The 72,089-nt window shown below is 45.1% G+C and overlaps 1 protein-coding gene across 1 annotated transcript; it reads left to right on the top strand.

Annotated features, from left to right (window-relative positions):
- The first annotated feature begins 17,171 nt into the window (after positions 1-17,171).
- Positions 17,172-45,484, top strand: LOC129707161 (patched domain-containing protein 3-like). Its single transcript, XM_055651960.1, has 6 exons — positions 17,172-17,273; positions 23,182-23,248; positions 23,873-24,658; positions 33,262-33,383; positions 33,488-33,633; positions 41,970-45,484. The coding sequence occupies exons 3-6, from the start codon at positions 23,930-23,932 to the stop codon at positions 43,622-43,624; spliced, it is 2,652 nt and encodes an 883-aa protein (XP_055507935.1). The 5' UTR covers positions 17,172-17,273; positions 23,182-23,248; positions 23,873-23,929; the 3' UTR covers positions 43,625-45,484.
- The last annotated feature ends 26,605 nt before the right edge of the window (positions 45,485-72,089 follow it).

Below are 72,089 nucleotides of genomic sequence, written 5' to 3'. Positions count from 1 at the left end.
AGTTTTGTCCAGCACATTGGGGAAGTGAGTTATGCTTTACTCAAAACGTTGGCAACAAAAGTCAATAACCCCCCCCCCCCCCCACACACAGAAAGGAACGTGGGTCGGTAGGTGAATGACTAACCTGCACACCAAGAAGAAGCTCGCGGTCTGATCCCTCAACCATGATGATGAGTTTTAAGCATTTCTCAATGACGTCAATGCATCGATCTACATTCCTCAGTGTAATTGTGTTTTGACCATGTATTAATAACGTCGCGTTCCTTTGAATAAAATTCACAGGGTGTCATTAATACTTGGTCAAAACACAATTACATTTACTGAGGAATGTGGATCGATTAATTGATGACACATTGTATTACTACGTGTTAACTACTGGCTGTTAACAAGTGCTACGGTAATAGTTAACACATCGTTTTTGTCTGATGGCCGGTGCAGTGGTTTTTATCCATGTTCGTTTTATAAAAAAATCTATATTTAACAAGGGGAACGTTTAAAAAAAAGTTGTATTTCGCAACGTGAATTCGTATTTCCGTACGAAATACGGAAAATTAGTGCAGGGCCCCCTATTGGTGCGGGGCCCAATTGGGAGCAATCGGTCCAATCGGCTTAAGGCTGGCCCTGCGAGTTAGACACAAAATGCTGGAGTAACTCAATGGGTCAGGCAGCATCTCTGGAGAGAAGGAATGGGTGACGTTACGGGTTGAGACCCTTCAGACCAAAGATACTAGAGGAACTTTAGATCTCTAGGATCTTTGCTTCAGACCAAAGATTCAGACTGATGTCAGGGGAGGGGGCGGGACAAAGAACAGAAATGCGTTGATGGATGACAATCATGCACACAATGTTGTATCTGAGAACATGTGATTATTTCTAGTTTATATTACGTACTAATGGAAATTAATCAAATCATGGGCTGATTTTGATATTTTTTCATATAATGAGTTTCTATGTCCACCATTTGTTGTATTATTCTGAAATCCTACAACTCTAAACAGTCCTTCTGGTCGTTTTTTAATTGTCTTGGTATTTATTTCCAAGTACATCATATTTGAGAAGAACCCGTCAAGCAATTCAGAAAGTGAATATCAGGCAAATAACAAAATGGATATCACTCCAAGGTGGCGAACAAAGATTATAACCTTGCACCAATATTGTGATTTCTCACTGTGACTTTGAACAAAGTTGGTAGGAACGAGCCAAGCCTCTCTATCCAGGATTGTCAAGCAAGGGTTGGAAATCCGATAAATATTGCCCAAGAGGACAGGCAGGTATGGCATAAAAGGAAGATTACTCCAAGACTTGACGTCTTGCTGAGTCAGGAAAGTAAGAAGGATCTGAGAAATACAAGTGATGTCCTGGGGTAAAATTGGGAAGCAGCACGAGTCTCAATAAGCTCAAGTAACATGTCTCATTGAAGTTGGTCGCATTACCAGAAGGCCTGTGAAAAAAAGATCTTTTAATTGCTATGATGAAGAACAAATTATATTAGTGAGCCCTGAAATATAAATATTGGGTATGTGAGGATTGGAGAAAGGTGTTAATCGGTAATGAAAGCCACTTCCTGGTTCAGGGCCAACATAGCCAACATTTTTGCTGATCAGTCAAAGAGCTGATGTCACATTAACCAGTTCATCAAGCATTGTGAAAAAATGTTCTGAGGGTATTTCGGCTATTACAATGTTGGTCCGCTGCGCCCAGTTGATGGACTGATGAGATTGCCGCAATACAATACAATATGGTTTTATTCGTCACATTGCACATAAAGTGCAAGTGAAATGAATTTGCCAGCAGCGGTACAATGATAAAGAACACACAAATACCCTGTACACAATAAAAATTTAACACAAACATCCTCATCACTGATGGAAGGCACAAAAATTGTCCAGTCCTCCTCCACTTTCCCCCGATTGTCGGGAACTCAACCCTCCACAGCCGTCGCTGCGGGCGTCCAGATGTGCAGACAAGGTAAAAACTCCAGGTAAGTCCTGAATCGGTACCTCCCCACCGGAGACCGCGGCTTCAGGTTGGTGTAGGCCGCAGGCCGGCGATTGGAGATTTAAAGTTCGCGCCGCAGCCAGAAATACCGCAGACTGCAGGACCGGCAGTCTGTAGCTCCTCTCCAGGGATCCCTGGCGAGGGATCCCACTCCTGATGGTATGTCGATGTAGTGAAGAGGAGAGTGGGTATTGGGCTTTCTTTAATCCCAATGCCTCCTCTTCTCTACATTCTCCAGCACTTTTTATTATCCTGAACAACCTCCCATGCTTTTTAGTGCTCAACATCAGACATGTGCTATTTTCCCCCCTTTATCCAGCTCTCAATATTTCTTGACATTCAGGCTTCCTTGGACTTATGGTACTTAGTTTTCATTCTTGTCAGTGCTCGTTGCCCCTGAATTTTCATTATTTCACTCTTGAATGACTCCACTGAGGATCTACCTGCAAGTAGCTGCTCCCAATCTAATCTTGCAGGGTCCAGCACTATGATATTGAAATCCACATTTTCACAGTTCAGGACAATTATTTCTAGAACATCTTTATACCTATCCATGAAACTTACATGGCTTTGGTCACGATCACTCATTGCTCATCAATAACTTTAACCTTTTGCCTGGCTACATTCCTTAAAATTAGGTCAAGTACTGCCCCTTCTCTTATAGGACTATAAGAGGACTACAGGAGTGCACTTAAAATCCCCTCTGGAAGTCCCCGTGAAAATGAGATTTGTGCATTGATCGGCGGGTTGAATTTGACCCATGCGGCTCTGGAATTGCGGCCACGCCAAAGCCAGCAGATCTGTTCCAGTAGCCACCTTCCGTGGCCAATCGACGAGTCGAATTTGCTCCGTGCAGCTGGGGCTCTGGAATTCCGGCCTGGCTGGAGCCGGCAGATCCGTTCCCATAGTCGCCTTCCGAGGCCAACTTTGCAGCCGGCATCTCGGCTCCTCGGCAGCCTAGGCGGACTGTTCCAGTAAAGTTAGACTCTTCCCGGTGGCCGTGGCCTCTGTTGCCAAAACGGATAAACCAGAAAGCCTCTGGAACCAAGGCTGCTGGAAAATTGGATTGGACCTGTATTGAATAAATTGAATTCCCCTATTTCAATAACCCTATTTCTCTTGCATTTCTCTGTGATTTATCAACATATCCTAATCCTCTACTGCATCAATATGTAGGAATGAACTACAGATGCTGGTTAAAACTGAAGATAAACACAAAATTCATAACAAGAGGATTTCAGTAAAGGAGTAAAGAGATTCTCCTGCAGTTGTATAGGGCTCTGGTAAGAGCACTTCTGGAGTATTGTGTACAGTTTTGGTCTCCAGTTTTGAGGAAGGACATCGTTCAAGAAGGAACTGCAGATGCTGGAAGATCGAAGGTACACAAAATTGCTGGAGAAATTCAGTGGGTGCAGCAGCATCTATGGAGCGAAGGAAATAGGCGACGTTTCGGGCCAAAACCCGTCTTCAGACTGATGGGGGGTGGAGAAGGAAGGAAAAGGGGAGGAGGAGGAGCCCGAGGGCGGGCGGATAGGAGGGTGGGAGGAGACAGAGGGTTAAGGAAGGGGAGGAGGCAGCAAGGGCTAGCAAAATTGGGAGAATTCAATGTTAATGCCATCCGGACACGCAAGGTCCCCAGGCGGAATATGAGGTGCTGTTCCTCCAATTTCCGCTGTTGCTCACTCTGGCAATGGAGGAGACCCAGGACAGAGAGGTCGGATTGGGAATGGGAGGGGGAGTTGAAGTGCTGAGCCACCGGGAGGTCAGGTTGGTTATTGCGGACTGAGCGGAGGTGTTCGGCGAAACGATCGCCCAACCTACGCTTAGTCTCCCCGACGTAAATCAGCTGACACCTAGAGCAATCAGGTGTCAGGTGCTCTGGGTGGCAGCTTCAAAAATCTTCAGGCAAATGTATCAATGTCTTTTAGACAGGAAATGAAAGAAATAACAACATTTGCTTTTGTGATGATTGTTGTATTGCTGGCGGCCAGGTCACCAGAACTGTGATTTATTTTCTCCTAGATTGTGTTGCTTGAACTTTTCATTTGAAATAGGAAGGCAAAGCAATGCTTCTGATAATTAAATATTTCTTCCAACAATGAACGGAACTTTCACCCTAAATTAATTTTTTGAATGTCCTTGTGTTTTTCTGTTATTGAAAATGTAACCGCTTCTCTCCCCCCCCTCAACTGTCGTCGCCCCCACCTGTTCTCCTTGGGTAAGCCAGATCTTTTGGGGGAAATGTACACAAGATAAATGTTCTTTACACTCCCTGATAAATATTCCATTGGTTTACATTTGCTCTTTATTTTGTGAGAACATTCTGTAAGCAATACCTAGTCTCAACTACCAGATAAGTATATTCTGGGCTCCCTTACACAGTTCTATCACTTGTTATGCTTACTCAGCTCTGTTTTTGTCTACATTTTCAGAGCGAAAATGTTACTACGGGCTTGCCTAGTGATGTTCTGAAAATGCAAACTGGGGAATGTAGAATTGTTTAAAGGCTTTCTTTTACATAGAGGGGTGGATCCTTTGAATACTGAATCTTGGATGTGTGCGAAGTGCATCAAACATCTTAAAGTACGTTTTGGTGATGTTGTTCATGGAGAAATGACAGCGCATTCAATCAATTAATCTAAGTGAAATCTCTGACCCATTCTATTAGTCCCATATACTTACTATTTTAATTGTATCATACTCTTGCCATCCAAGGTTCCTTTGAGTTCTTACCTTTCACTCTGATGGGAACTCATTGGCTTTTAATTTGTATGATTCCACTTTTGAATGACTCACTCTTGTCTAGTGAAAAAATACTTGCTAATAGGTATTCGATGTCTACTTTGCCAGGGAGGAAGATTTTGGTTAATGGCAACTGAGGTAAGATAAAGAAAATTGAAAAATGTGCTTTCTTTTATATTTTCATTACTGTGTTATCAGTCTCACAGATTTTATGAAGTTGCATATGAGCCATCACGCTCTGGTAAGTTACCCACCCCTTCCATCCTTTTGAATGATCACATCACGCCATTTTAAAGTTTTAAAATCTTCCAGTGAAGTTGCATTTTACATTCTTCTTGCATAATAGTGGCAGAGTATGGATCAATGCTGGGCTAGTGGGAGGGTAGAATGTTAAAAATGTGCATCGGATATGCAGCACGATTTGAAGCTGTCCATCTCTGATTTTAACAAAGGCATAGCAAAGGTTGTATGTGTAATTCTGTCTTAGGAGACAGTTAACTCACATAAACCTTTTGGGGACATTATGGTCAGCAGGGTTTCCCAAGATTCATGAACAGTTAAACGAATGTCAGAAGGTCCAAATCTGTCAGGATAATATAATTTTATAACTGCATATGCACAGGATGAGCAGAAGTGTGTCTGCAGCCATAACAGGTTAACTTGAAAGTAATCAATGCCATCAGCTAACCATCCCCATTCCCAAGGTAGACACAAAATGCTGGAGTAACTCAGCGGGTCAGGCAACGTCTCTGGAGAAAAGGAATAAGTGACGTTTCGGGTCATGATCCTTCAGTCTGAAGAATTGTCCTGACCTAAAATGTTGCCTATTCCTTTTCTCCAGAGATGCTGCCTGACTCGGAATTATTCTAGCATTTTGTGTCTATCTTTGGTGTAAACCAGCATCAGCAGTTCCTTCCTACAAATTGTGTGTCCTCTCCATTCCTGGTCTTTCTGTGATCTCCCCAGTGTCTCATATATAGTCATAGAGTGATACCATGTAGAAAGGGCCATTTGGCTCAACTTGCCCTCACCGGCCAATGTGTCCCAGCTACACTAGTCTCACTACCTTGGTTCATATCCCTCCAAATTAGCCCTATCCATGTACCTGTCTAACTGTTTCTTAAATGTTGGGATAGTCCCTGCCCCAACAACCTCCTCTGGCAGCTTGGTCCATACACCCACCACCCTTTGTATGAAAAAAATACCCCTCAGATTTCTATTAAATCTTTTCCTCTTCACCTTAAACCAATGTCATCTGGTCCTTGATTTACCTACGCTGGGCAAGAGACTGTGCATCTACCCGATCTACCCAATCTGTGCATCTACCCGATCTGTTCCTTTCATGATTTTATACACCCCTCATCCTTCTGCACTCCACGGAACTCCCAGCCCACCCAACCTCCCCTACAGCTCAGACCCTCTAGCCCTGGCAACATCTTTGTAAATCTTCTCTGTACCATTTCCAGCTTGACAACATCTTTCCTAAAGCATGGTGCCCAGATGTGAACACAATATTTTAAATGCAGTCTCACCAATGTCTTATACAACTGTAACATGACCTCCCAACGTCTATGCTCAATACTTTGTCTGTTGAAGGCAAATGTGCCATAAATCTCCCTCCTTTCAGAATGGCAGGCAGTGACTAGTGGGGTACTGCAAGGCTCAGTGCTGGGACTGCAGCTATTTACAATATACATTAATGATTTAGATGAAGGGATTAAAAGTAACATTAGCAAATTTGTAGATGACGCAAAGCTGGGTGGCAGTGTGAACTGTGAGGAAGATGCTATGAGGATGAAGAGTGACTTGGACAGGTTAGGTAAGTTGGCAGATGCAGTTTAATGTGGATAAATATGAGGTTATCCACTTTGGAGAGAGGGGGACGTAACCGTGCTACGAGGGGACGGGACAGAACGGGTCCAACTTTGTCTAGTAACTATTAAAAGTCTGATCTTGGATGTGTATTTATTTGTTTGTGATGTTCGTGTGCGATTCATATCTTTTCAAAAAAACGACGCGCTAACGGTGAAATTTTAATCTATTCCGATACAGATTTATGCCATGGTCAAATATCACCTTATCTGAAAATTCCATGCATTATTTCTCAAGTTATTTATGAAAATGTTCACAAATCTGAAGAGACTTGGGAAAAAATAACTGCTTTTTCCCTGACCTTACATCTGTGCCGTCACAATGGGATTGTAGCCCTGTTCACAACATTGTTGCTATCCAACACTGAGGCCTGCTAGCCCTAGCAAGTACAAATGCAATTTTTTAAAGTCACAGTACACTGAGTTCTGCTAGCTAGCAAGTGCAATTTTTTTTCAAGTTTAAAAATGAGGGAGGATGCATAAGGCAAAATGAGCAGCCCCTGCGCAATTGTCGGCTTTGGGTGAGTGGTGGTATATTGTATTCGGGGACCAGACCTCCCGTGTGACCCAACAGATCCCACTTGGTCTAGTATAACTATAAAACTCTGATCTTGGATGTGTGTGTGTGTATTTATTTGTTAGTGTATAATCACATCTTCGCAAAAAAATGACGCGCTAACGGTAAAATGTTTACGTATTCCAGTAGAGATTTTCCTCCTGGAGGCCAAAATCGCCAGCTGAAAAATTCACGATTTATTTCACGAGTTATTTATGAAAATGTACACAAGTCCAATAAAACATTGAAAATAAACAAGATGGTCTCGTTGATTACGTCACAATGGGTCTTCTGCACGCGGCCTGCACTGTGTTCCATGCGCTGCGATTGACGTCACCCCCCCCTCCGCCGGACTTGTAGCTGCCTGCTGCTCCCCCGCTCCTCCCCACCACCCCCGCTGCAACCCGCTCCTCCCCGCCGCTCCCCGCTCCCACCTGCTGCTACCCGCTGTTGCCCGCTGCTCCCCTCTCCCCTCTTCCTTCCCTCTCCTCCTCCTTTCCCCCTCCTCCTCTCTCTCTCCTCCCTCTCCCCCTCCTCATCTCCCCCCGCTCCTCTCCCCCTCATCTTCCCCCCACTCATTTCCCCCCTCCCTCTCTCCCCCCTTATCCCTCCTCCCTATCCACCCCTCTCTCTCTCCCCCTCTCTCTCCCCCTCTCGCTCTCTCTCTCCCGTCTCTCTCTCTCTCTCTCCATCTCTCTCTCTCTCTCTCTCTCTCTCTCTCTCTCTCTCCCTCCTTCTCTCCCCCCCCCTCTCTCCTCCCTCCCTCTCTCCCCCCCCCTCTCTCTCCCTCTCCCCTCTCTCCCCCTCCCTCTCTCCCCCCCCCCCCTCCCCCTCCTCTCTCCCCCTTCCCCCCTCCCCTCCCTCTCTCTCCCCCCTCCCTCTCTCCCCCTCTCCCTCTCCCCCTCTCTCTCTCCCTCTCCCCCTCTCTCCCCCCTCCCTCTCTCCCCCCCCCCCCCCTCTCCCTCCCTCCCCCCCCTCCCTCCCCCCTCCCCCTCCCTCCCTCTCCCCCCTCCCCCCTCTTTCTCCCTCTCCCGTTCTCTCCCCCCTCCTCTCTCTCCCCCCCCTCTCTCCCCCCCCCCCCCCTCCCCCTCCCTCCCCTCTCTCCCCCCTCCCTCTCTCCCCCTTCCTCACCCCACCTCCCTCCCCCCTCTGTCCTGCCAATGAACGATCCAATTAATAATATTAATATAATATCAAGGGGGGTGGTTAATGTGTGTGTATCGGAGGTTAGTTAGTGTGTGTGTGGGGTGTTTAGTGTGTGTGTGTGATGTTTAGTGTGTGTGTGTGTGTGATGTTTTAGTGTGTGTGTGTGTGTGTGTGTTAGCGTGTGCGTGTGTGTGGTGTTTAGTTTGTGTGTGTGTTTAGTGTGTGTGGTGTTTAGTGTGTGTGTGTGTGTGTGTGTTGTTGTAGTGTGTGTGTGTGTGTGTGTTGTTTGTTGTGTGTGTGTGTGTGGTGTTTAGTGTGTGTGTGTGTTTAGTGTGTGTATGGTGTTTAGTGTGTGTGTGTGTGTGTGTGTTTAGTGTGTGTGTGTGTGTGTGTGTGTGGTGTTTAGTGTGTGTGTGTGTGTTTGTGTGTGTGTGTGTAGTGTGTGTGTGTGTGTGTGTGGTGTTTAGTGTGTGTGTGTGTGTGTGTGTTAGTGTGTGTGTGTGTGTGTGGTGTTTAGTGTGTTTAGTGTGTGTGTGTGGTGTTTAGTGTGTGTGTGTGTGTGTGTGTGACGCCGCAGGCCTCCCCCCCCCCCCCCCTCAATACCGCACTTGGTCTCGTACCTATTAAAAGTCTGATCTTGGATTTGTGTGTTTATTTATTTGTGTGTGATCACATTTTCTCGAAAAAACAACGTGCTAACGGTAAATTTTTTACATATTCCAGTGGAGATTTTCCTCCTGGAGTGCAAAACTTATTTGAAAAATTCATGTTTTATTTCTAGAGTTATTAATCAAAATGTTCAAAAATCTGAAAAAACGTTGAATCTAAACAAGATGGTCTCGCTGATGAAGTCACAATGAGTCTGCGCCATCTTAGGTCTTGCTCGCGCTGTGAGTGATGTCATTCCCCTGCCGAACTCGCAGTCCTTTGGTTGAAGCCTGCAGCCCCGCCGTTCCTCCCTGCTGCCCGCTGCTCCCTGCTCCCCTCCTCCTCCTCCTCTCCCCCCTCTCTTCTCCCCCTCCCCTCTTCCCTCCCCCCCTCTTCCCCCCCTCGCCCTTCACTCCTCTTTCCCCCCCCCCCTCTTTCCCCCCCCCCCTCTTTCCTCCCCCTTTCCTCCCCCCCCTCTTTCCTCTTCCCCCCTCTTTTTCCCCCCCTCTCTTTCCTCCCCCCCCCCCTCCTTTCCCCCCCTCCTCCCTTTCCTACCCCCCCTCTTTCCTCCCCCCCTCTTTCCCCCCCCCCTCTTCCCCCCCCCCTCTATCCTCCCCCCTCTATCCCCCCCCTCTTTCCTCCCCCCCCCTCTTTCCTCCCCCCTTCCCTCCCCCCTCCCTCTTTCCCCCCCTCCCCTCTTTCCCCCCCTCCCTCTTTCCCCCCCCCCCCCTCTCCCCCCCCCCCTCCCCCCCCCCCCTCCCCCTCTCCCCCCCCCCCCCCCCTCTCCCCCTTCCTCCCCCCCTCTCCCCCCCCCCCCTCCTCCCCCCCCCTTTAGAAAGGAGATGTAGAGGGATTTCTTTAGTCAAAGGGTGGTGAATCTGTGAAACTCATTGTCACAAAAGGCTGTGGAGACCAAGTCGATGGATATTTCCAAGGTGGAGATTGACAGATTCTCGATTTATAAGGCTGTCAGGAATTATGGCAAGAAGGTAGGAGAATGGGGTTGATATAGAACGATAGATCAGCCATGTTTGAATGGCGGGGTAGACCTAATGGGCTGAATGGCCTAATTTTGCTCCTATAACTTATGAACCGATGAACAATGAACAATGAAGATGATGGTTGGCACGCTTGCCTTGATTGAGAAGAATATTGAGTACAAACGTTGGGACATTATCATGAAGCTGTACAAACTGGTGTGAGGTCACGTTCAGAGTACTCAGATTCAGATTCAGATTCAACTTTAATTGTCATTGTCAGTGTACAGTACAGAGACAACGAAATGCATTACTATGTGCGTTATGATCTCCCAGCTATTGGAAGTTGGAAAGGGTGCAAAAGACATTGACAAGAATGTTCCTGGGACAAGGTGGCTCGAGTTATAGGGAGATGTTGGATAGGCTGGGACCTTTTCATTTGGAGCATAGGTGAGGCTATTTAAGTATACAAAAACATGAGGGTATGGATAATAGGTACACTCAGTCTTTTTCACAGGGTAGAGGATTCTAAGACTAGAGGGTATTGGCTTAAGGTGAGAAGGCTGAGAATTAAGGGGCTGTCCCACTACGGCGACCTAATCCATAAGATCAGAAAAGTTTATAAGAGTTTGAAATAGTATCATGTTGAAGACCTCCTTCGACTATGTAGATGACCTCCTTCAACCTCCTTCAACTATGTTGAAGACTAGCTTCGGGAAAATTGGACACCGAATAGTGGGAGTGAAGATGTCCTCCTTCGACCTCCCTTCGACTATGTTGAAGACTATCCACGACTACCTATGATTACCCTTGATTACCTACGAATAACATGCTGACCTACTAGGACCTATTTCAACTAAACCTACGAGTAAAAGAGAATATCGATTTCTTTTTTTCATGGCGACCTTGTTTTACTCGTGGGCATTTTTCAGCATGTTATAAAATATGCTGCGACCTAGCTGAGGCCTCAAGTACGCGGGGACTACTCTCGAGCATGAAGGAGAGTTACAAAGATCTCCTTGGACCTCGTGTAAACCATGCTGCGAGTTTGAGTCGAGGGCAAACTCTTTTGAACTTGCGGATTAGGTCGCCGCAGTGGGTCAAGCTTTTCACTCAGAAGGTGGTCCATATCTGGATCGAGCTGCCAGAGGATGCTATAAGGGCCTGTCCCACTTTGCGATTTTTTTTTGGCGATTGCGAACGTCAGTGACTGACGCCTGTAGTCGCCCTAAAAACCATCAAGTTGTATGACAATCTACAACAGGCTACGAAACAGTTCACATCAAGCTACGACACTCCGCGTCACCCGCCTTCACAACACAAGAAGGTTACACTGAAATATAATAATCCATTGGAAATGGTGGAGGCAGGTTTGTTGGTATCATTTAAAAATAAATTGGATAGGCATATGGATGAGAAGGGAATGGAGGGTTATGGTATGAGTGCAGGCCGGTGGGACTAAGGGAAAAAAAGTTGTTAGGCAAGGGATTGTAGGGCCGAGATGGCCTGTTTCCGTGCTGTAATTGTTATATGGTTATATGAAAGCCTTCTGAAAGTCCAGAAACAACACATCCACTGGTTCTCCCTTATCCATTCTACTAGTTACATCCTCGAAAAATTCTATAAGATTCGTCAGACATGATTTAGCATGGATTTATGAAAGGTACATCATGTCTGACGAATCTTATAGAATTTTTCGAGGATGTAACTAGTAGAGTGAATAAGGGAGAGCCAGTGGATGTGTTGTATCTGGACTTTCAGAAGGCTTTCGACAAGTATACAAAGATTAGTATACAAACTTAAAGCACACGGTATTGGGGGTTCAGTATTGATGTGGATAGAGAACTGGCTGGCAGACAGGAAACATAGAAACATAGAAATTAGGTGCAGGAGTAGGCCATTCGGCCCTTCGAGCCTGCACCGCCATTCAATATGATCATCCAACTCAGTATCCCGTACCTGCCTTCTCTCCATACCCTCTGATCCCCTTAGCCACAAGGGCCACATCTAACTCCCTCTTAAATATAGCCAATGAACTGGCCTCAACTACCCTCTGTGGCAGAGAGTTCCAGAGATTCACCACTGTCTGTGTGAAAAAAGTTCTCCTCATCTCGGTTCCAAAGGATTTCCCCTTATCCTTAAGCTGTGACCCCTTGTCCTGGACTTCCCCAACATCGGGAGCAATCTTCCTGCATCTAGCCTGTCCAACCCCTTAAGAATTTTGTAAGTTTCTATAAGATCCTGCAAAGAGTAGGAGTAAACGGGTCCTTTTCAGAATGGCAGGCAGTGACTAGTGGGGTACCGCAAGGCTCCACTAGCTATTTACGATATATATTAATGATTTGGACGAGGGAATTGAATGCAACATCTCCAAGTTTGCGGATGACACGAAGCTGGGGGGCAGTGTTAGCTGTGAGGAGGATGCTAGGAGGATGCTAGGAGGCTGCAAGGTGACTTGGATAGGCTGGGTGAGTGGGTAAATGCATGGCAGATGCAGTATAATGTGGATAAATGTGAGGTTATCCACTTTGGTGGCAAAAACAGGAAAGTAGACTATTATCTGAATGGTGGCCGATTAGGAAAAGTGGAGATGCAACGAGACCTGGGTGTCATGGTCATTGAAAGTAGGCAGGTACACAAAAATGCTGGAGAAACTCAGTGGGTGCAGCAGCATCTATGGAGCGATGGAAATAGATAACGTTTCGGGCCGAAAACCCTTCTTCAGACTGATTGAAAGTAGGCATGCAGGTGTAGCAGGCAGTGAAGTAAGCGAATGGTATGTTAGCATTCATAGCAAAAGGATTTGAGTATAGGAGCAGGGAGGTTCTACTGCAGTTGTACAGGGTCTTGGTGAGACCACACCTGGAGTATTGCGTACAGTTTTGGTCTCCTAATCTGAGGAAAGACATTCTTGCCATAGATGGAGTACAGAGAAGGTTCACCAGACTGATTCCTGGGATGTCAGGACTTTCATATGAAGAAAGACTGGATAGACTCAGTTTGTACTCGCTAGAATTTAGAAGATTGAGGGGGGATCTTATAGAAACTTACAAAATTCTTAAGGGGACAGGCTAGATGCAGGAAGATTGTTCCTGATGTTGGGGAAGTCCAGAACAAGTGGTCACAGTTTAGGGATAAGGGGGAAATTCTTTTAGGACCGAGATGAGAAAAACATTTTTCACACAGAGAGTGGTGAATCTCTGGAATTCTCTGCCACAGAAGGTAGTAGGGGCCAGTTCATTGGCTATATTTAAGAGGGAGTTAGATGTGGCCCTTGTGGCTAAAGGTATCAGGGGGTATGGAGAGAAGGCAGATACAGGATACTGAGTTGGATGATCAGCCATGATCATATTGAATGGCGGTGGAGGCTCGAAGGGCCGAATGGCCTACTCCTGCACCTATTTTCTATGTTTCTATGAACTTATCTACAATAAATCTAAGGACCAATGACTTTTTAAGAAATAAATTGTTTATTTAACGTCAGCTTAAAAAAAAATCATATTGAAATACAACAATTTGTTTAGGTTTAACTTCAACAAAAGTAACTGTATATATTTAACGGTATATTTCAAATAAAATCATGCTTAAGCAAGAATGTTATTCAACAACAATAGTCAGATTTGACAATAACATTACAATTTACATCAACTGCAATGAACTTCAACAAGACAAAAGATATTTATTTTTTCAACATTAGAAAGAACATTGTTTCAGATGTTCTTAATAATGTACTTTGTACATTTCATTCTTTATGGGCACTTTGCCCCTGGTTATCATCTATTTTGGCCTGTGGGGTGGTGCTGTGGCCGTGAGCCCCCTCCATGTTCACCTCCATGGTCTCCTCCTCGACCGCAATCTGCTGAACCTAGGTCTTCTCCTGCATGGCTGGTTGGCGTTGTGCCTTGCTCTTCTGATGAACCCTGCTTCTCTTGGGTGCCATTTTCTGGTCGTCTCCGTTGCAAGTAAAAAAAGTTTTGAAAGTCGGCGCTTTATATACCTGCGTCACCGGGCGTCACCTGCAGGACAGAATACGTCAGCGTGTGATAGGGCGCACGACATGAAAAAATACCCAGATGTTGCCTAAAGATTTTGAATATTCCAAAATCCAGGGGCAGCAGGGAGACGACGCGCGTCACTGCATGTGTTGCCCCGCGTCACGCCGCGACAACCGCTTTTGTGGTGGTCGCCCAAGTGGGTCAGGCCCTATAGATGAAGACACAGTTATGACTTGTGAAAATATTTAGACAGATGTACGGAACAAATGTTTTTTGGAGGAATATAGGCCAAATGGGACGAGCCTTAAATGTCATGTTGGTTGGCATGGACAAATTGGGTCTGTTTCCATGCTGCATATTCTAAATATGAGTCAGGTGCAAGTGCTTAAGAGAGGTTATAAAGGAAGATTTATTTTCATGCTCAGGATGGTTGGAATTGTGAATGCAATGTCTGAGAGGTTGGTCGAGACAGAGAAACAACTATGGAAGTATCTAGGCAAGCACTTGAATTACCAAGACTGAGCAGGCAATGGACGAAGTACTGTTAAATCGTGTTGGTGTAGATGGGTACTTGATGACTTCAAAGGGTCTTTTGTGCGTTGACATTATGATTGTTTGACAGATTTGTGACACTAACAGCAAATTCCATAAAATCAGTGCAACATTTCAATTTATCATGAAATCAGATTATTTGCTCTAATCATTGGACCTTATTCTTGCATTGTTTATCTATCTATCAACTGTCATAGTAAGAATTCTATTATTGAGGATAGTGGACATATTTACCTTCACTATTACTCTTCAATTTCATTTGACTTTTTTCATCCGCAGTGTTAATAATTAAGGCCCTTCTGTTTTAAATAAATTAATGGCAATAAGCTGTCTGAGGAAATTGATTAATGATACAAATCGGTTCAGTCAGATGTCTCCCATTGTGTGTGTGTGTGTGTGTATCTATATTACTAAAAGTCTGATCTTGACCGCTTTTGGTTCGCTGTGATGTGATTTCTGAGAGAACACCGTTACCTACAGCCGTCATTTTTGGCCAACTCGCTCAGAGCCCCCCTCCGCCTTCCGGGACCAGAGGATTTTTCCCATCGATAAAAAATCAGAGAGATATTAATGTTTATTTAAAAATCCCCATTCTCTCTGCTGCTCCCGCTGGCGGAAGGGGGGCGGGACTGTAATACCCGGAAGTGTAGTCCCTCACTCAGTCTCTGCCAGACCCAGGAAGCGAGAGGGTCACGGTTCTCTGAGCTGCGAAAAACACTGAACGCACGACTACTCCACGGTGAGTCCCCTCGATGCGGCTGTAAGGTGGCTGCTGCCCAATTGTTTGCCTCGCCTTTTTAACAAAATTGTGTTCACAAAATGAATTTTAGTTGTCGGGTGGCTGCTGCCAAATTGTTTGCCTCGCCTTTTTAACGAGTTTGTGTTCACAAAATGAATTTTGGTTGTCGGGTGGCTGCTGCCCAATTATTTGCCTCGCCTTTTAAAAAAGGTTTATGTTCACAAAATGAATTTTGGTTGTCAGCTGGCTGCAGTCAAATTATTTGCCTCGACTTGGCTTTTAAAATCGTTGCAACAAGAATCCATTTGGCCCACAATGTCTATACTAGCCCTCTGGAAACCAGTACCTTCGGCCCGCAACATCCATACTAGCACAACAGAAAGCCCCCACCCCACTGGTGAGCAATATTGGTCCCACTTAGTCTAGTGTGTGTGTGTGTGTGTGTGTGTGTATGTGTATTTATATTACTAAAAGTCTGATCTTGACCGCTTTTGGTTCGCTGTGGTGTGATTTCCGAGCGAACGCCGCCACCTAAGGCCGTCATTTTTGGCCACCTCGCTCAGAGCCCCCCTCCGCCTTCCGGGACTGGAGGATTTTTCCCCATCGATGAAAAATCAGAGAGATATTAATGTTTTTTAAAAATTCCTCATTCTCTCTGCTGCCCCCGCTGGCGGAAGGGGGCGGGACTATAAAACCCAGAAGCATAGTCCCTCACACAGTCTCTGCCAGACCCAGGAAGCGAGAGGGTCACGGTTCTCCGAGTTGCGAATAACACTGAATGCACGTCTACTCCACGGTGAGTCCCCTCGATGTGGCTGTAAGGTGGCTGCTGCCCAATTGTTTGCCTCGCCCTATTTAACAAAATTGTGTTCACAAAATGAATTTTAGTTGTCGGGTGGCTGCTGCCCAATTGTTTGGCTCACCTTTTTAACAGGTTTGTGTTCACAAAATTAATTTTGGTTGTCGGGTGGTTGCTGCCCAATTGTTTGCCTCGCCTTTTTAACGATTTTAGAAACATAGAAAATAGGTGCAGGAGTAGGCCATTCAGCCCTTCGAGCCTGCACCGCCATTCGATATGATCATGGCTGATCATCCAACTCAGTATCCCATCCCTGCCTTCTCTCCATACCCCCTGATCCCTTTAGCCACAAGGGCCACATCTAACTCCCTCTTAAATATAGCCAATGAACTGGCCTCAACTACCTTCTGTGGCAGAGAATTCCACAGATTCACCACTCTCTGTGTAAAAAATTATTTTCTCAAATCGGTCCTAAAAAACTTCCCTCTTATCCTTAAACTTTGTGTTCACAAAATGAATTTTGGAGGTCGGGTGGCTGCAGTCAAATTGTTTGCCTCGACTTGGCTTTTAAAATCGTTGCAACCATTTGGCCCACAATGTCTATACTAGCCCTCTGGAAACCAGCACCTTCAGCCCGCAACACCCATACTAGCGCTACAGAAACCCCCACCCTACTGGCGAGCAATATTGCAATATTGGTCCCACTTAGTCGTGTGTGTGTGTGTGTGTGTGTGTGTGTGTGTGTGTGTGTGTGTGTGTGTGTGTGTGTGTGTGTGTGTGTGTGTGTCTAGTGATTTGGCAAATTGCAAAGACTTCTATTCTGTCCACTTGATGTGATTATATATGTAGATTAGACATTCTGGTCAAATTGCATGTACTGGAAAATCAAATTTTACCAGGACCACAACCCAAAATTTAGTTTATTACCCGAATGAACATCTGTTCACATACAAATTATGTTCTGTTTAAACACCATCAGATTTTCAAATATATTGATGTATTCATTTATTTGCATGCAGTGCACAACAGACAAATATCTAAGTTCTTTAGTCACACAATTGCTGTGAAGTCCTGCCCACTACGGTTTGCTTCCCCACATGTCACATGTCATTGATGGGTTTTTTTTTTACCTCGGTGAAACCAGAAGCAGCTGGTGCCTCTTGAGAAGGAAAGATCTTTTTGCCTCGCAACATAAACAATTTAATATAAATTACTCTTGTCATATCTTGGATGTATATGTATCCTATCAGGTAGGCTTTTAACAATTTTTTGTTGTTATTGTCTTCAAAGTCGCTGTAATATTGAGACCATACCGGTAATCTGCACACACTTAAAAAATGGTTGGACAGCTTTTTTAAATTGTAGCTATGTCAATTTAAAAAAAAATCCTCATTACGTTTGTATTCACCCTTGGTATTTTGGACATTACTTTTCAAATATTATTAGCTTTTAAAAGTGTGAATGATCTGCAAATTAGTTTGCAACTGTTCTGCTTTTTATCTCATCTGTTGCGGTGTTATTTTTGAGATGACAAAACCACAGCCCAGTAGGACATCACGAGGAAGTCGGTCACAAATTATCCAAATTAAGTTACTGTCAGCATGTTACTGGAGGAAATGTATTGAGTTGAGAAAGATATACTACATTTAATATTTTGTCGAGTCATTGAGAAATATGCACTTAGGCCCAACTTTTCCCTGCTGACTATTGCGCCTTCCTAAGGTAGAGTCAATTGCCTGCAATAAGCCACTTCACTTTAAACATTTACAATCCATGCACCTGTCTAAATGTTTTATTACGTTGTAACATATCCCTGCGGCACATCAGTGGTCACAGCTTTCCAATCAGAAAGACAACCCTCCCCAACTACCCTTGGATGCTTTACACCAAGCCAATTTTGAATTCAGTTGGCTAGTTCACCCTGGATCCCATATGATCTTACATTCTGGATGAGCCTACCATGCGGGACCCCATCAAAAGCCTTGTAATATCCATATAAATAATGTCAATTGCCCTGCCCTCATTAATCCTTTTGGTGACATCTTCGAAAAACTATGAAATCGGTGTGACATGATATCTTACACGGAAAGCTGTGCCGACTTTTCCCAAGCAGTCCTTATCTCTCCAAATGTTGGTAGATTCTGTCCTTCAGAATTCCCTCTAGTAACTCATCCACCGTGACATCAAGATCTATGGCCTCTAGTTTCCTGGCTTGGCCTTGCAGCCCTTAAATAAAAGTTTGCCACTGCAATGATATCCTTTCTATAGGTTGACAAAGAGAGCTTCACACGGTTTGGGACCCTGATGGGACAGGTTGGATAAAAAGAGAGGTATAGGGAACTAAAGAAAAGCGAGGCTCATCGGGAGTACAAAAAGTTGTAAGGAGGTGCTATGAAAAGAAATTAGGAAGGCTAAGAATGTCATGAAATGTCACTGGCAGTCTGAATTAAGGGTAAAATGAGGTGTTCTACAAATATATTAACAACAAAAGAATAAGCATGGAAAGTGTAGGGCTCATTAGGGACAACGGAGGTAATCTGTGTATGGAGCCAGAAGGTATACTTGTCTTAAATGAAAATCTTCCATTTGTATTTGCAAGAGAAACAGATTTTGTAGTTGGAAAATTTAGTGAGGGGGAAGATGAAATTCTAGAGCAGGTCCCTGCAAATAAAGAGGAGGTACTCGACACCTTAGCAGACTTAAACGGAAAAAGCCAGATCGGATCTATCCCAGGATGTTGTGGGAGGCAAGGGTTATTGGGACTTTATTTGAGATTATTAAATCCTTGCTGATTACAAGTGATATTAACATAGAAACATAGAAACATAGCAAATAGGTGCAGGAGTAGGCCATTCGGCCTTTCGAGCCTGCACCGCCATTCAATATGATCATGGCTGATCATCCAACTCGGTATCCTGTACCTGCCTTCTCTCCATACCCCCTGATCCCTTTAGCCACAAGGGTTATATCTAACTCCCTCTTAAATACAGCCAATGAACTGGCCTCAACTACCTTCTGTGGTAGAGAGTTCCAGAGAATCACCACTCTCTGTGTGAAAAATGTTTTTCTCATCTCGGTCCTAAAGGATTTCCCCTTTATCCTTAAACTGTGACCCCTTGTCCTGGACTTCCCCAACATTGGGAACAATCTTCCTGCATCTAGCCCGTCCAACCCCTTAAGAATTTTGTAAGTTTCTATAAGATCCCCCCTCAATCTTCTAAATTCTAGTGAGTACAAGCCGAGTCTGTCCAGTCTTTCTTCATATGAAAGTCCTGACATCCCAGGAATCAGTCTGGTGAACCTTCTCTGTACTCCCTCTATGGCAAGAATGTCTTTCCTCAGATTAGGAGGCCAAAACTGTACGCAATACTCCAGGTGTGCGCAAAATTCTTCCCCCTTTTCAAGAAGGCAGCATGGAAAAGCTTGGTAATTATATATCTGTGAGCCTAATATCACTAGTAGGGAGGTTACTGGAGAAAATGCTGAATATTAGGATTAATAATCACTTGGAACTGCAAGGTCTGGTCATTGACACACAGCGTGACATTGGCAAGGGCAGATTTTGTCTGACTAATCTTATTGAATTTTTGAAGTGTGAATCAAGTATATCCATGAGGTCAGAGCAGTAGATGTTGTTTATGTGGACTTAAATAAGGCCTTTAACGAGGATGCACATGCGAGACAGATTCATGTTTCTAACCACATGGGTTAGAGTCCATGGGATCCAAGGCAATTTGGCAACCTGGATCCAAAAGTGGATCAGCAATAGAAAACAGAGGGCAATGGTGGAGGTTTGTTTTAGTTTTTGCCTGTTACTACTGATGTTCCTCGGGGATCAGTGCTGAGACATTTGTTCTTGTAATACATAACCATATAACCATATAACAATTACAGCACGGAAACAGGCCATCTCGACCCTTCTAGTCCGTGCCGAACACATAATCTCCCCTAGTCCCATATACCTGCGCTCAGACCATAACCCTCCATTCCCTTCCCATCCATATAACTATCCAATTTATTTTTTTAAATGATAAAAACAAACCTGCCTCCACCACCTTCACTGGAAGCTCATTCCACACAGCTACCACTCTCTGAGTAAAGAAGTTCCCCCTCATGTTACCCCTAAACTTCAGTCCCTTAATTCTCATGTCATGTCCCCTTGTTTGAATCTTCCCTACTCTCAGTGGGAAAAGCTTTTCCACGTCAACTCTGTCTATCCCTCTCATCATTTTAAAAACCTCTATCAAGTCCCCCCTTAACCTTCTGCGCTCCAAAGAATAAAGCCCTAACTTGTTCAACCTTTCTCTGTAACTTAGTTGCTGAAACCCAGGCAACATTCTAGTAAATCTCCTCTGTACTCTCTCTATTTTGTTGACATCCTTCCTATAATTAGGCGACCAAAATACACCATACTCCAGAATTGGCCTCACCAATGCCTTGTACAATTTTAACATTACATCCCAACTTCTATACTCAATGCTCTGATTTATAAAGGCCAGCACACCAAAAGCTTTCTTTACCACCCTATCTACATGAGATTCCACTTTCAGGGAACTGTGCACAGTTATTCCCAGATCCCTCTGTTCACCTACATTCTTCAATTCCCTACCATTTACCATGTACGTCCTATTTTGATTTGTCCTGCCAAGATGTAGCACCTCACACTTATCAGCATTAAACTCCATCTGCCATCTTTCAGCCCACTCTTCCAACTGGCATAAATCTCTCTGTAGACTTTGAAACTCTACTTCATTACCCGCAACCCCACCTATCTTAGTATCATCTGCATACTTACTAATCCAATTTACCACACCATCATCCAGATCATTGATGTACATGACAAACAACAGTGGACCCAACACAGATCCCTGTGGCAACCCACTCGTCACTGGCCTCCAACCTGACAAACAACCATCCACCATTACTCTCTGGCATCTCCCATTCAGCCACTGTTGAATCCATCTTGCTACTCCACCATTAATACCCAACCATTGAACCTTCTTAACCAACCTTCCATGAGGAACCTTGTCAAAGGCCTTACTGAAGTCCATATACACAACATCCACTGCGTTACCCTCATTAATTTCCCGTGTAACATCTTCAAAAAAGTCAAGAAGATTAGTTAAACAAGACCTTCCAGGCACAAATCCATGTTGACTGTTCCTAATCAGACCCCGTTTATCCAGATGCTTATATATATTATCTCTAAGTATTCTTTCCATTAATTTGCCCACCACTGACGTCAAACTAACAGGTCTATAATTGCTAGGTTTACTCTTAGACCCCTTTTTAAACAATGGAACAACATGCGCAGTACGCCAATCCTCCGGCACTATTCCCGTTTCTAATGACAAATGACTTGGACCAGAGATAATAACTTGGTCACTCCAAAACTTGCGAATGTTGGTAATACAGACTTGGTAGTACTCATGAGTTACCTGAAATTTGAATCACATTGATTTCAATGCAGATTCTAGTACTGCCAAAGACGGAAACGGAAATGTATTTTTGAACAGAAAATGCTGGAAACAGGTCTGGCATTCTTGGAAAGAGAAACAGTTAACATTTCATGTTGGACACCCTTCATCAAAACTGGAATAAAGGGAAAACATGTTAATTTTCACAAGCTGAGAAGGTGGGGGATGGATGGATGGATAGAGCAAAGAAAAGATCTCTGCAATAGAGTCAGAGAGTCATACAGCGTGGAAACAAGTTATTTGGCCAACTTGCCCACGATGACCAATGTGTCCTACACTACTCCCACCTGCCTGGCCCATATTTTTCTAAGCCTATCTTATCCATGGCCAAATGTTTTTTAAATGCTGTTATAGTACCTGCCGCAACTACCTCCTCTTGCAACTCATTTCATATACCTATCTCCCTTTTGTGCAAAAAAGTTGCTCCTCAAGTTCCTATTAAATAATTCCCCCCTTATTTTTAACCTATGCCCTCTGGTTCTTGATTCCCCTACTCAAGAGTCATAGAGTAATACAGGGTGGAAACAAGCCCTTCGGCCCAACTTGCCCACTCCGGCCAACATGTCTCAGCGACACTAGTCCCACCTGCCTGCGGTTGACCATATCCCTCCAAACTTGTCCTATCTGGCTGTTTCTTAAACAGTCGTGTGAAAAAATGACCCTTCAGAATCCTGATGAATCTTATCCAGTTCACCTTTTACCTATTTATCAATCCATTTCACTATCACATCAATATCTCCATGTTGCTTCAGAATACCTTCCATATTATACCGACTACCTATTTTTGAGCCGTCTATAAACTTACTGATCATGCCTCCCACATTCACATCCAAATCATTCACATGTATAGAAGTTGGGATGTAATGTTAAAATTGTACAAGGCATTAGTGAGGCCAATTCTGGAGTATGGTGTACAATTTTGGTTGCCTAATTATAGGAAGGATGTCAACAAAATAGAGAGAGTACAGAGGAGATTTACTAGAATGTTGCCTGGGTTTCAGCAACTAAGTTACAGAGAAAGGTTGAACAAGTTAGGGCTTTATTCTTTGGAGCGCAGAAGGTTAAGGGGGGGGACTTGATAGAGGTTTTAAAAATGATGAGAGGGATAGACAGAGTTGACGTGGAAAAGCTTTTCCCACTGAGAGTAGGGAAGATTCAAACAAGGGGACATGACATGAGAATTAAGGGACTGAAGTTTAGGGGTAACATGAGGGGGAACTTCTTTACTCAGAGAGTGGTAGCTGTGTGGAATGAGCTTCCAGTGAAGGTGGTGGAGGCAGGTTTGTTTTTATCATTTAAAAATAAATTGGATAGTTATATGGATGGGAAGGGAATGGAGGGTTATGGTCTGAGCGCAGGTATATGGGACTAGGGGAGATTATGTGTTCGGCACAGACTAGAAGGGTCGAGATGGCCTGTTTCCGTGCTGTAATTGTTATATGGTTATATGGTTATAAGTGATAGAAGGTTAATATTTAACACAGCAAATATATTAGAAAGGAATTAAAGAGCAAAATGTTATTAGTTTTGTTTTTGTCACATGTAGCGAGGTGGTGAAAAGTTTTTGTTACGTGCTAACAAGTAATTATTGGAATTACGCAGGACTTGGGGGACCAAAAAAAAATAAATCACATTTTGGAGAAACATCTTTGACCTGAAAGATTAACTCTTTTTTCTATAGATGCTGTCTGACTTGCTGTTTGTTTCCAACATTTTGTGTGAGCATCGGGTCACAAGATTGATTTCTGGTAAGTGGATTTCTGGCAAGCTGACAAATTGTGGCTGGAACTGACAGGCATAATGCTGGGCTTCAATATTTGGCTATATAGGACCGTGATGAGGAGAAATTTATTGAAATGGAGAGTTGTAAATTTTTAGAGATGTTCATTTAAATTTTGTTCATTTGGGTATATTCAGAACTGAGGATTAGATTCTCAACAATAAAGGAAATGAGGATACATTAGAAAAGTGAAACTAATGGAGACATTAATTTTAAGAAGCTTTATTCTTATATCAGAATGGTGTCGTCTCCTTTAACATATGCCTAAAATCTATTTTTTTGGACATGCTTTGCCCTCTTGACCTAATATCATCTTATGTGGCTTGTTGTCAAATGTGGTTATATCCTATCAATTGTCTGGGGCATTTTATTAACGATACTACAAATATGCATGCCGTTGTTTTGAGGTTGATGTATTGTAGACAACATTTTTACAAATTCTTATGTTGTGTTATTGGCTTAAATGAAAATGGCAAGTATTCAACTCAACTCAGTCATTCTAATTTAAAATGAATTAATTTATACATTTGATGCTTCATGGTACCGGCCCCAAATTTAAAGAGTAATATATATTTCTATCTTTTTATTACAGAAAATTGAGTATGGCAATCTGAAAGTCTTTGGATCAAAGCTTCAATTCTGACCTGTGATGGCTCAATGTCGAACAGACTGTATTGAGAAACCTCTTTGTACAGCATTTAGGAAACTAGGATTTTGTGTTGGGCAAAACCCCTGGTGGTTCTTGCTTGTCCCTTTGTTTGTTTCTGGGGGATTAGGAGCAGGATTTTGTTTCTTCTTTCAAAATGAAAGCAATAACATAGAAGATCAGTTTACTCCCATTAACGGACCAGCAAAATCTGAGAGAGAGTTCATTAAAGAACATTTTCCAACCAATGATTCTCAATCCTTTTCTAAACAAAGACTTTACACAGAAGGGACATTTGCTTCATTTATTGCCATTTCAAAAGATGGTAATATTCTTACAAAAGCAGCATTTGAAGAGATTTTATCACTTGACAGAAAAGTCAACGATTTTCAATTTTGTGAGAATGGCACAACCTACAATTATTCTAATCTTTGTGCAAAAGTCGGAAAAACTTGTGTCTCAAATGCACTCTTAGATTTGCTGAATTATGACCCTAATCTGATTGAGACGGAAAAGATCTACTACCCAAAAACAAATCATACTTTTATTGGCAGTGAACTGGGAGGGATTGAGTTGGATGATATTGGAGCTTTTCTTAAAAAGGCCAAAGCTATTCGGCTGCGTTATCCCTTAAGAGAAGATGATGAAAAAGACAAGATACTTAGTTTACTTTGGATCCAGAAGTTTCTTCATGAATTCACAATGGTGCAAACACATTTAACTCATATTCAGGTAAGAATTTTAAATTTGCATTAAACCATTTCAGAAAACTATGTCTATGTCCACCATCAGTAGATTTTTGACTTCCTACTAAAATTGGGATTCATTTGTTTGAGGAAGGACATCCTTGTGATTGAGGCAGTGCAGCGTAGGTTCACGAGATTGATCCCTGGGATGGCGGGACTGTCATATGAGGAAAGATTGAAAAGACAAGGCTTGTATTCACTGGAGTTTAGAAGGATGAGGGGGAATCTGATAGAAACATATAAAATTATAAAAGGACTGGACAAGCTAGATGCAGGAAAAATGTTCCCAATGTTGGGCCACAGTCTTAGAATAAAGGGGAGGTCATTTAAGACTGAGGTGAGAAAAAGCTTTTTCACCCAGAGAGTTGTGAATTTATGGAATTCCCTGCCACAGAGGGCAATGGAGGCCAAGTCACTGATGGATTTAAGAGAGAGTTAGATAGAGCCCTAGGGGCTAGTGTAGTCAAAGGATAAATTGGATAGGTATATGAACAGGAAAGGAATGGAGGGTTATGGTCCGAGTGCAGGCAGATGGGACTAGGGGAGGATAAGTGTTCGGCACGGACTAGAAGGGCCGGGTTGGCCTGTTTCCGTGCTGTAATTGTTATATTGTGGCGGCTCCCAAGGGTCGTGCCATCATACTGTCAAACCCCGGCACGGGAGTGCTTCAGTCCGGAGGCGGCCCTTAGCCAGAGGGTTTAAAGGCAGGTGTTTGGGCGCCATCTTTCTCTTGTTTGGTCTTCCCTACAACCGAGAGGAACATAATAAAAGGTGCCTCTAAAACACTGGACTTCATGCTTCCCTTTGAGGCCCACGCACTACATTGGTGACCCCCGACGCTCATTGGCGTCATGATGGAGAGAAGAGAAAGCCCTACCTCCTCACAGGCCGGCCCGGCCCTGTCTCTGGACGCGGCCTCGTTGAAACTGCCCAACTTCTGGACCACCCGGCCGCTCATCTGGTTCCAGCAGGCAGAGGCCCAGTTCAACCTGCGGGGCATCACGGTCGATGCCACCCGCTTCTATTACCTGGTGGGGGCCCTCGACCAGGACACTGTTGAAGAGGTCACGGACTTCCTCGCAGCCCCCCCGGACAATGATAAATACCTCGGCCTTAAGGAGCTTCTGCTCCAGATTTATGGCCTAAGCAGGATGGAGCGTGCTGCTAGGATCCTGCATATGGAGGGCCTAGGCGACCGGCGGCCATCTAGCCTCCTAAAGGAGATGGTGGCTCTACTGGATGGGCACACGCCGTGCCTGTTGTTCGAGTACACCTTCCTGCATCTACTGCCGGCCTACATCCGTCTGCAGCTCACAGACGTCTTGTTTGCCAACCTCAGGGCCCTCGGGAGGCATGCCGACGCACTGTGGTTGGCAAACAAGACGTCTGTGAGCTGCTAACGTCAGCGCGCTGGCCGTCAGCAGAGACGGGGTTTGTCGCGACCTCGATTTTGTGTTTGTGGACCTGGACGACATCCTGGTGGCCAGCCGCTCGCAGCAGGAGCACTGCGCCCACCTTCGGCAGCTCTGTCAGCAGCTCAGCGAGCATGGTTTGGCCATCAACCTCGACAAGTGCTGTTTTGGTGTAACCGAGATTGACTTCCTCGGCCACCGTGTGACTGCGCAAGGCGCGGTTCCCCTGCCTGACAGGGTCGACGCCATCCGTCGGTTTCCCCGCCCATGCACGGTGCGTGGCCTGCAGGAGTTTGTCGGCATGGTGGCTTTTTACCATCGTTTCGTGCCATCTGCGGCCCACATCATGCGGCCCCTGTATCAACTTCTGGAGGGTGGGCAGAACAAGAACGTTGAATGGACCCATGAGGCAGGGGCAGCTTTTGACGGCGCGAAGGAGGCCCTTGCTCGGGCCGTACTGCTGGTGCACCCGCGGGAAGATGCCCCAACTGCTCTCACGGTGGACGCTTCGGAGTCGGCGGTTGGTGCTGTGCTGGAGCAACTGACGGGCGGAGGTTGGCGGCCCCTGGCCTTCTTCAGTCGACACCTCAACCGTGCGCAGTCGAAATACAGCGCGTTCGATCGCGAGCTCCTGGCTCTCTACCTGGCAGTGCACCATTTTCGCTACTTCCTGGAGGGCCGCCCATTCACCGCCTACACGGACCACAAGCCACTCACTTTCGCCCTGGCGAAGGTTTCCGACCCCTGGTCCGCACGACAGCAGCGGCAATTGGCCTACATATCGGAGTATACGACATCTATCCGCTACATCGAGGGGAAAGAGAACCGGGTGGCCGACGCATTGTCCCGCCCCGCTATCAACGCCGTGTTCGAGGTGGCGCCCGGAATGGACTATTCTGCTCTGGCAGAGGCACAGCTCACGGACGATGAGGTGCCCGCCTACCGGACTGCCATCTCCGGCCTCCGCCTTGAGGATGTCCCTCTCGGTCCTGGGGGAGTGACAATCCTGTGCGATGTGTCGTCCGGTCAGCCGCGCCCCATCGTCCCTGCCACCTGGCGCCGGAGGGTGTTCGAGGTGATCCACGGACTGGCTCACCCATCAATCCGGGCGACAACGGCACTAGTGGCCGCTCGTTTCATGTGGCACGGTCTGCGCAAGCAGGTTGGCCATTGGGCTCGCACCTGCATTCCGTGCCAGACGGCAAAAATCCAGCGCCATGTCCGTGCGCCTCTCCAGGAGTTCGGTCTACCTCACCGGCGGTTCGACCATCTCCACGTAGACATTGTAGGGCCTCTTCCGCCGTCCCGGGGTATCACCCACCTTCTTACAATGGTGGACCGCTTCACTCGGTGGCCGGAGGCCATTCCGCTGGCCGATACTTCAACGGCTACGTGTGCTCGTGCATTGTCCGCGCACTGGATTGCTCGCTTCGGGGTGCCGGCGCACATCTCCTCAGACCGGGGGCCACAGTTCACCTCCGAGCTGTGGTCAGCCATGGCTCGCTTGCTGGGGGTGCAGCTGCACCACACCACGGCTTACCACCCGCAAGCTAACGGTCTGGTGGAGAGGTTCCACCGGCAGCTGAAGGCGGCATTGAAGGCACGACTCTCCGGCCTGGACTGGATGGATGAGTTGCCGTGGGTTATCCGGACTGTTGGCCTCATCATCGGTGGAGCTCGTGTACGGGTCGCCACTCACGGTGCCCGGGGAGTTTGTGCCGTCGGCGCCGGGGCAGCAGGGAACGCCCTCATCCACCCTAAAGCGCCTTCGCGAGCGAGTTGGCAGGCTCGCACCCGTCCCGACGTCCCGCCATGGGACATTTCGCCTGCATGTGCCATCAGCCCTCAGGGACTGCCCATACGTCTTCCTGCGCCGTGATGTCCACCGGACGCCACTCCAGAGGCCGTACGAGGGCCCGTTCCAGGTGCTAGAACACGGGCAGTCGACTTTTGTCTTGGACATGGGGGGGCCGGCCGGAGGCAGTGTCGATTGACCGTTTAAAGCCGGCGCACCTGGACATTGACCAGCCGGTGCTGGTTGCCCAACCTCGACCTCGAGGGCGCCCCCCTCACGGCTTCTCCGCCCGTCACTCCACCCGTCCTCCCGCCGTCCCTCGACCTGTCCCTCCACCTACGCCTCGGCAAGCCCCGGGATCAGCTGACTTCCGCATGCGGGCCGGCCGGGTCGTGCGCCCGCCGGTGCGTTTCGTGCCTCTGGTTCTGGGGGTGAGGCGGGGGGGGTCCTGTGGCGGCTCCCAAGGGTCGTGCCATCATACTGTCGAACCCCTCGGCACGGGAGTGGTTCAGTCCAGAGGCGGTCCTTAGCCAGAGGGTTTAAAGGCAGGGGTTTGGGTGCCATCTTCCTCTCGTTTGGTCTTCCCTACAACTGGGAGGAACATAATTAAAGGTACCTCTCAAAACACTGGACTTCGTGCTTCCTTTTGAGACCCACGCACTACAATATGTTATATGGTTATATATGATATGGGGAGAAGGCAGGCACGGGTTATTGATAGGGGACGATCAGCCATGATCACAATGAATGGCGGTGCTGGCTTGAAGGGCCGAATGGCCTCCTCCTGCACCCATTTTCTATGTTTCTATGTTTGTGACTGCTCATCATTGTAATTAATAACTTGAAATATTAGGAAAATAACAATCTGCCTTTGACAACCTTTAAAATGGCCCAACCTTTTCTTGAAAGTAGTAACTACAAAATTATCTTAATGTTATTGAAAAGGTGAACAATTTGCGTGAAGATAATAAACCATATTTTAACAATTTAACTGGATTTTAACAACCGGGTTTTAACTGCATCTCTGACTAGCAATTGAATTTCATTGATTTTAATACTTTTTGGACATTGGATGGCCTTTATCCAACGGCATCAAACGTTGCTTTCACTTCTCCCAAAGCAATTTTGATGACTTTATTGCTAATTCTCAAAAGTTAATCTGAGAAATTGCATAATACAGTGGATTTTCCTTTCAATGCTATGATTCTCAAATTTGGTGGCATTTCAACTGTGCACTGCATTTGTTACATCAATAGGCTCCTCATATTCATTGACAAATTAAATCAGACTGGTCAGATCAATCCTTGATACACAACTAAGCTACAGATATAACCGTGCATAGTTTCTTGAAGGTGGAATCTCATATAGGCAGGGTGGTAAAGAAAGTTTTTGGTATGCTAGCCTTTATAAATCAGAGCATTGAGTATAGAAGCTGGGATGTAATGTTAAAATTGTACAAAGCATTGGTGAGACCAAATCTGGAGTATGGTGTACAATTTTGGTTGTCCAATTATAGGAAGGATGTCAACAAAATAGAGAGAGTACAGAGGAGATTTACTAGAATGTTGCCTGGGTTTCAACAACTAAGTTACAGAGAAAGGTTGAATAAGTTAGGTCTTTATTCTCTGGAGCGCAGAAGGTTAAGGGGGGACTTGATAGAGGTCTTTAAAATGATGAGAGGGATAGACAGAGTTGATGTGGACAAGCTTTTCCCTTTGAGAATAGGGAAGATTCAAACACGAGGACATGACTTCAGAATTAAGGGACTGAAGTTTAGGGGTAACATGAGGGGGAACTTCTTTACTCAGAGAGTGGTAGCGGTGTGGAATGAGCTTCCAGTGGAAGTGGTGGAGGCAGGTTCGTTGGTATCATTTAAAAATAAATTGGATAGGCATATGGATGAGAAGGGAATGGAGGGTTATGGTATGAGTGCAGGCAGGTGGGGCTAAGGGAAAATAATTGTTCGGCATGGACTTGTAGGGCCGAGATGGCCTGTTTCCGTGCTGTAATTGTTATATGGTTATATGGTCTATAACTAAAATGCTCGTCTTGTTTCGATCTATCTATGTGTGTTTGTCCATGTGATTCTGGAACTACACCAAAAGGGTACACGATAGCGCTAATATTTTTGCACCACCTTACTCGCCATCGTCCTGTGGTCGTTTGTGTCAAGTTTCGTTCAAATTGATGTTGTTTTATATTTCATAAGTTATTGACATTTAAAAAATGACATTCAAGTTTAAGAAAAATTTAGCAGCTATTGGGATTCAAATCTTTGCTGGCCCAGCTTGCAACAAAGTTGCAATCGAGGAACACTCAGTCCTTCCAGTGTTTTTAGCTGAACAGGAGGGGGAGGGGGCAATTACATTATTTTTTAAAGTCCTCAAAGCAAGAGGAGGAGGAGGCAGTGCTGGGGGATACGCCCCTGCACAGTTGGGGACAATGGGTGAGTGCTGGAATATGGGGGAACTGGTGAGTGGTGGAATATTGCGTTGGGGAATGGGTTGCGTTGCGGGACGAGGCCTCAGTGGGGGGTCGAATATTGCGTTGGGGAATGGCTCGCATTGGGGGAACGGGTGAGTGGTGGAATATTGCGTTGTGGAAACGGGTTGGGTTGGGGGACCAGGCCTCCCATGTGACAGGGACCCCACGGGTCCCACTTGGTGTAGTATATTACTAATACTCTCATCTTGTTAGTTTCTATGCTTGTGTGTGTGTCTGTATGTAGTTGTGATCCTGGAACTACGCCAACACATATACTCACAATTGGCCTGTGGTCGTTTGTGTGGATAGAGGGATAGGAGGGGGTAGGGAGGGGAGAGGAGTTATTGAGGGAGGGAGTGACTGAGGTTAGGGGAAAGGAGAGGTGAGGGATAGGGGAAGGGAGAAAGAGGGAGAAAGAGGGGGAAAGAAGAGGGAGGGTGAGGAGGAGGAGGAGGTAGTGCTGAGGGCTGAGGGAAAATGAGCAGCGCCTACGCAGTTGGGGGGCTATGGGTGAGTGGTGGTATATTGAGTTGGGCGAATGTGTTGCGTTGGGGGAATGGGTGAGTGGTGGAATATTGTGTAGGGGAACGGATTGCATTGGAGGCCAAGCCTCCCGTGTGACAGGGACCCAACGGGTCCCACTTGTATATTAGTAAAACTCTCTGTTTGTTTGTTTGTATGCATGCTTGTGTGTGATATCCCAAAACCCTGCTTAAACGGTACACGATAGCTCTACATTTTTGGCCCACCTTACTCACCATTGTCCTGGGATGTAAATGAAACAAGTTTTGTTTGGATTTATTTTATAGTTTACAAGTTATTGACATTTTAAACGACAAAAATCACTTTTCAAACCATTTTTCCACTTGCCCTGCCCATCAGCCGCGTTCAGCGTCACAATGAAGTCACAATGGGATCCCGTTCGATGTCACAATGGGATCCCGAATCTCATATACATTTTTTTTAAATAGCGATTTTCAAAACTCAGTTTTAATCAAATTCTTCTGTTTTCATTAACAGCTAACATTGTGTTTAGGTTATTTTAAAGAAAAAACAAGATTTTCATTGAGAATTTCATTTTTTTTTTTAAATCGCGATTTTTATTGTGGGGGGTGGGAGGAGTGGGGGAGCAGGGGGATAGAGGGAGAGGAGGGGATAGGGAGGGGAGAGGGAGGGGAAAGTGGAGGAGGGGGGCGGGAGGAGAGCGGGGGAGGGGGGGGGGGATTAGAGGGAGAGAATGGGGGAGGTACGGAGTGGGGGATAAAGGGAGAGGATGTGAAGGATGTGAGGAAGGAGAGTGGGGGAATGGGATAGGGGAAGGTGAGGAATGGGGGAGCGTGGAGATAGAGGGAAAGGAGGGGGTAGGGAGGGGAGAGGGGTTATGGAGGGAGGGAGTGACTGAGGGTAGAGGAAAGGGGAGGGAGGAAGAGGTGAGTAAGGGAGTGGGGGAGGAGGAGAGGGGGAAGAAGAGGGAGCGTGAAGAGGTGGGGGATGGAGTGCCAGGGATGAGGGGGAACGGAGGAGAAGAGGGGTAGGAAGAGGGATGGCGAGGCGCTGTTGATCTAGGGTTGCAGTGACTCGCTTCACAACGGGAACCCCTCAGCTGCGCCTGAGCAGTTGGGGCTATGGGGCAGTGGTGGTCCGCACCTGATCGAGTCTCTTTTTAAATGGAATCTCACTCACTTGCAGATTTATATAAATAGTATTGGAAGAAATGGGTTTGTACATAAAAGGGCTGAAAAATTCTAATGCAAACATTGCTGATATTTTATGTTAAGTCAGAGGAACAGATACCCCTTGCCTCCAAAAATGTGGGTGCTTTAGTTGGGGTCCTACTGCATCCTTACCGTGAATGGAAAGAGGATAATGTGTCCAAAGGCAATATCTCCTTGCAATAGCAGCCAAAAAGGACAAGAATAAAAACGTGGAGACACCCGAGACTGCAGATGCTGGAATCTTCAGTAAGATAGAAAATGCTGGAGGAACTCAGCAGGTCATGCAGCATCTGTGGAGGAAAGTAAACATACCGTATTTTGGATCCGATCCCTTCAATCGGAAGAAGGCGATCTAAAAGATTGTTTATCCATTTCCTTCCACAGATGTTGCCTGACCCATTAAATTGCTGCAGCAGTTGCATTTTATTTTACTAAAGGAAAAGTGTCTGGTCAGGAAAGTTCCTCTTGCCTCCCCTTTTTCCTGCTCCTCCGCTGTACCCACCCACTGTTTCCTCCCAATCTCCCTACCCTGCCCATCTCAATTTCTCCCCCCCCCCCCCCCCCCCTCCTACTGCCACCATTCCTTTGCATTTTCCGGACTAACCTCAAACTTAACCATATCCTTAACTGTTGCCTCCTCCCGACCTCTGTCTCCTAATTTTCCTCTCTACCCTTCTCCTTTGCCTCCACTACGTCACCTTATTTCCCTAAAACCAGTTCTCTCTCACATGCCCTTCAACTCTATACCGACCAGCACTAGGGTTAAGTTGCAATAAATTAACTTGTAAACCAGCACCTCTTTGGGATGTGAATGGAAAATGGAACAGTGGAAGCCCACATAGTCTCAGGAGGAACATGGATACTCCACATGGACAGTACTGGAGATTAAATTTGAACCTTGGCCATTGGTGTTGTAACTACATTGTGCTATGGAAATGCAGACAGTCACAGGGACAAGGTGTAAACTTCACACAAACATTACCAGAAGTTAGGAATGAACCTGGATCGCTGGAGTTGAGGCAACAGCACTGGCTGCTCCAAGATTGCTGACCCATGGCACCAGCTGAACCTGTAAAATGTCTTATTCTGTACTGTGATATGAAGTGAATGGGGCAGGTTTATCCAGAAGCTTTGGTGTGTTTGGTGACAGAATATCATTGACACTCATTTTCATGAATTGCAGGTTTCCCATTTTACCTCGGTCTCGAGGCAAGAAGAATTTGAGAAAAATTCCAAAAGAATTATTCCTCTGTTTTCCGTCACGTATTTGCTTTCAATATCCTTTTCCATCTTGTCTTGTGTGAGGTAACGTCAATTTTAATGAAATACATAATTTTTTTAATTCATAAATAGTTCACATGAATTGTAAAAGCTTTCTATTTTACATGATAAATGTTATTTATTTTCAGGCTTGACACCGTGAGAAATAAATTCTGGGTTGCTGTTCTGGGAGTCATATCAGCTGGACTAGCTGTATTAACTGCCTTTGGATTGCTGCTTTATTGTGGGACAACATTTGCTATCAATACTGCCAGTGCACCCTTTTTGATTCTAGGTTAGTGTCCCTTCAACAATTTCTCTCGGACAGGACTATGATTTGGCCTGGTTCTGATCATTTTTGTGGTTTGTGGTATAATTGGAATTGGCAGCACTTAACACTGCATATATGTATAAGATAATTATAAGCAGTTGAATAAGGGGTGGGAATTAATAAGCTTTGGCTTCTTCCTGCTCCTTTTCGGCCACATACGATTTCATTTATTTATAGATATTGTTTATGACACTTTATAAATATTCTTGATTTGTTTTTTGTATGCTCTTTCACACTTGCTTTTTATTCTTTTATTCTGTTCGAAATAAAGAATTAATAATAAAAAATGTTTTAAATGTCAACGTAAAATGTTAGACAAAAACTTAGCAGCCTTAAGGTTGAACATAAACAACTCAAAAATAATGTTTTATCGACACGATGGGTTAAGCACTACATTGCACTCGTGTTCAAATTTTTTTTATGGTACACAAAGCCCAGACTGGCAGTTGCTAATACTTTGGCCTTACTTTGGCCATTTTTACAATATTAAAAAATAGTAGTGTTTAGTATAATTTTTTTAATGCAGCAAATTATTTGGACAGAGAAAGCAGAATGTTCAAGCTTTCATGCTATATTCAGTAAATATATATTAAAAAATCAGTACGAGGAAAGTGGATGGAATAGGATTAAAAAAAATTATATACCCATATCGTTACTGTGGATATAACAGGCCGAATGATCATAGAACTAAGAATATGTCAATATAGGGCATGTGTGCAGGTGCTGGTTTACACTAAAGATAGCACAAAATGCTGGTGAAACTCAGCGGGTCAGGCAGCATCTCTGGAGAAAAGGAATAGGTGACATTTCAGGTTGAGACCCTTCTTCAGACAGTACAATCTCGGAAGAGGCTTTGTGACCCACAATATCTTGTGCTAAACATGATGCTTATGTAAAACTCTCCATTCTCCCTGTACATTAATCCACATTTCTCCATTCCTTGCTTATTCATATGCTTATCTAAAAACATCTTAAATGCCACTATTGTATCTGCTTCGATCATTTTTGACAACTATCTTCACTATCTACAATACCACAATTCTGCCATCAACAACCTTTTTGGTCACATCTTCAAAAAACTCAATCAGATTCATGAAACACGATCTCTCATGTACAAAACAGTGCTGACTATCCCTAATCAGCTCTTGTCCATCTAGTTGTATGCATATTTAATCCCTCCGAATACTCTCTAGTAACATGCAAAATGTTTTATAGTTAGGTACAGTTCTGGTCACCACATGAAAGATTGCTTGAGGTTCAGAGGTGTGGATAAAATAATCCTTATACCATCATTATTTATTTCCTGCACTAATTCCATATCTCTTATTCCCTAAAGATACAAAAATCTATTGATTTCTGTCTTGACTATATTTGCAAAGTGTTTCTGTAAGATATGCCGGAACAGAACTAACAGTAAATGGAACTGCCTTGGGAGTGTAATAGAACAGAGAGACCTCAGAGTAATGTGGTGAAAGATGCGTTTGGCATGCTTGCCTTCATCAGTCAGGGCAACAGATAGCACAATGGGCTAAGAGTTCGGCTGGCGACCGGAAGGTAGCCGGTTCAAATCCCGCTTGGAGTGCATACTGTCGTTGTGTCCTTGGGCAAGACACTTCACCCACCTTTGCCTGTAATGGAATGTTACGGCGGCAGGCGCGGGCACACCGCGACGCCCTGTGTCTCCCTTTCAAGGGAGATGCTAAAAATGCATTTCGTTGTCTCTGTACTGTACACTGACAATGACAATAAATTGAATCATTTCATTTCATTTCATTTCATTGAGTACAGGGTTTGTGACATTGCGTTGCAATTTTACAAATCTCTGGCGAGACCACACTTGTAGCATTGTGTACAACTCAACTGAGGGTTGACCATATAGAAGTATATTGAGGGGCATTTGCAAGGTGGATGTTCAATCTTTTTCCTAGGATGGGAGTGTAAAACTACAGAGAATAGATTTAAGGTGAAAGTCCTTGATGTTCTCAAATTAGTCACTAGAGGGACTGGCAGGTACAATCAGTGATAACTTGGTTCTCTTCAGAGAAGTGAATTTGCCAAGTTGGTGTTGAGTAATCTTTAACTGCCTGTGCACTAATCTTTAACCACAGGAGACCTCATTGCTACCCTTACTCATCCTTCATAACCTTAAATTTGTTCTCTTTTGCTTCAGTTTAAGTCCAATCATTTGTTTCAGATATTTGAATTTGTGGATTATTAAATTTAAATAAATAATTAATTATTATTAAGTACAGAGGAGATTTACTATAATGTTGACTGGGCTTCAGCACCTAGGTTACAGAGAAAGGTTGAACAAGTTAGGTATTTATTCTTTGGAGTGCGGAAGGTCAAGGGGGGGGGACTTGATAGAGGTCTTCAAAATGATGAGATTGATAGACAGAGTTGACGTGGATAAGCTTTTCCCATTGAGAGTATGGAAGATTCAAACAGGACATGATTTGAGAATTATGGGACAAAAGTTTAGGGGTAACATGAGGGGGAACTTCTTTACTCAGAGAGTGGTAGCTGTGTGGAATGAGCTTCCAGTGGAAGTGGTGGAGAAGGCAGGTTTGTTTTTATAATTTAAAAATAAATTGGATAGGCATATGAATGGGAAAGGAATGGAGGGTTATGGTCTGAGTGCAGGCAGGTGGGACTAGGTGAGAGTAAGTGTTCGGCACGGACTAGAAGGGCCGAGATGGCCTGTTTCCGTGCTGTAATTGTTAAATGGTTATTATGATTTGTCTAGTGTCTTTGTGGGAATGTCCACAAAGACAACTTTCTTTCAAATACAGACACATTAAATTGCGAATGCTGGAATCTTTAGGAAGAGAAACAGTGCTGCTGCCTTTTCTGTCCACTAAACTTTCTTCCATCACCCCCCAGATCAACTTCGAACCTTTCACCTGCCTTTGTTCTGTATAGGATCCCACCTCTGCCAATCTAGTTCAAATCCATCCGTTTATCACCTGAGAACCTGCCCGTCAGGATATTGGTACACCTGCAGATAAGGTGCAACCCATCCCTCTTGTACAGGTAGCCCATGCCCCAGAAGAGATCCCAATGGTTTAGAAATATGAATCGCTGCCTACTGCACCAACTCTTCAGCCCCACAATCATCTCCCTCAATCTTCCTGTTCCTACGCTCACTAGCACGTGGCACTGAAAACAATCCCAACAATCCCAAGAAAGCTTTTGTTGTGCTGGCCTTTATAAATCAGAGCATTGTATAGAAGCTGGGATGTAATGTTAAAATTGTACAAGGCATTGGTGAGACCAAATCTGGGGTATGGTGTACAATTTTGGTCACCCAATTATAGGAAGGATGTCAACAAAATAGAGAGATTACAGAGGAGATTTACTGCCTCCTACTACTGCCCAATCTTGATTTGTCGTCCTTCCCGACAGCATCCAAGAGGGTGTACCTGTTTTGAAGAGGTACAGCCTCTGGGGTCACCTCCACGTCTAATACCTTTCCTTGTGGTCACCCGCCTTCTACCTTCCTGGAATCTCAGTGTGACAAACTCACTGTCCATCGTGTCCAAGGAGCTCTAATTTTCCCAGATGGTACTGAGGTCATCCAGCTGCTGCTGCATTTCCTTAATGCGGTCCTTAAGGATCTGCAGCTGGACATAATTCCCCCTGGTGTAGTTATCAGGGGTCCCAACAGTTTTCCTGACTTCCCACATCCTACAGAAGGAGCATTGTGCCAACTTTCCTGCCATCACCACAGCAACTAAACCAATAATTAAATAACAAAACTCACAAAAAGAGTAGATTGAACTTATCCTCCATCCACTTCTGAGATAGCCTCCTCACCAGAGCACTTGACTTCCCCCACATCCTCTCTCCCAACTTGGCCACTCCCAGTAGACCACCATGCTACACCTTGCCTTATCTTTATTTGTTACCCAATTGATCAAATTGGCTGCTGCAACCAGTCCTGCCATCAGTTACCTTAAAATGGCCCCACCTCTCAGTTTAACTGACTTCAGCTGACTTGGTTAATCGCACTCCTTTCAAATTTCCCTCTCTCTTCGCACTCTCCCACTGTCTTCCGGAGAGGATTATTTCCTGACCATTGACCATCTTTGTATTCAAATAATTTCTTTAATACCAATTTTTTACTCATGCTAATACATTTTTGAGCTCATATGCTTTAGGTCCATATTTCCCAACCATTTTTAGGATGTTTTCTATGGCCTCTTGCAGAAGGACACACAATCTGTAAGGATGTCACATTAACTATTCTAATCATTTCATTTGTGTGTAGTTATGGGAGATCTCGTCAGCCTATTCTTTTATTCTGTTTCCCCATTCCTTTAGACTTCCTTAATCATCCTCTGCTAAACAAAGTATATCCAGATTCATCTGTAGTCCCTTTTATCTGCCATAATAGTTAACTTGCCCGACTGGCATCTGGAGACATTGGCTTGAATGCCTGTGCAGCACCCACTCAATGGATACACTTAATCTCAGTTGTCTATATCTGTCCCATTCTTCCTCCTTTTTTGCAAACCAGAACCTCAATTTCCCTTATCATCTAGGATTCCCTACTTCCACCTGCCTTGCCCTTTATTATAACAGGAACCTTCATACCCTGAACTCTCATCCTCATACTTGCAAAAGCATGCCACTTATTCCTTTGCTTACTAATCTACTCCAATTTTAGCAATTTCTTGTCTAATACCATCTAAATTGGCCTTGCCCCAATTTAAAATTGTAACTTGTGGGCCCATCCTGTCTTTATCCATAACTAACTTAAACAACTATGTCACTGGTCCCAAAGGGCTTGCCTGTTGACACTTCAGTCAATCGCCATTCCTCATTTTCTAAGAGTAGATCAACCTTTGCCCCCTCCCTTGTAGGGCTCTCTACATATTGCCTGAAGAAACTTTCCTGAACACGTTTTATAAATCTCACCCCATCTATGCCCTTGGCACTATAACAATCCCAGTCCATATTGGGAAAGTTAAAATCTCCTAACTATGACCCTATTCAAGTCATGCAGCATGGAAAAAGGCCCTTCACCCCAACTTGTCCACGCTGACCAACATGCCATCAACGCTAGCTCCACCTGCCTGCATTTGGCCCATATCCCTCTGAACCTATCCTATCCATGTACCTGTCCAAATGTTTCTTATATATTGTATTCAGAACCCTTCACTTTTTACACATTTTTTTATGTTATGGATTAAATTTATTTTTTAATCATCAATCTACACATAGTACCCCAGAATGAAAAAGCGAAAACAGGTGTTTAGAATTCAAGTTGTAGAAACATCTCAAGGATAATCAATGGAAACAGGTAGAACCCAAGCTCAATTTTGAGTCATAGAAAAGGGTCTGAATACTTATGTAAATGTGATATTTCAGTTATTTATTTTTAATTACTTTGGAAACATTTCTAAACACCTGCTTTCACGTTTTTATTATGGGGTATTATATGCAGATTGATGATAAAAAAATAATTTAATCTATTTTAGAATAAGGCTGTAACGTAACAAAATATGGAAAAAGTGAAGGGGTCTGAATACTTTCTGAATGCACTGTATCTACCACTCTATGTGTAAAAGGATCGTCCTTTAGGTTCCTAGTAAATATTTCCTATTAAATATTTGGGCAGTGGGCAGGTGCTATAGACCTGCACGGGAAGGTAGACGCTCCCGGCCCCACGAGTCTCTGGTAGATGGGGCTCGTCAGCCTGGGAAGGCAGTCCATCTAGGAGAGGGAAAACTCTGATTTAAAACCTCCACTGCCTTGTGGCCATATCCAATCATGGAAACGACTCCACGAGTAAACCTGAAGAAAATCCGTAGTTGGAGCTCCTAGGGCAGTTCGTTGTTGTCTACAACCTCGTTCTGGCAGCTCCTGCGACGGCGCTGGTGCCAAACTGTAACAGCCCTGCTGTTCCTTTGGATCGATCAGCGATGTGGAGAGGGGATGACGTGCTGCATGGGCAACAGCCTGTCCTCCATATGACATCGGCTTGCATCCGACCAGGATGCATCACCCATGGTCAGTCACGACCGAGAGGGGCTTACTAAATATTTCCCCTCTAATCTTAAAGCTATATCCTCTGGCTCTTGATTTCTTTAGTCTTCCAGCCTCCTGTAATCTCCCAAAAGAAATAAGATTATCATTTCCTGGTCACTCATCAGCTTGCTATTCTTTTAATTTCTTTAATACTAATATTTCACTCATGCTAATATTTTTGAGCTCATTCACTTTTGGTCCTTAGTTCCCTACCATTTTTAGGAAGGTTTCTATGTCCTCTTACACAAAGACACACAATTGGTAAATGTCATATTAACTATTCTAATCTTTTCATTAGTGTGTAATGAGAGATTTCATTAGCCTATTCTTTTATTCTACTTACCCGTTCCATTACACTTCCTTAATCATCCTTTTCTGAATAGACAAAGTATATCCACATTCATCTGTCGCCCTTTTCATCTGGCATCTTACCCAACTGACATATGGAGACATTGGCTTGAATTCCCGTGCAGCAACTGAAGGGATTTCAATTAATTAAATAAAGTTTAAATAAAGAAATCCTTGTGTGGTTTGGGTCTCCATGTTTAACGAAGGATAAACTTGCCATGGAAGTAATCAGGAGAAGGCCCATTAGATTGAATCGTGAAATGATGGGGGAAGTTTGAGTAGATTGGGCCAATGCTCCCTCAAATCTTCCTAACCATCCTTAGAAATGATCGAAAAAGTTCATTCAATTCAGGGGTGACTCTTAGTTATGTCCACATTCTGTATGTTCTATACACTAAAACTCAGGGGTATAAATTAAAAATTGGACAAGTCAACATGTAGGAAAACAGCTTTTGCCAACCTGTTCTCATTCGAATCAGTTATCACATAACAAGCAACATCCCAGAACAGGCTTACGCTTAGGTGCTGGCTCTGTAGTTATCTGTGGTCCACACCTCAACATGTCTCAGACATCTCTAACCATCAGTCTAATGGGTTGAGATGGATAAAGGGGCTGGAACCATTTTACTGGGGCTGACTGGTATAACATCACTGACCCTTTGCGAAACTATGTAAAGAAAGTGATTTGCCTTTCTTAATTATTTCTTGGTATTTCAACGTGTTACAGATTTTTAAAATATTAATTATTTAAATATAGTTAAATACTTTTCAAACATATTTTATCATTGATTATCGGGTTATTGTCATGTGTTTTATTTTTTATCTAGGCAAATCACACCATATATGAGTTCATCATGTAGGCCACAAGAGGTAGAAAAGCCAGAAATAATTATCTAATGTTTGTTGAACACTTGCTAAAAGATGGATTATGCCCCCTGGACTGTTTGAATAAATACACAAACAATTGCAGGATTTTGAAACAATTTGAAAATTACAATATTACTACCTAGTGTGAGCTGATGTCTATTCTCAAACATAGAAACTGTGACTCAGGGACAGTTTTCCATTATGGTGAAAATATATATTGTTGGAAAGCTCATTGAGGAGTAAACAGGTTAGAGTGGATCAAAGGAATGTTTTTATTGCTAAAGGGAATGAAAAAAATCTGGAATGTAATGGTAGCAAACGTTCACAGTAGGTACTCTCATGACATTTTTTGTATACATTGGGTGGTATGCAAGCAAAGACTTTCAACACTTAAAATTGAGCACTTAAATTCTCATGGCAATGAAGGCTACGAACCAGATATGGTGAATGACATTATTTTAGAAGAGTACTTGATGATTGGCAAGGAGATGTTGGCCAAGGGGCTTGATTCTGTGCCATATAACTGACTCATTTTAAGCTAATGATAGAATTGTTTCGCCCCAGGTATCAGCAGACATGTTATTCACTATTAGACCTTAGGAAGGCAGCAGCAAATGTTATGAAGGCATTGGCCTCTCTGTCTTGCATTTCATGTGGCATTAGACTGCATGAAAACCGCTTCAGGTTCTTCCTGAAATATTCCTGAAGTAATCAAATTTCTCTCCCATACAACATTGTTGAATATTGTTGATGAAGTTTGCTCCACGTTTCAGTGGACAAAAGTAATTTTCTTCAATCAATATTACTCTTAATATTTCATTCTTATTAATTATAATTCAGAGAGTACGAGGAAGTAAAGAAATCAAAGCAATAATTATTGCATAGAAATAGATTTTATCCTCATTGTAAAACTGATTTGTTTAACACTCTAATACTTCATCTCTGAATAATAAAGTATTTAACTAAATTAGGTAAAAAACTGAACTGAAAATACAAAATATTTAACAATACACTGATTGACTTACCACATATTGAACCTCTCTTATCCTCAGGTATTGGCGTGGACGATATGTTCATTATGCTTTCTAGTTGGCAAAAGACAAAAGTTCACGCTAAGGTTGAAGATCGCTTGGCAGATACGTACGCGGAAGCAGCTGTTTCCATCACAATCACCACTCTGACTGATGTTCTGGCCTTTTATATTGGCATTGCGACACCTTTTCGATCCGTGCAATCATTTTGTATTTACACTGGTACAACTGTTCTGTTCTGCTTCATTTACAACATTACATTTTTTGGAGCTGTTCTTGCCCTGAATGGACGAAGAGAAGCCAGTAACAGGCATTGGCTGACATTCAGAAAGGTTGAAATGGTTCCTAAACAAGGAGAATCTACACTCAGTGCAATGTGTTGTGTAGGTGGTGCTTATGATCAGGAGTCAGGCACAGAATTGGAGCATCCAGCCTACTTCTTCTTTAAAGAATATTATGGACCATTCCTTACAAATGGATGGACCAAGGCAGCTGTGATTCTTCTGTATTTAGGATATTTAGCTGGCAGTATTTATGGCTGTTTACAGATCAAAGAAGGAATAGATCTCAGAAATCTGGCCTTTGATGATTCGTATGTAATTCCATTCTATGATGCCGAACGTGATTTTTTCTCAGAGTATGGTCCACGAGTTATGGTGACTGTGACTGAATCTGTAGATTATTGGAATGCCACCATTCTGGATGAAATAGAAACCTGTATGGGCAAGCTAGAAAACAACTCATACGTAGATCAGGAATTGTCAGAGTCCTGGCTTCGTGCATATATTGACCTTTCTAAAAAAATGGATATAGATATAAAAGAGAAAAATGCATTCACTGGAAATTTAACCAAATTATTTAAGTTTGTTCCTGCTTTTCAACAAGATGTTGAGTTCTCACAAGATAATATGAACATTAGAGCTTCAAGATTTTTCATTCAAATTGTAAATGCCAGTGATTCGCTAGATCAGAAAAACATGCTGATTGAATTAAGAAATTTGGCACAGGAATGTGGAATCTCTTTACTTGTATATCATTCTGCTTTCATTTACTTTGACCAATTTCTTGTGATAGTGGCTAACACAATTCAGAACATAATCATGGCAACAGTTGCTATGTTGATTATTTCTTTACTATTAATACCTAATCCAGTTTGCTCATTATGGGTGACATTTGCGATTGTATCCGTTTTAGTGGGTGTGGCTGGTTTTATGGCTTTCTGGGATGTCAATTTAGATTCTATATCTATGATTGACCTGGTCATTTGCATTGGTTTTTCTGTGGACTTTACAGCACATATTTCATATGCTTTTGTTTCAAGTGATAAAACAAATGCCAATGGACGAGCTATTGATGTCCTATATACTCTTGGCTATCCTGTAATCCAGGGGGCTTTCTCAACAATATTAGGTGTTGTTGTATTGTCTGTTGCAGAAAGTTACATATTTAGAACCTTTTTTAAGATCATGTTTCTTGTAATATTTTTTGGTGCAGTTCATGGCATTGTATTTATGCCGGTGTTTCTGACCTTTTATCAAATTTGTGGCAACGAGAATAATGATATGTCAAATGATGTTAAAGAGTGTGAAAAGAGCAAATATCCTCACACCTATCAGTATGTACATCATGGTAAAGTAAATGTAGATATGTCGAGTGAATTAACACAGATATCATGACAGGAGCCTGTTCAGTGACATTTACCTCAGTCTTAAAGATAGAAAGAACTTAATTGAGAATTGTTTTCACAAACTTGTGTATTATCACAACATGTATAATTTGAGATACTGGAAAAGAAAATCAAGCCTTTGAATACACATGAATATCAAGATTTAGCTATTGTAAAGATAATTATTTTTCATGTTGCAAATATGCCATTCTGCGAAACTCTGCAAGTTGTCATTGGCTTCAAATTGTAACTGTTTTTCTCTCCACTGATGATGCCCAACCTTCTGTGTATTTCTAGTACATTCTGTTTAATACTTAAGGCATTTGCAGTTTCTGGTGGATTTTCACTGCATCATCATTTGTCTTGCATTGTTATCGTGTTGGAATCAAAATTTACCATATTTATATACAGTATTACCTTTTAGAAACATAGAAACATAGAAAATGGGTGCAGGAGTAGGCCATTCGGCCCTTCGAGCCTGCCGCTATTCAATATGATCATGGCTGATCATCCAACTCAGTATCCTGTACCTGCCTTATCTCCATACCCCCTGATCCCTTTAGCCACAAGGGCCACATCTAACTCCCTCTTAAATATAGCCAATGAACTGGCCTCAACTACCTTCTGTGGCAGAGAGTTCCAGAGATTCACCACTCTCTGTGTGAAAAATGTTTTTCTCATCTCGTTCCTAAAGGATTTCCCCTCTATCCTTAAGCTGTGACCCCTTGTCCTGGACTTCCCCAACATCGGGAACAATCTTCCTGCATCTAGCCTGTCCAACCCCATAAGAATTTTGTAGGTTTCTATAAGATCCCCCCTCAATCTCCTAAATTCTAGCGAGTGCAAGCCGAGTCTATCTTCATATGAAAGTCCTGGCATCCCAGGAATCAGACTGGTGAACCTTTTCTGCATTCCCTCTATGGCAAAATATCCTTCCTCAGATTTGGAGACCAACATTGTACACAATACTCCAGGTGTGGTCTACTGCAGTTGTACCCTGTACAACTGCAGTAGAACCTCCCTGCTCCTATACTCAAATCCTTTTGCTATGAATGCTAATATACCATTCGCTTTCTTCACTGCCTGCTGCACCTGCATACCTACTTTCAATGACTGGTGTACCATGACACCCAGGTCTCGTTGCATCTCCCCTTTTCCTAATCGGTCATCATTTAGATAATAGTCTGCTTTCCTGTTTTTGCCACCAAAGTGGATAACCTCACATTTATCCACATTATACTGCATCTGCCATGCATTTGCCCACTCACCCAGCCTATCCAAGTCACCTTGCAGCCTCCTAGACTCCTCCTCAAAGCTAACACTGCCCCCCAGCTTAGTGTCATCCACAAACTTGGAGATGTTGCATTCAATTCCCTCGTCCAAATCGTTTATCTATCTATCTATCTATCTATCTATCTATCTATCTATCTATCTATCTATCTATCTATCTATCTATCTATCTATCTATCTATCTATCTATCTATCTATCTATCTATCTAACTAAAAGTCTGTTCTTGATTTTTCCCGTCGATTAAAAATGACAGAGATAATAATGTTTTTACAAAATTCCCCATTCTTTCTGCTGCCCCCGCTGGCGGCAGGGGGGAGGGACTATAAAACCAGGAAGTGGTGTGCCACACAGTCTCTTCAAGATGGAGGAAGGCAGAGGGTCACGTTTCTCTGAGCTGTGAATAACACTGAACACATGTCGACTCAAATGTAAGTGCCCTTAGTGGTTCTAAAATGCTTGCAGAATGTGTCTATTGGTTCTAAAGTTTGCAAAAAAATGTCTATTGGTTCTAAAGCTTGCAAAAAAATGTATATTGGTTCTAAAGCTTGCAAAAAAATGTCTATTGGTTCTAAAGCTTACAAAAAATGTCTATTGGTTCAAAAGCTTACAAGCAAATGTCTATTGGTTCTAAAGCTTGCAAAATGTCTCTATTGGTTCTAAAGCTTGTAAAAAATGTCTATTGGTTCTAATAATAATAATAATAATAATAATAATAATAAATACAATAATAATAAATACTTTATTGATCCCCTCAGGAAAATTCAGATGTCCAGAAGCCCCCAACCAACAAACCCACAGATTCAAAACGAAACGCAGACAGAAAATACATAGAATACACTGTGGACACTACCTGAGAGCAATAAATACTTAAAAAGACCAATAATTAACAATTAAAATTTAAAAATTGCAAGAATGCATCCCCCTACAGTCTAGCGGTCCGAATTATAAAATCTAATGGCTGCAGGGGTGAAGGATCTCCTGGTTTTTGGTTCTAAAGCTTGCAAAAAAAATGTCTATTGGTTCTAAAGCTTGCAAAAAAATGTCTATTGGTTCTAAAAAAAAAATGTCCATTGGTTCTAAAGCTTGCAAAAAGTGTCTATTGGTTCTAAATCTTGCAAAAATGTCTCTATTGTTCTAAAGCTTGCAAAAATGTCTATTGGTTCTAAAGCTTGCAAAAAATATGTCTATTGGTTCTAAAGCTTGCAAAAAATGTCTCTATTGGTTCTAAAGCTTGCAAAAAATGTCTATTGTCCATTGCTTCTAAAGCTTGCAAAAAAATGTCTATTGGTTCTAAAGCTTGCAAAAAAGTCTATTGGTTCTAAAGCTTGCAAAAAAAATGTCTATTGGTTCTAAAGCTTGCAAAAAGTTTCTCTATTGGTTCTAAAGCTTGCAAAAAAATGTCTATTGGTTCTAAAGCTTGCAAAAAAATGTCTATTGGTTCTAAAGCTTGCAAAAAATGTCTATTGGTTATAAAGCTTGCAAAAAATGTCTCTATTGGTTCTAAAGCTTGCAAAAAAATGTCTATTGGTTCTAAAGCTTGCAAAACAATGTCTATTGGTTCTAAAGCTTGCAAAAATGTCTATTGGTTCTAAGGCTTGCAAAAAAAATGACTATTGGTTCTAAAGCTTGCAAAAAATGTCTATTGGTTCTAAAATGGTTCATACTAGCGCTGCAGAAAGCTCCCTCCTCCCTCCTTTGGGAGCTTTGGCTTGAAGTTGAAAGGCACTACTTACTGCAAATGGTGGCTTAGGTGTGATTTGAAGTTGAAAGACACCACTTACTGCAAATGGTGGCTTGGATGCAATGGCTTGAAGTTAAAAGGCATTACTTACTGCAAATGGTGGCTTGGGTGCATTGGCTTGAAGTTGAAAGGCACTATTACTGCAAATGATGGCTTAGTTGCTTTCGCTTGAAGTTGAAAGGCACTACTTACTGCAAATGGTGGCTTGGGTGTGGCTTGAAGTTGAAAGACGCCACTTACTGCAAATGGTGGCATGAAGCTGAAAGACACTACTTACTGCAAATGGCGGCTTGGTTGCTTTGGCATGAAGTTGAAAGGCACTACTTACTGCAAATGGTGGCTTGGGTGTGGCTTGAAGTTGAAAGGCACTACTCACTGCAAATGGGGGGCGTGGCTGCATTGGCTTGAAGTTGAAAGCACCACTTACTGAAAATGATGGCTTGGGTGTGACTTGGGTGTGGTTTGAAGTTGAAAGACACCACTTACTGCAAATGGTGGCATGAAGTTGAAAGCCACACTGCAAATGGAGGCTTGGGAGCTTTGGCTTGAAGTTGAAAGGCACTATTACTGCAAATGGGGGAGTGGGCGCATTGGCTTGAAGTTGAAAGGCACCACTTACTGCAAATGATGGCTTGGGTGTGACTTGGGTGTGGTTTGAAGTTGAAAGACACCACTTACTGCAAATGGTGGCTTGGATGCAATGGCTTGAAGTTAAAACGCATCACTTACTGCAAATGGTGGCGTGGGTGCATTGGCTTGAAGTTGAAAGGCACCACTTACTGCAAATGGTGGCATGAAGTTGAAATGCACTACTTACTGCAAATGGTGGCTTGGGTGCTTTGGCTTGAAGTTAAAAGGCACTACTGTAAATGCACTTCCTGTTTGCACTTTATATTGATTTTAGATAAAACACTACCACTTACGGTTGTGATTTTTGGCCATCTTACTCGGTTCCCCTCCACTGAGCAGATGCAGAGAATTCTTCCCATCAATGAAAAATAAAAGTGTTATTAGTTTTTAAATAAATGTTGAGAATCTCTCTCCTGTCAATCACTCCATGAAAGCCACACCTTTTCCGGTGGGGGAGGGGTTATAAAACCCGGAAATGTGGGTGGCTCAGTCTCTGCAAGATGGAGGAGGGAGAGGTCATGACTCGCTGTCTTTAGTGGCTTTGCACCCTACTTCAAATGGTATGAAACTGCACTTGAATTTGGTGGCTTTATACCCTGCTTGAAATAGAATTTCAAGGATTAGCCATGAGTCAACTACCAGCCCACCAGCCGTGAGTGAGTGAGTTGCCAGCACAACAGGCTTGATTGACTGAGACGCCAGCCCAAGAATCCATTTGGCGCACAATTTGCATACTAGCCCTCTGGAAACCAGTCCCTTCAGCCCACAACACCCATACTAGCGCTCCAGAAATTATAAATAGCTGGGGTCCGAGCACTGAGCCTTGCGGTACCCCACTAGTCACTGCCTGCCATTGTGAAAAGGACCCGTTTACTCCTGTTCTTTGCTTCTTGTTTGTCAGCCAGTTCTCTACCCACATCAATACTGAACCCTCAATACCTTGTGCTTTAAGTTTGTATACTAATCTCTTATGTCGGATCTTGTCGAAAGCCTTCTGAAAGTCCAGTTGTAACACATCCACTGGATCTCCCCTATCCACTCTACTAGCTACATCCTCAAAAAATTCTATAAGATTCGTCAGACATGATTTACCTTTCGTAAATCCATGCTGACATTGTCCAATGATTTCACCACTTTCCAAATGTGCTGCAATCTCATCTTTAATAACTGACTCTAGCGGTTTCCCCACTACCGATGTTAGACTAACTGGTCTGTAATTCCACGTTTTCTCTCTCCCTCCCTTTTTAAAAAGTGGGGTTAAACTAGCTACCCTCCAATCCTCAGGAACTACTCCAGAATCTGCGAACACCCGCTACACCCGCTACTCCCGACAGAACCTCGTGGATATCGCGGATATCGGTGACCAGCGCCAGACTGCGGTTTCGGGTGTCTTCCATCGCAAGTATAACATCCCGGGCGACATAGCAAGACCACTGGGGTCCCCGTGGATTGTTGTCGGGTCTAGGAGGCGGCGCAGACGGAGGAGGGAGAGGAAGCAGAAGCGAGGCCGCAGGTCCGGTGCTCTGCTAAGGCTAAGGAATCGACCACACAAGCCACCTCTACCGAGCCAGTATCTCTCCAACACCAGATCCCTGGTTCACAAAATGGATGACCTGGAAGTACAACTCGCCGGAAATCGATATGTCCGTGACTGCTGTGTTATGATCATCACCGAAACCTGGCTTCACCCAGGTATACCTGATGCTAGCATGCAGCTAGCAGGTCGCTTTCTGCTCCGCGGGGACAGGACTATAGACTCCGGTAAGAGCAGGGGAGGGGGTCTCTGTATATACGTGCATGAGAATTGGTGCAACAACGGGACAATCATAGCCAATCATTGTTCCCCTGACCTCGAGTACATGTCTGTAAGATGCCGGCCTTTTTTTCTACCGAGAGAACTAACAGTCGTGATTGTCACGGCTGTGTATATTCCACCTGACGCCAATGTAAACACGGCGCTCTCTCACCTGCTGAACGCCATTAACGAACAGCAGCGGGACCACCCCGAAGGTGTTCACATAATCGCAGGGGACTTTAATAAGGCCAACTTGAAGACTGTACTGCCGAAATTCTACCAACATGTCAAGTGTTCTACTAGAGGGGTGAACACGCTGGATCATGTCTACACCAATATCAAGCACGCGTATAGAGCCATCCCCCTCCCCCAACTCGGCCAGTCAGATCATCTCTCCCTCCTGCTCTCTCCAGCCTACACCCCCCTCAGACGCAGTGCCAGGCCCACCATAAGATCTGTTACAACCTGGCCTGAAAATGCACTCTCCAATCTACAGGACTGCTTTACACAGACAAACTGGGACATATTCGAACACCAGGATCTGGAAACTCTCACAGAATCGGTGCTGGACTATATCAAGTTCTGCATCGGAAATGTGACTGTAGACAAAAACATACGGGTTTTCCCAAACCAGAAACCCTGGATGTCCAGCCAGGTCCGCACACTCCTCAGAGCTCGCGATGCTGCCTTCAGGTCAGGTGACAGAGCTCTGTACAGGGCTGCTCGAGCCGATCTGAAAAGTGGTATTAAAAAAGCCAAGGCGGACCATAAGAGGAGCATAGAGTCCCACTTGTCCAGCAATAATACACGGGAGGTATGGCGGGGCATACAAGACATTACCAACTACAGAGGCTGTGCCACAAAGTCAGAAGACCTGAGTGCGCCGCTGGCAGAAAAGCTAAATTGCTTCTTCTCCCGCTTTGAAACATCACAACAGCAGCACTCACCTGCTACAGCCCTGTTTCGACCCTCACCTAGCTCCTGTACTACTCCACTCACTGTAACGGAGCACGATGTAAGACGGGTGCTCCTGGCAGTGAACCCCAAGAAGGCTACCGGCCCAGATGGAGTACCTGGTAAGGTGCTCAAAGCGTGCGCCCACCAGCTCACTGCCATCTTCACCAGAATTTTCAACCTCTCCCTGGCCCAGGCAGTTATTCCGTCCTGCCTAAAATCAGCCACAATCGTCCCTGTGCCGAAGAAGTCTACCATCACCAGCCTTAATGACTACCGTCCTGTGGCCCTCACTCCGGTAATCACGAAGTGCTTCGAGAGGTTGGTCCTCCAGCACATCAAGGTCTATCTACCACCAGACCTCGACCCCCACCAATTCGCCTATCGCCAAAACAGATCCACAGAAGACGCCATCACCGTAGCTCTCCACTCTGTGCTGAGCCATCTGGAGCAGGGGCAGAGCTACGTCCGGATGCTCTTTGTGGATTTTAGTTCAGCCTTTAATACAATCATTCCGGACATTCTCATAGGTAAACTGGTCACTCTCGGCCTCCCCACTGTCACATGTGCCTGGATAAAGGATTTCCTCACCAACCGGCCCCAGACTGTGAGACTCGGCCCCCACCTCTCCTCCACTCGCAGGTTGAGTACCGGTTCCCCACAGGGCTGTGTGCTAAGCCCCCTCTTATACTGTCTCTACACCTACGACTGTAGTCCGGCCCACAACAACAACCGCATCGTCAAATTTGCTGACGACACTACTGTGGTCAGACTTATTTCGAAGGGAGACGAGGCAGCCTACAGAGAGGAAGTCCTGAAGTTGACAACCTGGTGCTCAGAAAACAATCTGGCTCTGAACACCAGGAAAACAAAAGAGCTCATTGTCGACTTCAGGAGGCACAGCACCGACTTAGCCCCCCTACACATCAATGGCGAGTGTGTGGAGAGGGTCAACACCTTCCGGTTTCTCGGTGTCCATATCGCTGCTGACATCTCCTGGACGGACAACACGACAGCGGTCATCAAGAAGGCTCAGCAGCGGCTGCACTTCCTGAGGGTCCTCAGGAAGCACAACCTGGACTCTAACCTGCTGCTGACCTGCTACCGCTCGTCCATCGAGAGCCTGCTGACATACTGCATTACAGCATGGTATGGCAGCTGCACCATGGCAGACAGGGAGAGGCTTCAGAGGGTAACCAGGACAGCGCAGAGGATCATTGGCTGCCCTCTCCCCTCCCTGATGGACATCTACACCTCCCGCTGCCTTAGCAGGGCAAAGAAGATCATCAAAGACAGCTCCCATCCTGCGTTTGGACTGTTCGACCTGCTGCCCTCTGGAAGGCGCTATAGGTGCATCAAATCCAGGACAAACAGACTCAGGAATAGTTGCTTTCCGAGAATTATATCTACTATAAATTCAAATTCACACATGCACTGACTACACCGCCCAACACGGACTTCCATCTGTATATATGTATATATGAATGTAGCGCCGCAGAATTTGTGCACCTATTTCCCCCCCCCCCCCATCTCCCTTCTGTTTTTTGTTTTTCTGTCTCTTGTTTTTTGTGCTAAATTGTATGTATGCACTGAGTACGAGCAGCTTTCAGTTTCACTGTACATGTATAGTGACAATAAATGGCATATCTATCTATCTAAAGAGTTTTGAAAAATTATCACTAATGCATCCATTATTTCTGGAGCTACTTCGGCCTTTAATCCATTCAATTACCTAACACCACTTCCCGGCTAACCTGGATTTCACTCGGTTTCTTTGACCCGCAGTCCCCTGCTATTTCCGGCAATTTATTTATATCTTCCTTAGTGAAGACAGAACCAAAGTAGTTATACAATTGGTCTGCCATGTCCTTGTTCTAAGAGAAAGAGATTAGTTAAAACAAATGTAGGTCCCTTGCAGTCAGAAACAGGTGAGTTGATCATGGGGAACATAGAAACATAGAAACATAGAAACATAGAAATTAGGTGCAGGAGTAGGCCATTCGGCCCTTCGAGCCTGCACCGCCATTTAATATGATCATGGCTGAAAGCGAATGGCATGTTGGCTTTCATAGCAAGAGGATTTGAGTATAGGAGCAGGGAGGTTCTACTGCAGTTGTATAGGGTCTTGGTGAGACCACACCTGGAGTATTGCGTGCAGTTTTGGTCTCCAAATCTGAGGAAGGACATTATTGCCATAGAGGAAGTGCAGAGAAGGTTCACCAGACTGATTCCTGGGATGTCAGGACTGTCTTATGAAGAAAGACTGGATAGACTTGGTTTATACTCTCTAGAATTTAGGAGATTGAGAGGGGATCTTATAGAAACTTACAAAACTCTTAAGGGGTTGGACAGGCTAGATGCAGGAAGATTGTTCCCGATGTTGGGGAAGTCCAGGACAAGGGGTCACAGCTTAAGGATAAGGGGGGAAATCCTTTAAAACCGAGATGAGGAGAACTTTTTCACACAGAGAGTGGTGAATCTCTGGAACTCTCTGCCACAGAGGGTAGTTGAGGCCAGTTCATTGGCTATATTTAAGAGGGAGTTAGATGTGGCCCTTGTGGCCAAGGGGATCAGGGGGTATGGAGAGAAGGCAGGTACGGGGTAGTTGGATGATCAGCCATGATCATATTAAATGGCGGTGCAGGCACGAAGGGCCGAATGGCTTACTCCTGCACCTAATTTCTATGTTTCTATGTTTCTATGTTTCAAAATCTATGTTCCCCATGATCAATTCACCTGTTTCTGACTGCAAGGGACCTACATTTGTTTTAACTAATCTCTTTCTCTTCACATATCTATAAAAACTTTGCAGACAGTTTTTATGTTCCCTGCCAGTTTTCTTTCAAAATCTATGTTCCCTTTCCTAATTAAGGCCCTTTGTCCCCCTCTGTTGGTCTCTGAATTTCTCCCAGTTCTCAGGTAGGCTGCTTTTTGTGGCTAATTTGTACGCTTCATCTTTTGCTTTGATACTATCCCTGATTTCCCTTGTTATCCACGGATGCACTACCTTCCCTGATTTATTCCTTTGCCAAACTGGGATGAACAATTGTTGTCGTTCATCCATGCAGTCTTTAAATGCCTTCCATTGCATATCCACCGTCAACCCTTTAAGAATTAATTGCCAGTCAATCTTGGCCAATTGACGTCTCATACCCTCAAAGTTACCTTTCTTTAAGTTCAGAACCATTGTTGCTGAATTAACAATGTCACTCTCCATCCTAATGAAGAACTCAACCATATTATGGTCACTCTTGCCCAAGGGGGCACGCACAACAAGACTGCTAACTAACCCTTCCACATTACTCAATACCCAGTCTAGAATAGCCTGCTCTCTCGTTGGTTCCGCTACATGTTGGTTTAGAAAACTATCCCGCATACATTCCAAGAAAACCTCTTCCTCAGCACCCCTGCCAATTTGATTCACCCAATCTATATGTAGATTGAAGTCACCCATTATAACTGTTTTACCTTTGTTGCACGCATTTCTAATTTCCTGTTTGATGCCATCCCCATCTTCACTACTACTGTTAGGTGGCCTGTACACAACACCCACTAGCGTTTTCTGCCCCTTAGTGTTTCGCAGCTCTACCCATATCGATTCACATCCTCCAAGCTAATGTCCTTCCTTTCCATTGCGTTATTCTCCTCTCTAACCAGCAACGCTACCCCACCTCCTTTTCCTTTCTCTCTATCCCTCCTGAATATTGAATATCCCTGGATGTTGAGGTCCCTGCCTTGGTCACCCTGGAGCCATGTCTCCGTGATCCCAACTATATCATAATCATTAATAGCTATCTGCACATTCAACTCATCCACCTTATTACGAATGCTCCTTGCATTGAGACACAAAGCCTTCAGGCTGCCTGCCACTTTTACTTTTCACCTTGCTACCTATTGATCTACCCCCATTTTACACCCCTCTGTCTCTCTGCTCACACATGTAAGAATCCCACCACCTCTTATTCTCTGTTTATTATTGATTTCTTCTTTCCCCCCCCCCCCTACATGTTGGGTCTGAGTGCTTCCCTTCTCTGCCTCCTGCCTCACACACAGTCTACTAGCTTTCTCTGAGTCCCTCCCCCCAACCGTTCTAGTTTAAAGTCTCTGTAGTAGTCTTTGGAAATCTCCCTGCCAGGATATTGGTCACCCTCGGGTTCAAGTGCAACCCATTCTTGTTGTACATCCTTTTATCCGTTTTTACTTATATTTTGCCAGTATTTCAATACATTAGAATTCTTACTTGCCTGCAGTTATGAATAATTGAAGATTGGCAATCTCTATACTATTAAAAGTCTCATCTTGTATGTATGTATAAGTGTGTGTGTCATCTGTGTCTTTCTCCCTTTGTCAAAACGGCACGTGCTAGCTCAGAAATTTTCACACCTTATTTATCACATTAAGCCCGTCGACAAAATTAACTGCTTCATTTCACTTTACATGCTATATTTTACAAGTTACAGCATTTTATAGTAAAAAACAACTTTTTAACGACAAACCTCCTTCAACCCACTTTGAGTGACATCACAAAGGAGGAGTGGGCGGCCACCAGCTTCCAGTTACGTCAGGGGGAGAGCTGCATTTAAATTAACGTTCCGCTATTTCCAACCTGGGCTTCTACTCGCGACGCCCCGGCTGGGGTTTTTCGCGGCCATCAGTAGATGATAGGTGCAGGAATAGGCCATTCGGCCCTTCGGGCCAGCACCACCATTCAATGTGATCATCCCCAATCAGTACCCCGTTCCTGCCTTCATCCCATATCCCCTTACTCCGCTATCTTTAAAAGCCCTATCTAGCTCTCTCTTGAAAGTATCCAGAGAACCGGCCTCCACCACCCTCCGAGGCAGAAGATTCCACAGACTCACAACTCTCTGTGTGAAAAAGTTTCCTCATCGCTGTACTAAATGGCTTACCTCTTATTCTTAAACTGTGGCCCCTGGTTTTGGACTCCCCCAACATCGGGAACATGTTTCCTGCCTCTAGCGTGTCCAAACCCTTAATAATGTTATATAAGATAGCCTCTCATCCTGCTAAATTCCAGTGTGTACAAGCCCAGCCGCTCAATTCTCTCAGCATATGACAGTCCTGCCATCCCGAGAATTAACCTTGTAAACCTACGCTGCACTCCCTCAATAGCAAGAATGTACTTCCTCAAATACGGGGAACAAAACTTTACACAATACTCTGGGTGTGGTCTCACTAGGGCCCTGTACAACTGCAGCAGGACCTCTTTGCTCCTATACTTAACTCCTCTTGTTCTGAAGGCCAACATGCCATTCACTTTCTTCACTGTCTGCTGTACCTGCATCATTACTTTCATTGACTGATGAACAAGGACCCCCAGATCCCGTTGTACTTCTCCTTTTCCCAACTTTACACCATTTTGATAATAATCAGCCTTCCTGTTTTTGCTACCAAAGTGCTACCTCACATTTCTCCACATTAAACTGCATCTGCCATGCATCTGCCCACTCACCCAACCTGTCCAAGTCACCCTGCATTCTCATAGCATCCTCCTCACAGTTCACACTGCTACCCATCTTTGTGTCATCTGCAAAATTGCTAATGTTACTTTAAATCACTTCATCTAAATCATTGAGGTATATAGTAAATAACTGCGGTCCCAGCACCGAGCCTTGCGGTACCCCACGAGTCACTGCCTGCCATTCTGAAAGGGACCCGTTAATCCCTACTCTTTGTTTCCTGTCTGTCAACCAATTTTCTATCCATGTCAGTACTATACCTCCAATACCATGTGCCCTAATTTTGCCCATTAATCTTCTATGTGGGATCTTATTAAATGCAAGGAGATCTCGATTTGGTGAGGCCTCGCGACGATGGGGCCGCGGTGGTGGTGAGGCATCGCGACGGTGGGTCGTCTGCTTCTGCTTCTGCTTGTTTACTGCATAACTGCCAACGGCTGGTCTATCTCGTACAGGTTACGCTCGCGGCGGTGACGATGGCGCCGTGAGGGCGGTAGGGGAAAGTAGAGGAAACAAGAGGTGAAGGAGTGATTGGGGGAGGGGAGGAGGAGAGGGAAAATATCCTGGGGAGGTGAGGCGGGAGAGTGGGGGGATTGAGGGAGAGGAGGGGGTAGGGAGGGTAGTTGCCACATCTACACTCCCTCGCTTGCCCCTTCCCTCTCTACCCTCCCTCCTGTTATATTCTGGACGGCAGAATGACGCACGTTACCTGGAACACGAGAGAGAGAAATTTATTACCCAACATTCCCTGCTTATATTGAACACCAACTCATTTACATATACATGAATATGTATGAATACATTACACTGCTCTCCTTTTTTTAAGTATTAAATCTAAGTACTCAGTTACAATTTTGTTGTTGTGATACTTGATGTAAACCAGTATTTATGAAATCTTAAATGATAAACATAATATATTTTACATATCTACACATTTTTATTTTACTTATACAGTGAATTACTTAACTTACAAACCTAATCTGACTACTGGTTTATGGATTCTGCCTGATTGTCTAACCATAACAGGTGTAACCGGTTTAGGTGTTGACTCAACTGTAGGCTTGTTTGGCTCTGTTTTAGTAGCCTGACTTTGACCAGAGGAATCGGTTTCTTTGTCTGTACTAACTGAACTTTGTGTTTCAATCACAGTGGTCTCTTCCAACTCGCTTTCAGATAAAAACTCGGATTAGGACCATGCTCAGTTTTTGGTTCATCTTTGGCTGGAATCATTTGATCATGACCGGAGTGGCGGCGTGGCCCTGGCTGCAGCGGCTCATCGGCAGTCCCGTTTGTTTTGTGTTTTTTGTGTTGTTTATTTTGTTTTGGTTAGACTAGTTTTTGGTTTCTAGTTTGTGTTTTTTTGGGGACTTTTTTTGGGACTTTTTTGTCGTATTCCCCTTCTCTGCCTCCATCTGCGCTGAGGCCTGGTGGAGCTGACGACCTCGAGGCTCTGGAGCCCGTCAGGACTCGCCCTGAGCTCGCTCCCGTTAGGGTGTCTGGCTCAGGGGTGGAACAGTGCGAGGTTGGGACGCTCCCGTGAGGGCAGCCAGCCCGAGGGTGGAACGAGGCTCCCGTCGGAGCGGCCGAGCTCGGGGAAGTGCGGCGCTCGCAGTCCGATGGAGGTTCAGCGCCCATGACGGGATGGCCCGGCCCGAGGGAGATGCGACGCCCAAGTCGGGGCAACCCGAGGGAGGTTCGGCGCCCATGTCGGGGCGGCCCAGCCCGAGGCTGAAGACGGTACGGTACTCACGTGAGGGTGGCTGGGACGGTGTTCTGGCGGTGGTGGCCTGAGTCCGGGGTTCGGCCGTGGGCCAGCGGCTGCGTCTGCAGGACTGGTGGGCGGCAGCTTCAACCACCCCGGGCCGCGGTGTTTGAGCCGCGGGACTGATTTGTAACATCGCCCGGGGGGGCGGGGGGTATCGCCTCAGCGCAGAGGGAGAAGAGGAGGGAAGAGACTGCAGACCTAAGACTTTTGCCTCCATCACAGTGAGGAGATGCTGGGTGGACTCACTGTGGTGGATGTTAATATGTGTTTATTATTGTTTTATATGTATGACTGCTGCAGTTTCGTTCAGACTTCGGTCTGAATGACAATAAAGGCTATCTCTATCTCTATCTCTCTATCTATCAACATGAACACCTGATCCTATCTCCTACTTCGTATCTTTTTGTTCCACACATTTCCACTATTTTCCCAACATTCCATTTGTCTCGACTGGAAGTTGGGAGGACTGAGAACACAAACCTGCTCATCTGGCTTGAAGTTCCTCTCCTTTTTGTGGGAGTCAAAATGGCGTTTTTGACTTAACTGTTTTTGCTCAACTCTCAAGGCCAAATTGGGTTGAACTAGACTTAGGTGTATTCTTAGCCTTCTCTTCATCAACAGTCCTGCAGGTGAGTAACCCGTTGTTGTGTGTGTGTGTGGTTCTGTACTTCAGCAAGAAACTAGCCAAACGATGTTTCATGCTGAGCTTTGAAGTACCCTGCAAAGCCTGTTTCTTGAGAGCATCTTTGACAATTCTGACAATTCCGCCACCCCATTGGAGGCTGGATGGTATGGGGGAACACGTGTCTGTTTTGCACCATTCGGCTGCATGACCTCTTTGAACCGTTCTGAGCTAAACTGAGGCCCGTTATCAGAAACAAGTTCTGCTGGTAAACCATGGCATGCAAAAATCAATCTCAACTCATCTATGGTACACTTAGTAGTCTTGCTTGACCCCATATGTTTAACCTCAATCCATTTGGGTTGACTATCTACTAGTAGCAGAAAGTGATCATTATCCTTTTCACAAAATCTACATGAACTCTCTGAAAAGGTCTACTTGGCCATGACCAGGGTTGCAGTGATGTTTTTGGTAGTTTCCCTTCCCCTCTCTCCCCCATCCTGATCCACCCACCTCTCTCTACCCCCTGCCTCTCCCTCCCTCGCTCTCTTCCTCTCTATCTTCCCTCCACTCTACCCGCCTCCCTCTCCCTCTACCCCCCCCTCTCACTCTGCCCCTCTCCCTCTTTAACCCCTCCCCCTTCTCTACCCCTTCCCTCTCTACTACCCTCCCTCCCCCTCTCTACCCCCTCCCGCTCTATCTCCCGTCCCTCTCTCCCACTCCCTCTCTGCCCATCCCTCGCTACCTGCCTCCCTCTCTACCTACCTCTCTAGCCCACTCACTCTATAGAGATTGAAGAGGGAGGGTGAAGAGGAGGAGGAGGGTGTGCTGGGGATGATGATCATGTGGGCGGGGGAGGGGGGCGTGGGGGGCGAAGAGAGCTCGGAGGAAAGACGGGGGTTGTGGGGGAAAGGGAGGTATCATGGGGGAGGGGGGCAGGAGCCAGCGAAGGGGACCAGAGGGAAAGGGGCTGGAGCAGACGGTGCAATGGGGATTCACAGCGGTCACGGGCCGCTGGTCGCTGGTCATCCTCCTCCACCGGGATCTGATTCTCCACTTTCCGTTTGGCGACATTTCCCACGCCGGGCTGGGCCTTTTCCGGCCCCTCTGAAAATTGTGTCTGGTTGGCAACCTCCGCTGGCCATCCTCAGCTCCAGCAAAAACGTGATGGCGCAGGAAGGGGCTGACCGTCCCACTGAGTGACAGGCGAAAAGACCTATCCACGTGCCGTTGAACGGCTGGAGAGGGGACCAATCTGCGCATGCATGTTTTTTCAGATTTTTCAAACCTCGCTAACTTCTACATTAGACCAGCGATCAGAACGAAACTTGGTGTAATAGCAGCACAGGAGAACGGCGAATAAGCTGGCATACAATCGTAGTGCTATTGCGTACTTTTTGCGTAAATAGAATGGATGCGCAAACCGGAAGATAACAAGATCAGAGCTTTAGCAAATTTGAAGATGACACAAAGCTGGGTGGCAGTGTGAACTGTGAGGAGGATTCTATGAGAATGCAGGGTGACTTGGACAGGTTGGGGGAGTGGGCAGGTACATGGCAGATGAAATTTAATGCGGATAAATATGAGGTTATCCACTATGGTAACAAAAACAGGAAGGCAGATTACTATCTAAATGGCGTCAAGTTGGGAAAAGGGGAAGTACAACGGGATCTGGGGGTCCTTGTTCATCAGTCTATGAAAGTAAGCATGCAGGTACAGCAGGCAGTGAAGAAAGCGATGGCATGTTAGCCTTTATAACAACATGAATTGAATATAGGAGCAAAGAGGTCCTTCTGCAGTTGTACAGTGCCCGAGTGAGACCATTCGTGCTATTGAGGAAGTGCAGCATAGCTTTCCAAGGTTAATTCCCGAGATGGCGGGACTGTCATATGCTGAGAGAATGGAGCAGCTGGGCTTGTAAACTCTGGAGTTTAGAAGGATGAGAAGGTATCTCATTGAAACATATAAAATTGTTAAGGGCTTGAACACACTAGAGGCAGGAAACATGTTCCTGATGTTGTGGGAGTCCAGAACCAGGGGCCACAGTTTAAGAATAAGGAGTAAGCCATTTAGAACGGAGACGAGGAAACACTTTTTCTCACAGAAAGTGGTGAGTTGGCGGAGGCAGGTTCTCTGGATGCTTTCAGAGAGAGCTAGATAGGGCTCTTAAAAATAGCAGAGTCAGGGGATATGGGGAGAATGGGGAACAGGGTAGTGATTGGGGATGATCAGCCATGATCACATTGAATGGCGGTGCTGGCTCGAAGGGCCAAAAGGCCTACTCCTGCACCTTTTGTCTATTGTCTTATAAGATAGAGGGATAGAGAGATAGAGGGATAGAGAGATAGATAGCTAGATATTCTTATTCATCATTAAAGTAATAGAAACTGTCATTGACAGGCCATCAAGCACTGGACCAAACATGGGCAAATAGCTGAATTCCAGCGGTGAGATAGAATTGATTTCCCTTGACAACAAGACAACATTTATTTGAGTGTGACATCAAGGAATTCTTGTAAAACTGGGCAACAAAGTGAAAACACTCCAGGGACGAGAATCATGGTTTTGATTGTTCGGTGAGTCCAGTGCAACAGCAATGTTAGATGGGCCCGGTGCAGCGGCGGTGTTTGATGGGCATAGTGAGGCGGCGAGGGGGAGATAGTCTGAGTTACCGGTGAGGCAGAGAGGCTCAGCGTCATCGGTAGGCAGGTGAAGGTCGGCGGCAGCATCGACGTGGAAGTTGGCGAAGACGGCGTCCTGGTGAGTGCTGGCACCAATACGGACTATCTCCCCCTCGCCGCGTCACTATGCCCATTGAACACCGCCATCCTTGTTCCTCGTGGACCCCCCCCCCCCTCCATGGCCTTCCGGCTTTAGAACTGTTTATTCAAAATTGCCGGCGGGACATCAACCGCCTCAACTTCTCCACTCCCCTGTCTCACTCTAACCTCTCCCCCCCCCCGAACGTACTGCCATCGACTCACTCCACAACAACCCGGACTGGGTTATCAAACCCGCCAACAAGGGAGATGCCGTGGTAGTCTGGCACGCTGATCTCTACAAAGCTGAGGCCACGCGCCAACTCTCGGACACCTCCTCCTACTTATCCCTGGACCATGACCCCACTGATGAGCACCAGGCCACTATCTCTAGCACCATCACCGACTTCATCAACTCCGGCTCCCTGCCCCCCCGAGCCTCCAACCTCATCGTTCCCCAGCCCCGCACGGCCCGATTTTACCTTCTCCCCAAAATCCAAAAACCTGACTGTCCTGGTAGATCCATTGTCTCTGCCTGTTCATGCCCCACCAAACTTATTTCCACATACCCCGACCTCGAACTTATTTCCACATTCTATCACCCTTGGTTAAATCCCTCCCTACCTATGTTCAAGACACCTCAGACACTCTCCGTCGTCTCCGTGCATTCCATTCTCTAGGCCCCCATCCCCTCATCTTCACCATGGACGTCCAGTCACTCTATCCCCCACCAGTGTGAGTGGTCTCAAAGCCCTCCGGTTCTTCCTCGACCGGAGAACAACCAATCCCCGTCCACTGACACTCTCCTCTGCCGAGCGGAGCTGGTCCTTACCCTTAATATCTTTTTGTTTGACTCCTCCCATTTCCTCCAAACACAAGGCGTAGCTATGGGCACACGCATGGGCCCCAGCTATGCCTGCCTCTTTGTACGTCGAACAATCTATGTTCGAGACGTACCAGGGCCCCATCCCGACCTCTACCTCCGCTACATCGATGATTGCATTGGTGCTACCTCCTGCACCCACACACAACTCACTAACTTCATCAACTTCGCCACTAACTTCCATCCGGCACTCAAATACACCTGGACCATTTCCGACACTTCCCTACCATTTCTTGACCTCACTATCTCCATCGCAGGTGATAGACTTCTGACCGACATCCACTATAAACCCACTGACTCCCATGGCTATCTAGACTACACTTCTTCCCACCCTGCTTCCTGTAAGGACTCCATCCCCTACTCTCAATTCCTCCGTCTACGCTGCATCTGCTCCCAGGATGAGGTGTTCCACACCAGGGCATCGGAAATGTCCTAATTCTTCAGGGAACGGGGGTTCCCCTCCCCTACCATAGATGAGGCTCTCACCAGGGTCTCTTCCATACCCCACAACACTGCTCTCTCTCCCCATCCCCCCCACTCGGAACAAGGGCAGAGTCCCCCTAGTCCTCACCTTTCACTCCACTAGCCGTCACATACAACAAATAATCCTCCATCATCTTCGCCACCTCCAACGTGACCCCACCACTCGCCACATCTCCCCATCTCTCCCCTCCCCCCTCCCTGTCTGCTTTCCACAAAGACCGCTCCCTCCATGACTCCCTAGTCAATTCTTCCTGCACCATCCGCTTCCCGGGCACTTTTCTATGCAACCGCAGGAGATGCAACACCTGTCCCTTTACCTTCCCCCTCGACTCCATTCAAGGACCCAAGCAGTCGTTCCAGGTGCGACAGAGGTTCACCTGCATCTCCTCCAACCTCATCTATTGCATTCGCTGCTCTAGATGTCAGCTGATCTACATCGGTGAGACCAAGCGTAGGCTTGATGATCGTTTCGCCGAACACCTCCGCTCGGTCCTCATTAACCAACCTGGTCTCCCCGTGGCTCAGCAACTCCCCCTCCCATTCTGAATCCGGCCTTTCTGTCCCGGGCCTCCTCCATGGCCAGTGAGCACCACCGGAAATTGGAGGAGCAGCACCTCGTATTCCGCTTGGGCAGTTTTCAGCGGCATGAACATTGACTTCTCCAATTTCCGTTAGCCCTCGCTGTCTCCTCCCTTTTCAGCCCTCCCTCAGATCTCTGGCTCCTCCTCTTCCTTTCTTCTTCCCACCCTGCATCAGTCTGAAAACATAGAAACATAGAAATTAGGTGCAGGAGTAGGCCATTCGGCCCTTCGAGCCTGCACCGCCATTCAATATGATCATGGCTGATCATCCAACTCAGTATCCCGTACCTGCCTTCTCTCCATACCCCCTGATCCCCTTAGCCACAAGGGCCACATCTAACTCCCTCTTAAATATAGCCAATGAACTGGCCTCAACTACCCTCTGTGGCAGAGAGTTCCAGAGATTCACCACTCTCTGCGTGAAAAAAAGTTCTTCTCATCTCGGTTTTAAAGGATTTCCCCTTTATCCTTAAGCTGTGACCCCTTGTCCTGGACTTCCCTAACATCGGGAACAATCTTCCTGCATCTAGCCTGTCCAACCCCTTAAGAATTTTGTAAGTTTCTATAAGTCCCCTCTCAATCTTCTAAATTCTAGAGAGTATAAACCAAGTCTATCCAGTCTTTCTTCATAAGACAGTCCTGACATCCCAGGAATCAGTCTGGTGAACCGTCTCTGCACTCCCTCTATGGCAACAATGTCCTTCCTCAGATTTGGAGACCAAAACTGTACGCAATACTCCAGGTGTGAAGAAGGGTTTTGGCCCGAAACGTTGCCTATTTACGTCGCTCCATCGATGCTGCCGCTCCCGCTGAGTTTCTCCAGCATTTTTGTCTACCTTCGATTTTCCAGCATCTGCAGTTCCTTCTTGAGCAACATTAAAGAGACTAGACATTGTTGGACTAAGGGCCTGTTGCTGTGCTGTACTATATCAAATTCTGTTCTTTGCAGCACTTCCTCAAGGTGGAGCAGTGGTGCAGTAATTGGTGCTCGTGTCTCACAGCTCTGGCAACATGAATTTAATCCTTGCCTGCTCGCTGTGTGGAGTTTGTGTATTCCTTCACAGGATGCACAATGTCTGTAAGCTCTGGAGCAGTAGGTGATAACAACGTAGGTAATAATATGTCTCCCTCATTTAAACGGGCAAGGAGAAAGTCCTACAGACATTGCTCTAGGTGGTAGTCAAAAACATCACCAAGAGCATTTCTCTCAGCAATATCTATTGTAACTCAATTACTGCAGTATCCTAATGTAATGTACCATTCTTCTACACAAAGAGCCAAGTGACTGCATGTGTATCTGTTGGCCATTCAAGCCTATTTGACATTAACTCCTTGAATTCCTAAATTTCAACAGTGATTTTAACTCCAAATAGCTGTAGTCAGTCCTTTTTGCTCAATCATATCTCGACCAGTAAAATTGGCTTTGCCTAATTTAGAGCTTCAGTTTATCACTGACATTACCTTAACTGTAAATGTTACTGTATTGTGATTATGGCCCCCCCAGTATACTCTCTCAATGTCACCGTTTCCACTTTCCCAGGGTCTTTCCTAAAAAGTAAGTCAAGATAACCATCTTCCAGCATGACACACAAGAAGAAAAATGGCGCGGCCCAGTCCAGTCACCGTCATGGCAGCTCCGCGGAAATTGTGTGTGTTTTTAACTTTTATGTTCCTTTTTAACTTATTTCTAAGTTCTAACTCCCTAGTACTAACAAAGTATGACAGGGAAACCCTCTTAAATCTAAACTCCAGGGCAAACGGAGACTTTTTAAACTCTGTACTTACTGATCCAACGTGGCCAGCAGAGATCAACAGGGAGCGCTGCGGCAACAACAATGGGAGCTCGGCTACAAGGAAAACCCGGAGAAAACATCGGGGTAAGCGGGGGGGGGGGGGGGGGGGGATTCGGAATAGGCTGAGATCCCAAGCCTTTCGTCCCCCTCTGCCCAGCATTCTTCTGGCGAACGTCCAGTCCCTGGAAAACAAGCTGGATGACCTCAGGGCAAGGATCAGATTCCAGCGGGACATAAGGGACTGCAACATCCTCTGCCTGACTGAAACATGGCTGACCTCACTGGTAATCTGCACAACCGAGCCCTTCATTGTCCACCGTGCTGACAGAACAGAAGAATCTGGGAAATCCAAGGGTGGAGGAGTCATAACCAATAACAACTTCATAACCAATAACAACTGGTGCAACCCTGGAAATAACAAGATGCTTTCCCGTTCCTGCTCGCCGGACCTGGAGCATCTGACGATCTCGTGCCGCCCATTCTACCTTCCCTGGGAGTTTGGCTCAGTGATCGTCACAGCCGTCTACATTTCACCGCAGGTGTGGCACTATCGGCCCTACACGATGTGCTACGTTGACATCAAAACTAGCACCCGGATGCGGCTATTGTGGTGGCTGGAGATTTTAATAAATCAAATCTCGAGAAGGTCATGCCGAACTTCTACCAACACATCACGTGTGCCACCAGGGGGGAGAGAACTTTGGACCACTGCTACACACCGTTCAGGAAAGGCTACAAGGCCGTTTCACTCCCTCCCCTAGGAAAATCTGACCACGCTGCCATTTTCCTGTTGCCGCAGTATAAACAGAGGGTAGTTCAATTCAATTCAAGTCAATTCAAAGCACTTTATTCGTGTCCGAGGGGCAATTTAAAAGGGCGCATTGCAGTAGCTTTTTAAAAAGGGACACAATCAACAACATAAGCAGCACGCATACTGCACAATCAACCAGTACACGCATTTCACAGACACACTGCACAATCACACAACCCACACCAACATTCAACACATAGTAATAGTTTTTAAAGTGCTTCCTAAGTGCTTCAATTAAAAAGTGCATATAGAAGGTTATTTCATTTCATATGTTCATGAGTCAGTGATCAGCATTAAAAAGCTGGACAGCCCTGGGGATGAAGGTTGCCTTCCTCCTCTGTGTCCGGCAACCCGGACAGCGGAGTCTGCGTCCTGAGGGGAGCCACTCAAACTCAGGAAACAGGATGTGAGAGGGGTCCTGAAGAATCCTGCGTGTTAACTTTACAGACTGTTGGTCGCATAGGGCAGTGAGAGTTCGGACGGGCTGCTCAATCATTTTTGAGCAGACCTTGACCACATTCAACAGGCGGTTTCTGTTTTGCAGAGTGATGGAGTGGAACCAGCTAGTGAAAGAGAAGGTTATTACATTTTCAATGAATGCGTAGTAGAATGTGGTGAGAATGTCTTTGTTAATCCCAAATGACCAGTTTCCTGAGTAGGTACTGTCTCTGATGGCACTTTTTAAGGATTTCCTCTATGTTAGTGAGTTTGCGGAAGCAGTCACGGACTTCATCGCAACAGTAACCGACAACATAGTCCCCACGGTAAGGGTAAGCACCTTTCCAAACCAAAAAGCCTGGGTAGACAGGTCTGTTCGTGTGGCCTTGAATGCTCGCACCGCTGCCTACAACTCGGGCTTGGCATCAGGAAACATGGACGTCTACAAGGCAGAGTCCTACCGACTGCGAAGAGCGGTGAAGGATGCAAAGAGGAGGTACAGAGACAAGATGGAGTTACAGATGGAGCAGCAGGACACCAGAAGCCTGTGGCAGGGGCTATGGATTGTAACCAACTACCGGAGCACCCCTCCCTCATCCGCAAGTGCCGGCACCTCCCTAGCTGATGACCTGAACTCATTTTACGCTCGTTTCGAGAGGGGCAACACCAACCCAGGTCTGCCGACTATCGACAATACCACCAGCGGGCTGGCTACCGAAGCTGAAGGGAGGAATATGCACACATTCTCACTGTCCGAGCACGACGTGAGGAGAGCTCTGACACGGGTGAACACGAGAAAAGCTGCAGGCCCCGATGGCATCTCGGGCGCAGCTAGCTCCAGTGCTCACTACCTCTCCCTGGACAAGTCCGTGGTCCCTGCCTGCTTCAAAAAATCCATCATTGTACCGGTACCAAAAAATGCCTCCCCAGCCTGTCTGAATGACTACCGTCCGGTGGCCCTCACCTCGGTAGTCATGAAATGCTTTGAGAGGCTGGTAAAGAATTACATCTGCGCCTTCCTCCCTCGGAACATGGACCCGTTGCAGTTCGCATACTGTCCGAACAGATCCACGGACGATGCGGTCTCCCAGGTCTTGCACACCGCTCTCTCCCATCTGGACAGCCAGAAGGGGGGCTACGTGAGGATGCTGTTCATAGACTACAGTTCAGCCTTCAACACGATAGTCCCCACCAGACTGGCCGGGAAGCTAATGGAATTGGGGCTCAACACCTCCCTGTGTGCCTGGGTCCTGGACTTTCTCACCGCCAGGCCCCAGATAGTCAAGATGGGAGGGAATACTTCAAAGTCCCTCACCCTGAGCACAGGATCGCCCCAGGGTTGCGTCCTCAGCCCCCTATTGTACTCCCTGTACACACATGACTGTGTGGCCAGGTTCAGCTCCAACTCAATAATTAAGTTTGCTGATGACACTGTGGTGGTGGGCCTGATCTCAGACAACGACGTGCCAGGATAACAGCCTCCTCTTGAACATCAAAAAAAACGAAGGAGCTGATCATGAACTTTAGGAGGGCACATCATCCGAGGACGTACACTCCATTGAGCATAAATGGGGATCCTGTGGATAGGGTGAACTGTTTTAAATATCTGGGAGTCCACATCTCTGAGGATATGACATGGGCATCACACGCCTCAGCACTCGTGAGTAAGGCAAGGCAGCGCCTTTACCACCTCAGGCAATTGAGGAAATTCAGAGTGTCTCTGAGGATCCTCCAGTGCTTCTACGCAGCGGCTGTGGAAAGCATCTTGTCCGGGAACATTACCATCTGGTTTGGGAATTGCTCTGCCAAGGACAAGAAGGCACTGCAGAGAGTAGTGCGTTCGGCCAAACGCACTATGGGAACTTCACTTGCCCCCCTGCAGGAACTATACATCAGGAGGTGCAACTCCAGAGCCAACAATATCATGAGAGACCCCTTCCACCCCTGCAACGGACTGTTCCAGCTGCTACGATCAGGCAAACGTCTCTGTTGCCATGCAGTGAGAACGGAGAGGTTGAGAAGGAGTTTCTTCCCAGAGGCCATTCGGTCTGTAAACGCCTATCTCACCAGGGACTAACTCTACTGAACGTTTTTCCTTCCATTATTTATTATGTAAAATAATATGTGTTTATGATTGTGTTTATAGTTTGTTTGGTTGTTTGTCTTTTTGCACAAAAGTCCGCGAGCATTGCCACTTTCATTTCACTGCACATCTCGTATGTGTATGTGACAAATAAACTTGACTTGACTTGACGATATAAAAAAGGCATTACTCTTGCCAGATTATATCCATATGGTATTGAGCACACACCTGGTTTCAAAATACCAATCAACCAAGATTTATTTTCTTGGTGTCAATGCTGCAGCCAAGGTCTTTGTGGAAGCTATAGAAGTTATATGTTTCTTATAGAAACATATAAAATTATAAAAGGACTGAACAAGCTAGATGCAGGAAAAATGTTCCTAATGTTGGGCGAGTCCAGAACCAGGGGCCACAGTCTTAGAATAACGGGGAGGTCATTTAAGACTGAGGTGAGAAAAACCTTTTCACCCAGAGTTGTGAATTTATGGAATTCCCTGCCGCAGAGGGCAGTGGAGGCCAAGTCACTGGATGGATTTAAGAGAGAGTTAGATAGAGGTCTAGGGGCTAGTGGAGTCAAGGGATATGGGGAGAAGGCAGGCACGGGTTATTGATAGGGGACGATAAGCCATGATCACAATGAATGTCGGTGCTGGCTCGAAGGGCCGAATGACCTCCTCCTGCACCTATTTTCCATGTTTCTAAGTCCTCATAATGTTCAGAACAGGCTCTGCTGTTTTGCCACTTGAATACCCAACCCCACTCCTACTCTGAACTATCTGCCTCTGGCCTGCTGCACTGTAATGAGGTCGAATACAAGCTTGAAGAATAACACCTCTTCTGGGCTGGGCACATTGCAGCCTTCATGTTTCAATGTTGAATTCTCCAACTTTTCTGTTTGTATCAGAAGTGACCATTTCTGCCTGCCATCATTTTGTCTGTTTTTCTTGTTGTATTATTATTGTCCAAATGCTGGGCAAGTAGCATATTCTTACTGGTAGCCGCACGCAAGTCAGACAAAGCAGCATAATGTTTACTGACTGCCACATTATGTCAACAAGTCATCAGAGATATTTCCTATTTATTTTCCACCAGGGTAGAGCAAGTGTCTGAGGAGTCGGGTGAGGAAGCATTTTTGGACCAGTGGCCGTAGTTCTATTAGTTTTACCAGTTTGTCCAGTGATATTACTCCTATTAACATCACAACACAAGGTACACAAAAATGCTGGAGAAACTCAGCGGGTGCAGTAGCAGTGGGGTACGCAAGGCTCAGTGCTGGGACCCCAGCTATTTACAATATATATTAATGATCTGGATGAGGGAATTGAAAGCAATATCTCTAAGTTTGCAGATGACACTAAGCTGGGGGGCAGTGTTAGCTGTGAGGAGGATGCTAGGAGACTGCAAGGTGACTTGGATAGGCTGGGTGAGTGGGCAAATGTTTGGCAGATGCAGTATAATGTGGATAAATGTGAAGTTATCCATTTTGGTGGCAAAGACAGGAAAGCAGACTATTATCTAAATGGTGTCCGACTAGGAAAAGTGGAGATGCAGCGAGACCTGGGTGTCATGGTACACCAGTCATTGAAAGTAGGCATGCAGGTGCAGCAGGCAATGAAGAAAGCGAATGGTATATTAGCTTTCATAGCAAAAGGATTTGAGTATAGGAGCAGGGAGGTTCTACTGCAGTCTTGGTGAGACCACACCTGGAGTATTGCGTACAGTTTTGGTCTCCAAATCTGAGGAAGGACATTATTGCCATAGAGGGAGTGCAGAGAAGGTTCACCAGACTGATTCCTGGGATGTCAGGACTGTCTTATGAAGAAAGACTGGATAGACTTGGTTTATACTCTCTAGAATTTAGGAGATTGAGAGGGGATCTTATAGAAACTTACAAAATTCTTAAGGGGTTTGACAGGCTAGATGCAGGAAGATTGTTCCCGATGTTGGGGAAGTCCAGGACAAGGGGTCGCAGCTTAAGGATAAGGGGGAAATCCTTTAAAACCGAGATGAGAAGAACTTTTTTCACACAGAGTGGTGAATCTCTGGAACTCTCTGCCGCAGAGGGTAGTCGAGGCCAGTTCATTGGCTATATTTAAGAGGGAGTTAGATGTGGCCCTTGTGGCTAAGGGGATCAGAGGATATGGAGAGAAGGCAGGTACGGGATATTGAGTTGGATGATCAGCCATGATCATATTGAATGGCGGTGCAGGCTCGAAGGGCCGAATGGCCTACTCCTGCACCTAATTTCTATGTTTCTATGGAGCGAAGGAAATGGGCAATGTTTCGGGCCGAAACCCTCCGTAGACAATATCACAACACATGCTTAGTTCAAGTTTTTAGATGCTGTACACTATAAAAAATTATAAATATTATACAGTGGTATGGTGAAGTTTCCAGTCAACCATTGAATTTACTGGAATCTTGGGAACCAGGCACTGTTGTGTTTAATGGAAATGCAAAAAATGGGGTGCCAGTGAGTTTAAAGCAAGCATGGGTAACAGAGTCCAGGAGAGAGTAAAATGAATGTGGGTTGTTGTGGTATTGAATGAGCCACCTGGAAATAAGAGCTGTAAATAAAGGTCTCTATTCAACACAAGCAGACACACAGAGGAGACGTCATGGAAGAATCTTTTGGTAGAATCTCCCTGAACTCAAAATACATTGAGCTTTGATACACTTTAAAAAAGACAAGAACAGGTATCATTTACAATTGCATAGCTTACTTCAAGTTTTTGGGCTGGTTGCACGCAATCCCATATTCACAATGGGAGCCCAAAACTCCCAGGTTGTACCCTGGCGCCGAACAAGATCGGACCTGGCAGGACAAAATATGACGGCCTGTGCAAAAATGTCACTGTGCAGTGCATATGTGCCAATAAAGTACCATTGAACCCTCTACTGACAAGAACAACTGTGAGGCTTTAAGGTGAGAGAGGCAAAGGTTAAAGGAGATGTGTGGGGCAAGCGTTTTACACAGAGGTGATAGATGCTTGGAAATGTACTGGGTGGTGATGGAGGTAGATATTCTAGTGGCATTTAAGAGACATTTAGATAGGCACGGATATGTAGGAATGGAGGGATACGGATCATGTACAGGCAGAGGAGATTAGTTCAACTTGGTATCATGTTTGGCATGGACACAGGGCTAATGGGCCAGCTCTTGTGCTGTACTGTTATGTTTGCTGACAAGGTTGGGATTGGTGCTGATTGTGTGTTTAGAGGAGATCAGGTTGGAATGGGTGAAAGGGACATCTGTGGGGGATAAGGACTCCTTACTAAAGAAATGGGCTTCAGCAATGCCTTTGACAAGGTCCCACATCATGTGGATGCTTACATCGCATATTCTCCAAAATGAGCTAGCCAACTGGATTGAAAGTTAGAATTTAGGAGTCAAGGGTGGTTGTGGAGGATTGTTTATCTGATTGAAGGTGTGCTGCAGGGGTGTGTGCGCTGGATCCATAGTTGTTTGTTATCTACACTAACGATTTGGATGACAATATAGTTAAAATTGCTAATAAATTTGCAGATTCCACCAAAATGGCTGCCATAGTGGACAGTATAGAAGGATATATACGTTTACATCAAGATCTAGATTAGTTGGGAAGGTGGCCCAAGGAATGGCAAATAGAATTCAATTGAGAAGTATGAAGTGTTGCATTTTGGTTGCATTTTGGTATGCACTAGGACATGACTTACACAGTAAGTGATTGACCACTGGAGAGTGTAGAGAGCATGTGCAGAATAGAGAGATCTGGGAGTACAGGTGCATGGTTTTCTAAAAATGCTGAGTCAGGGGAACGGTGTGATGGTGATGACTTTTGGCACAATTGCCTCCAATGGGAATGATATTGAGCATCCTCAAGGACTTACACCACCATGGCCACACTCTAATTTGATTTATGCCATCAGGCTATTGAACACTACAGACACCACTACACTTCGAACTCCAAACTGTAATGGTTGCACTAGAGACTTTGGGCTTTTGTTTTGTTTTGTACAATATTTGATTTTTTTAAAAAAATGTATTGAACTTTTTGTTTGATTGTTTATTATGTCATTTATTGAGCACTATGTTTACAACCCGGTTGTGATCCGTCAAGTAAGAATTTGTTCCATTTTGCTGCATATGACAATTAAATACTCTTGACTGTCTTGACCAGGGGTCTCCAAAATATGGCCTGCTGCCACATTCGACCCGCCACGAGATTTTATCCAGCCCGCAGCAAGCTCTTAGCACATTCGTGTAGCGGGCTATTTGGCAGGTTCTGTGAGAGCGCAGTTTTTGAGATACAGGGCGAGAACAGGCCCTTCAGCGCATTGAAGCAATGCCCGTTTGCACTAGCACTATCCTATACACACTCGGGAC

The sequence above is a fragment of the Leucoraja erinacea genome, chromosome 2 (genome assembly GCF_028641065.1).
Source record: "Leucoraja erinacea ecotype New England chromosome 2, Leri_hhj_1, whole genome shotgun sequence".
Taxonomy (NCBI): domain Eukaryota; kingdom Metazoa; phylum Chordata; class Chondrichthyes; order Rajiformes; family Rajidae; genus Leucoraja; species Leucoraja erinaceus.
This window is presented reverse-complemented; position numbering and strand designations above follow the sequence as displayed.

Coding starts and splice junctions, on each gene's coding strand:
- LOC129707161 (XM_055651960.1), top strand. CDS start 23,930: ATGGCTCAATGTCGAACAGACTGTATTGAGAAACCTCTTTGTACAGCA. Junction 24,659..33,261: donor CACATTTAACTCATATTCAG/GTAAGAATTTTA, acceptor CATGAATTGCAG/GTTTCCCATTTTACCTCGGT. Junction 33,384..33,487: donor TCCATCTTGTCTTGTGTGAG/GTAACGTCAATT, acceptor ATTTATTTTCAG/GCTTGACACCGTGAGAAATA.